We start from the raw sequence: 72,089 nt of genomic DNA on the forward strand, positions 1-72,089 counted from the left end.
AGCTGCACATGACCCATGGCTTTGGACTTGGTAATCTTACTAATTGGTTTGGGTCATGCGGATCCAGTTTGGCTAAACTCTTGATCACCTTTCCCCAGGATATGTTGTCCTCTTAATCCTTTTGGGAATCTGTCTGGGGGGTTTGACTGAATGTGCTGTTTGTAAAGCCACAGACGCTACACCTTACTGCATTGCTGTTATTTTGTTGGAGTCTCTAATGCCACATATTGTGTTACTTTAACTCTGCTGAAGCTTTGTTTCTATGTTGAAGTTCATCTGCCATTACATCACCTTGAAATTATGTTATTGTCGTTTTACTCTGTGTAACATGTTAATACAGTTTGACTCCTTGGTGAATAGCTATGACAAATTATGATTGAGATGATGGTATTTTTCGTGTCATTGAAGTTCTAAGTTGTAGTATTCTTCATTATTTTCAGCATTAGCATTTAACCATTTGTGTCATTTGCTGTGTTCTGTTAAAAAAAAAAAAAACAGTGCTTTATTTGAGCCAACATGATGCAAAAAAAAATTCACCTCACCATCACTTTTTTTTTTGTTTGTTTTTGTTTTTGTTTCATTTACTACTTCTGAGCATAATCCGGATTCAGATTTCTGTAACTGTCACTGTGCAACTTCAACAAAATTGCGTTTGCAAATTACTGAGATGCATTTTTAAAAAAAAAAAAAAAAATGCAATAATTAAAATAACTAGTATCATCCATCCATCAATTTTCCAAACCAATTATCCTAATTAGAAATAAATAATCTGAAAAATTAAAATAGGTAAGTATAAGTAAAAATAGCATTATATTGTGAAAGAAAATGTGTACTCATGCTTGACAATCATGTAAAAAACTAAATAATGTTGTGAGCCCCTCTATTCTTTATTCACATGGTCTTATGAGGGCCCAGCTGGGATCTCGGAGAAAGTCGATTTCTTGGGAAATGTGTTGCACTCGGAGAGATTGAGATTCACTCTGTCAAATAGGGACCACGTCTTCCAAAGAACATGGTCACCTGTGGTAAATATGCTTGAAGAGCTGAGTTCTGGTACAGGTTAGAGTGGTGGTCTTTTGCTCGTCTGTATTGTTTCTCAGATTTGATGGCTTTGCTGTATACTATATATATGTGTATGTGTTATTTCTGCTTTTGAGATTGTGTCACTGCTGCCCTTTTGTTTTGTTTGTTTTTTGTCTGTCTCTTTTGTTTTCAATATTTGTTTTCTGTTTATGTCCTGTTTTGAAAGTTTGTGTTGAATCTGTTTACATTTCTGTACAGTATCTTGATTTGGCTGTTGCCTATAACAATGAAAACCTTCAATAAACAGATGTAAAAAAAAAAAAAAAAAAAAAAAGAAAGAAAGAAAGAAAGAAATTAAAGCTGCAAGCAGCGTTGGACGGGCCCTCGCACCCGTGCCACCTCGTGCCCACTTGTGCCCGGTGGCTGTGGCATTAAGCACACACACACACACACACACACACACACGCACGCACGCACACACACACACACACACACACACACACACACACACACACACACACACAAACACACAAAGTTCTGGACCAGCCACTAGCGGCGCTCCTCCAGCAGATGTCGCCTTAAGCTTGCGTTTGAGTTTGAGAGTTGTTTCTGCTTCTGGGGGGGAAGGGCAGAGCAGGCAGAGCAGAGGAAAAAAAAAACAGAGTCCAAACCTGTTAAACTAGTCTTCACCGCGGCCACAAACTTTTTCCAATCCACAGCAAGACCTCCTATTTTTGTAGGAGAATTAGTCCTCTTTCCATCGGCATAGGTTTGGAAGCTGTCAGACTTTTACTTTGGACTCCAGGGGCCTAATTAGTGCCTATGCTCACGGCAAGTGCATGTTAATTCACAGCAGGCACACCAGGGTCCATGGGAAAAAGTGGAGGCACTGGTTGTGGACACTCTGACTTTGATGGCCTCTGAAATCCAAATGGTTCAAATGAATACTGAGCCTTGAAGAATATTTGTTAAGTACTGTGTCTTCTCTCATGTATTAGCTGTTCAAGCCGATAACATTAACGCCCTGGGAGTTTATAGATTTTCTGCAAAGTGAAAATTTGGGCGAAAACGTGACTCTCAAATGCAAATTGCGGACTTCCTGTTGGTTTTAGGTGGGGGGCACGGCACGAAAAATGTCGGGCTTGATGAGATCTACGTTTCGGCGCTGGTTTGGTCTTTCTATGACATTCCTGTGGGCCGCAGCGGCTGCCTTTGCGTCCCTAGGTGGCGCTACCGAGCCCATTTTTGCACCTGGGGGGTCCGATTTTTGATTTTATCGAATTTTTCGCCAGACCTGATGTGCATGCCGAATTTGGTGAGTTTTTGAGCATGTTTAGGGGGTCAAATTAAGCGTCAAAGTGGCGTAATAAGAAGAAGAAGAAGAAAAAACGAACGAAATACAATAGGGCCCTCTTCCAGAGAGGCGAGGGCCCTAAAAAGAAAAGAAAAGAAAAGAAAAGAAAAAAGAAAAAGAAAGTAGATTTCTGACTCTTAACTCACTCGAGGTCAAGGGGATGTATTGCTACTTTGTTTTCTGCTCAGCAGCAGCACTGATCCTTTGACCTGTAACCGAGCTGAAGGAGACTTTATCAGGAGGTAAACCGTGCAGCAAGTCCTCCAACACGTGCGACTGTTACAATTGGCCTTATAGTTCAATGTCTCTTGTATTATCCAATATATCTCAAAGTTCAATGTTTCTTGTACTATCCAATGTATTATATAGTTCAGGACAGCTTGACCTCCAGCAGAAGACAGATAAACCAGGAGCCAGATGTACTTTCTCTATCTTGTTAGTTAGGTCTGTTGCATTAGATACACGCCCAGTCAACATTCACATACATAGCATAGCACATTCCAGAAACAAGGCATAGACAGTGGTTGGCCTGTCCATGTCCGGGTAACTGGCCAATTATTCTCGGTTCCATGTAAGTCCAACCTCTGTACGGGGCAGGCCCAGCCCAAGAAGATAAATGTGCATCATTTCCTAATATCGGGGCTCATTCTGACTGAGATCCTGCGGGAGCTCTGTCACACTGAGACCAGCGCTGCCTTGCTTTATATGTGACCATAATAAATATTTCATCAGAAAATTGAAGATTGACTCCAGTCTGTTCTTGGGCTTTCAACAAAGGCCAGTCTTTCCTGGTGATCTTGGTGTTGTGTTTGACATTCATAAATGTTGGATCGTTCCTTATCTGAAGGCAATATATTAGTTAATAAACAAAAACGATCAGCTTTTTGACGTGCTGTGATGGAAGTGATGAGAAGATGAGAAATTGTGTTTTTTTTTTTTGTTTGTTTGTTTTTTTTTTTTTTGGTGCAAGGAGCTAAGCATCAAAATAATGACCGCTTTCCTCACAGTGAGGTCAAGTGTTGTGTTTGACATTCATAAATGTTGGATCGTTCCTTATCTGAAGGCAATATATTAGTTAAAAAACAAAAACGATCAGTTTTTTGTCGTGCTGTGATGGAAGTGATGAGATGAGAAGATGAGAAATTGTGTTTTTTTTTTTTGTTTGTTTGTTTTTTTTTTTGTGCCAGGAGCTAAGCATCAAAATAATGACCGCTTTCCTCACAGTGAGGTCAAGTTGAAACTCAGCAGCTGGAAAACACAGGAGGGAGTCCTTTTACTCACCCCCAGCAAAAACTCTTCTAAAGCAAGTTGCATTTGAACAAGTCAGCACAGGTGTTCAGCGAGTGAAAGCCAACATCAGGACAATAAAGGCAGAAATGTACCTGGGAGCAACAGGATGCTCAAAGCCAATTGCACAGCAATTGACATGAATCTCCAAACAGGATTTCACTTGCAGTGACTCGTGTAATCTGTTACAGTTCCTGAGAAAAAAAAATGTAATAAATAACAGATACTAATCAAACTTTTGTGATTACAAAAGGATTAAATCTGAATATCTTCCTTCCTGTAAAAAAAAAACAACAACGTATATTTAGGATGTCTTTCCGGGACCTGTCTCCTCATCTAGACAGGCTCCATCCATCTGGCTGTATGCGCTCAAATCTGGAGCGCTGTTTCTGATTGGTTCTCTTGTTTGAATTTGCCCCACCTCTCATCTGCCAATCAAATCAGCGACCATTGCTCTATGACCGACCACGTCACGGCGAGCTTCCATGTCGTCGGCCAAGAACGCCTTACAGTTCTGGAAATATCTGATTGTTTACAACAAAAAGAAAAATAATTCGAAAAGTAATCAAAAAGTAATCTGATGAAAGATGAAAGAAGATGAAAAAGAAGAAGAAAGATAATCTGGCAAAAAAAAAAAATGGAAATGGAAAAAATATGGACAAGTGGCAGTGACACATTCAAAAGTAAAAGCCAAGCAAAACAAAAGGAAAAAGGAATGATTTAACTAATCATTAGCATCTGTGTTCAATTTTACTTTTAGTATTGAGGAATATTTCCCAGAAGTGCAGGAGTAGCCTATGACTTGATACTCGAAATTACTGGGTCATGCTGACGGGAAAGGACGCAAACTGTGAGACAGCAACAGATGTTAGTGAATATAAAAATGATTTTGCTACGTGCAGCTTTCAACTCTGTGACAAACAAAAGGAGGAGAGTCAGAGATTAGTCAGTGAATATCGCTGCTATTATTCCACATTCTTGCCTCCTTTTTTGGGGATTTTCTCAACCACTTTTATCTCCTTTAGCCCTGATTTTCCTTTAAAGCTTCAAATCCAGAAACCAAAAACATATTTTCCATATTTTAGGACAATGTCACGTGAATATTCTGTATCTGCTGGTTGCATCACTGATGTTGTTTCATGGCTGCAAATAGAAAATTTATGGATGTCCTGCACATCATTTTATGCACATTTCCCTTTAATTCAGCGGGACGTATTTGGGATCTTTGCAAACCTACGGATCTCCGCTAGAATTTAAATTTAGGTTTTGTGTGCTTAAGCAAAGCCGTGCAGCGTGCATGTGTAACAGTGATCGCACCCACGTGAGCGGCACAGTTAAGTGTGTTTCTGCAAGTCATCCCAGAGGCAGCAAATATGTGACCTTCCTCGTTTGAAGAGTGCAACCATATCAGAATATGAAACATCTGGACCGAATCAGCTCATCGTAGGGGTACAAGGTTATGGCCTGTTGCCAATTTGATTTAAGAATTCAATGAGAATGACCTGTTCAGGTCTTCGTTTTTATTTCCATTAATAAACACATGCAGTAAGAAAATGCTCTGTCCCTTGTTTGTGTTGTATGATTTTTTGGAGTCTGAATAATACAAGTCAACAAGTCAGGAGTAATATTGTTCTTCAACTTATTTTACTTCCTATATCACCAATCTGCTCCCTCTGCCAAGGTCAGGCGACAAGAGGGATTAAAACAAGGAGAAGACATAACAAAACTCAGCAGAAACCTTGACAAAGAGCCGCCTCAGCCTCCGCCTCGACAGTGCCTTCAACAGAGACGAGAGGAGGAGTCATCGCCACCCTCACCAACTCCCACTTTGGAGGATTCACCCCCTTCACCTCCTTCACCCTCCTCCCAGGAAAAGCCGGGGCCCAGTGTGCCGGTAGCTGGCCAAATTACTGTCTTGATAGGTAACAGAAAAAGAATGGTGAATCTGTTAAGAAACAGGAAGCACTCAACTGATTTTGCAAATTTATCAAATTTAACATCCATTACACATTGTAGCATTTACAGACCATATGGCACCGGTCTTAACAATCTGAAGTCTGTCAATGTTCAACAGCAGTCATCCTCCTTTCCTGTCACATCATCCTTACAGCTGAAACTAGCTCTTTTTAATGTCAGATCATTGGCCAATAAATCTTTCTTGATTAGGGATCTGATAACTGAAAGGAACTTAGATTGCATCTTTTTAGTTGAGACGTGGCTAAACAGTGTTACTGGTACAGCAACACTGCTAGAGGTCTGTCCACCAAATTTTCAGTTCTATCAGTCAGTCAGACTAAACAGGAGAGGAGGAGGGATTGCAGCCATTTTTTCTACACAGTTAGTCTGCAATGACATTGACCTTGGTGATTTTGCATCATTTGAATATCTTGCTTTGAGCTCAAGTCAGAACAAGCAGTACTTACGGTTACACTATATCAGCCACCAGGATACTCGTCATCATTCCTACAGGAGTTTACAGAGCTGGTCTCACTTGCCATCACTAGATATGACAAGTTAATAATGAATGGAGACCTGAATATTCATATCAACAAAAAAAATGACACCAATGCCATTGAGTTTATGAACATACTAGACAGCTTTGCACTCATTCAGCATGTAACTGAGGCCACTCACCAGCATGGTAACACCCTAGACCAGGTAATAACAACAGGGTTAAACATTGAGAATGTTTCAGTACTTGAACTGCCCATTTCTGATCATCACTGTGTGCTCTTCAATGCCACCCTGACCTTAACAAAAACTAAGAGGTAGTACCTGGTTACAAAGAGATTTCTTGATGATGAGGCCGAAGCTAACTTTGCTAATCTCATGAGATCATTTGAGCCACACAGTGGTGACTACACTCTAAATGACAGGGTTAAGCAATTCAACTACACCTTGTCAGCTGCTTTAAATACTGTTGCCCCGCTAAAGGTAAAAAAGAAGTTTACAGACAGAATATCCCCATGGTTAAACAATAACAGTGTTAAAAAAGCAAAGAGAACATGTCGGGCAGCTGAAAGAAAATGGAGGAAAACCAAGCTCACAGTTCACTGTAACATATATAAAGAAGCCATGAACACCTATAACAAGGAAATTTTTCCAAGATTATAACAGAGAATTCAGGAAACTCTAGAATATCTTTCTCCACTATTGATCAGCTACTCAACACTGCTCCCACTTCACCACAGATCTCTGCATCTAGATGTGAGGAACTTGCACTGTTCTTCAATAACAAAATAACATCAATTAGAACTGCTATTGCTGTTAATCCAGACACCAATGCAAACGCAGGTGATCTCAGAAAATTCTGTAAAAACTATGCAACCACGGGCCTTGTACCTACAGCATTTTTTAAATGGGTGTTCAACAGTATATCAAGTCATGTCCTGGCAATTATAAACATGTCACTTCAAACTGGCATCTTCCCAGATGAGTTCTGGGAAACTGGCACCCAGGATTAAATCTGAGGTTACAAGTCTTGGCATTGTATTGGATCCAGATCTTAGCTTCAAGTCCCACATTAACAAGGTGACGAAGACATCATTCTTCCCCCTTAGAAACATCGCTAAAGTGCGACCACTTATAAATCAAAAAGATGCTGAAAAACTAATACATGCTTTTATCTCAAGCAGACTTGACTACTGTAATGTACTTTTTACCGGCCTCCCAAAGAAAACCACTGACAGACTTCAGCTCATTCAAAACTCTGCTGCTCGCTTATTAACCAGAACCAGGAAGGGAGAGCATATTAGTCCAGTCGTAGCTGCCCTACACTGGCTCCCTGTAACATTTAGAGTTGACTTTAAGCTTCTCCTACTTGTATATAAAGCACTTCATGGGCTAGGACCGAGCTACATTGCCAACTCCCTTACTGACTATGCACCCCAAAGAGCACTGCGATCGTCTGCTGCTGGCTTATTGGTTCCCTACAACAGTCGAAAGAAAATTGGGGATGCCGCCTTTGTTACTTATGCCCCCAAACTTTGGAACGCACTACTTTTAGACATCAGGGAAGCCAGCTCACTAGATATCTTTAAAAGAAGACTAAAAACCCACCTTTTCACTCTAGCCTTTAACTAGCTCCTATTTTATTCCACACTGTTGTCTTTTATTGTTTTATTTGCATTTTTTGTTTTATTTCAAAGTTCTCATTTTTAGCCTTTTCTTTTTAATTCCACCCTGTGCTGTTTTTAATGTTTTATTGTGATGTTTTCAAATGTTCTTCATTTTATTGTGAAGCACTTTGAGCTGCAATTCTTGTATGAAAGGTGCTATACAAATAAAGTTTTATTATTATTATTATTAGTAGTAGTAGTAGTAGTAGTAGTAGTAGTATAAAGCTGAACTGAAGTGAACTCATTTCAAAATTCATTTCATATCTATTGAGGCAAGTTGGCAGAATTTCTAATGTGTCAGCACAACAAGTGAATTGTCACACCATGCCGCTACATCAGAATTAGTGTATTCAAAAATGCAATGTGTTGGAAATGCTACAAAAAATGTGTTGCATCTCTTGTTGTATCACACATTATCTGTTCAACATCAGCCCTCACTGTTTACAGATTTATCCCGCGGCAAGCTTTCATGTTTGGAATTTGGGTGATTCTTTGTCTTCTCTGTTTTATAAACTAAAAAGAATGACTGCCTTAGATAAGGCCGGTATTTAATAATCTGCTGACACTTGCATTATCGAGCAGCACCACCCGTTTGATTATACATGTTGCTGGGGAAATTCTCTGTTTCCTCCTTGGAGTCTCAAAGTGACATATCAAGGTCCAAGGTCAAGATTAATCACCGCTCCTCCCTGCTGCTCGTAGATTTCAAACACAGGTTTCACCCAAAAAGCATTTATCAATCCAGAACATTCTTGTCTCAAGTGTGATCAATTGTAGAGATGTGTAAAAGACTTCTAGGTCACAACTGGGTGCCATAGGGAATAAAAGTGACACCCTGTGGAGGGTATGACAAAAATAAAACATCATCTGACACGTATGCACCAAGTAAGTAAAGCTCTGTTCGTGTACCACTTGTCAAAACACAGAGTGACAAAGTGCTTCAAGGGATTAAAACGGATTAGAGTCAACATGAGCACACACTGAAATATAAAAGCATGTGCACATTACATGGCGTGACGCGGACAAAAGCAAGATGAAGAAAGGCAGTAAGGTAAAGCGACAAAGAAATGTAGCAAAAAAAAAAAAAAAGAAAGAAAAAAGTGGGAGAGTTTTTAAAAGCCACTTGAGCACAGTGAGAGGATTCCGCCAACACAGTTCCAGGAAGAAACCGACAAAATTGCCAAAGCACTTAGAGAGAGAGCTACTGCCAACTTGCTCCTGTCTTCTACATTAGGGAGAACACACACTTCCATTTCTAATATTCTTTGTCTCCCCGTGTCGCATGGGATAGATTTTGAAATCCTTGTGATGTTTACAAGGATGACATTGCATGATCTGGCACCAAGTTTTATTTCACACACTTATAAAAAAAAAAAGAAGAAGAAAAGAAATATATCCTATTAGTCACTGTTATCCAGTGAAAGATGCTTGCAGCTGCATTCTTAAATAACTGAGGGCGTGACGCAGCAAAACATTTCATCATAATAGTCCTGGAGGCCAGAGACTTGTTTTGGCAATGCCTTTCATTTGAAAGAGGCAGGACTGGACCAGTGCAACAACATGCTGACAAACAAACTGAGTTTGTAGTGAATCTCTCTCACACAGTGTTTCAGTGGTGTGTGTCTTTTTCAAGCTCAGGTTCTCTCTCTGCCAGACGCCCGGGAGTTTTGAGGGCTCGGCGCAGTATCGTAGCTGTTCCCAGGCCTGCGCTCGTCTGTACACAGTCCTCAAATTTTGTTCCTGCAATCTCACTTTCCATGGGTCCCTGTGACATATGAATGAATGTCGTGAAATCAAGACACAGTATCTGCGTATGTGTGTGTGTCTAATGGCGCTTTTCCGCTGGCAACCTACTCGGCTCGCCTCGGTTTCGGTCGTTTTCCATTACAACTGAGTACCACCTCATTGTCGGTGGAGGCAGCCCCGCCACCAAGCACAGAAAAGTCTCCACGTCTTTATTTGACCGCGGTACTGGTTTGCTTGCCATTTTCCGACTTTGCCAACTTTAGTGACGATCAATGCGCACGGTCGCTGATGCCGTTTTCTTTTAAAAATGCCGGGTTTGTTATTCGTGAAGGAGTTGCTCTCATGTGTTGCCTCTGTTTACGTCACATTTTCAGCCCGACTCAGCTTGCTTGGAACCCCGGCCCAGTAGGTACTAAAATAGTAAGTGGTACCAGGTATTACCACCTAATGGAAAACCTTACAAACCGAGTAGAGTTGAGCTGAGTCGAGCCGAGTGGGTGCTAGTGGAAAAGCACCATAATAAAACTGGGCACCAGAGCATGCAGCGCGCTCCACATTTCAAAATCTATTCCAATACGTGACAGGGACCCAGTGAAAGACGCTTACAGCTGCATACTGACCTAAACAATGATGTGATGCAGCAAAACATGTCATCAGAATAGTCCTGGAGGAAGTGACACAGGTGTGTCTGCTCGTTATAAAATTGAGTTATACATAGCCAAACAATAATAAGAATAACAATTTTTTACAAATCCTGGGTTGTATGAGAGCTAAAATGTAGAAATTCTGTTGAAACCATGGCTCAGTAGGTACATTGTCTAGCATTCCACTGGTTCTACTTGCCAGTGGATTGAAAAGGGGGACAATCTCCTGTGATGTTGTGGGGCAAATTGGCCCAATCTGGGTGATGCACCGTGTGAATACTGATGAGCTCTGCTTTGTGATTTGACCCAGCAACAACGAAGTCCATTTGTTTACCGTCTTTTGCAGAAGATGACATGCAACAGGTTCAAAAATAAAAAGTGAAGGTTGAAAATGATCACAGGGTAATCCTGGAAGTACAGAGATTAAGATGATGCAACTTACAACAACAAGTCCCATGTGTTTAATTTTTTTCATGAACATAACTTGCTCTGTGGATAAATGCACTTTTAACAGGGTATTTAACACCAAGGGCTCTAGTTTCGCAGACCTGGCGAGGCGGGGGCGTAGCGCAGATGCGCTTCGCCAACTGGGTGTTGCCAGGCGGATTTTCCAAATTTGGCACGCCATGCTCAGTGGTGCAAGTACTCCGCCGTCCCTCCTACCAGCGGAGGGGAGGAGAGAAGGCGTGGAATGGGTTTGACACAGCCGATTCACATTTAACCAATCAAATGAGCCCCTGTCCTCGCCTTTAAAATGCGCTGCGCGAAGGCGTAATGAAAGTTTACACAGCTGACATGGAGGTCTACTGCCGCAGGCGGAGCGGAGCCCAGGAGACAGGCGCGGAGCGGAGACCAGCGAGCAGTGCGCACACGTCACCAAAACCTCACAGGCAGGCTTCCGGAATGTCAGGCACATGAACAATGCAATAAATACTGACAAAAAACACTATTCAATGCTACGATCACAATCAGCACATACATATATCTCCATATCAGCTGTCCCGTCACAGCTGATGTCAGATCAAAGGAGATTGGCACCGTTTGTGCTGATTGTGAGGTTTTGGTGATGTGCGCCAGGCAGCCAAACTTCCGCTCCGCTCCGCCTTGCGCTGAAAGTAGACGTGGTTTCAGATGGCGAGCCTTTTGGCACAAAACTGTCACTGCGCCAAGCCGAATCTGTTGGAACCTCCCCCCGCTGCGCTGCCACTCCCATCTCGGCGAACTCTGCCATTTCGCCGGTCGAAACTAGCTCTGCGCGGGGTTCGCCTCACTGCGCCACCCCGCGCTGCGCCGGGAAACTAGAGCCCCAAGTGATTTTAAATAGTTACATGTGAGCTGAGACGCTGACATGATGCTGAAATCACCAAATCAACCAAAAATGTGAGGAGAGAAGTGATCATAATAATAACAGAGCCAACAGAATAAATTTGATTAAACAGGGTAGGGAGAAATGGCAGATGGGATACAGCTCTGTGGTAATGGCACATGTGAGATACTTCTGGAGGAATTTAGTTTTGCTACACCCCGAAAAGTCACCACTGGTCCCTAACTGGGGCTGTGAGTCAGATGGGAGTTTTCTCCGTGGTGCTGCAGAGATGCCGGAGCTCAAACTCTATACAAGCTGACTGCTCAGCTTCTTCCTGAGAATTGGATCCACAGCTGCATTGGCTTGATGTCTTGATGCATGGCCTGTGTATGCATGTTTAATTGGTTTTGGCCTCACACGGCAGCTTGCACTACACACTCACCTCTGACTCAAACTACTACAACGGATACCTGTCATCATGCATGTAATAAAAATTCTCCAGGTGCAGATGTGAAAGAGGTTTGTTGTGCATCGGCATCAGGTTGTGATGACAGCTTTAAGTAAAGATGCATCAACATCAGATTATGTTTGAATTATTATATTTGTTTGATTTCTTAAAAAAAAAAAAAAAAAAAAAAAAACATGGGATAAATGCAGTGACCAAACTGGAAGGAAATGACCTTAAAATTAGCACAAACTTATTTTTTCCCCAGGAAAATTACCCTGAAAATCTGTGCAAAAAATAACAGAACATGATTTTTTTAAAAAGAAAAACTAATAACTAATAAAAAACTAATAATAAAATATATTTTGTAGTTTATAATTATATTTAAAATTATATTACAAGAAGAAATACCATAAAATTACCACAAATTTGGAGGAAAAACACCTAGTTAACCCCCCAACCAAAAAAAAAATATATATATATAAAAGAAAAGAAAAATGCAAAATTACAAAGCGTTAAACTGAATATTGTTCAGAGGGTGAAATAAAATCTTTAAGGTTGCTCATCATTTAGACCTACTTTTATTCATGGGAAAACACAAGGCCCCCAAATGAGGTTTTGCCTTGGGCCCCAAATATCTGGGAAAGGCACTGCTCACATGACTGTGAATTTTAATGTGGGGTTTTCAACTTTCTTGCTTTTGCTTTTCCTCCAAAGATCATAATACTTCCTGGAGCACAAATATCACTGTGCAGGCTTCCAGTTTAAGTGAAAAAATATATATATATTAAACACTGTATCTGTATGTGGAGTTGGATTTTTCACACTGTGGCATTGCTCTGTGTAACATGAGGAAGTTCATGCACAGTCTAGATAAGCAGGAAAAAAAAAGATGCATTTCTAGGTCACCAATGCTGTGTTTTTCCGATCAGCACAAGAAGCTGCAGAGTTCCTGAAACACTGCTCACGTTCCACGTGTTCAAACACTGTTGAGCAAATGTAAATATTGTTTAAGTAGGCTTGGGCTTTTTATATCAGATGTAGGAATGTGATTCAAGTCATGCTGAATACCAACAAAAGAAAGGCAAGGCAGGGCTCGCTGGCCTCCAGCTATGCTGCCCACCTCTGGATTAAAGGTGTGGGAGTTTATCATTTCCGCTGATGCAACCTGAGGTGCAAAGAATAACTCACTGAGTAATGGTTAACCAACATGAATTGGCGGTAAAAGTTGACTTTACAGTCTAGGAGTGGCTGATGGATCAAAGCTGCTGCAAATAGTACTGGAGCACATGATTGGCTGATATCCCATTTTTCAGTAAGAGCAAGCCAATACAACACCAACATGTCAGTTTAACTCTCAGAAGAGCTATCCTGTTGTTAATATTAAATTGGGTTACGAATTTTCAGATGCATCTTTAATTGATCAGGCAGTGTAAGAAAGGATCAGACAGATGATGATTCTGTTGTGGCCACAGCAGAAATTGGACACTCACATGTACATCATTTCAGGCATTTAGTGGCTACAGGACAGTTTTCCTCCTCATCTGCTCCAGTCACAGGGATCCATCCTGGGGCCACTGCTTTTCTGTCATTATATGCTACCTCTTGGTGACATTATCAGAAAGTAGAACATATCCTGTCACTTTTACGCTGATGATTCACAGCTGTACCTGCCTCTAAAATCTAGGGATTGCCTCCAGCCTCTCCTAAACTGTCTTGAAGCCATTAAAGGCTGGATGGCAAACAATTGCCTTCAGTTAAACTGTAACAAAACTGAAGTAATTATCTTTGGTCCTTCTAAGTCAAGAAGCCAGTTCGGCAGTAAACTAGGCTGCCTCGCCCCACATGAGAAGTCAGAATGCAGCTGTCAGGATGTTGACCAGTACTGGTACTAGTGTGTGATGTACGCTGTGTTTAAATGTGCTCTCTAAATAAACTTTACTCACTCACTATTTATCATCGAGTGCAGGTCATACAATTAAACACCGGTGTGGTGTTTAATTGCGGGTAAAAACTTAAGTTTATAGAGTGAGATAAACATTTTGCTTCTTTGCATGGGCTCTGAGCAAAGCTTTCACCATTTTATGAGTTTATTCGTTTACATCTTCCCTGATAGATTATCCAGCACAACTGGTCAATCAAAACTGTTCCCAGTTACGGAGGGGCAACCTACAACAAAAAGTTTTTTCCATGCTTGCTCAGCTACAGAGTTGGGATAACCACATTTGAGCACAGGAATATCATCAGAACGATAAATTCAAGGCAGGTGTGTAAAAGTGACACTTCAGCTCTGTGGATGAGTTATTAGTGTTGGCATGAACCTGAGTTGTTTTATCCTTCCTCGGCCTCATCATTAGCATCAGTAAACAAAGCTGCTATGTTGATTTGAATGACCTTCTCTACTCAAGTTCTACTCCCCTCATGTTCTGTGACCCCAGTTTCCCTTGTGTTGACTTCCTGTTGCTTCTCTCAGGGCGGAGGCTTAGTTTCCCTGGAAGAGCCAAAACTATGAACTACACAAGATCCCTCAACCCATCGACCTTTTGTTTTTCTATTCTTTTTTTTTTTTTTTTTTTTTTTTTTTTTTTGACAACAAGCTTTAACCTCATCATATCTGTTGTTTTCTTAATTTTAACTTCTGATTCACTTTTGCAGTTGGTCAGGAGGTGACAGTTTCTCAGCATATAGGTGCAACTTGTCTTGTCTTGACTGGTGCATGCATTGGATGTATGTGTATTTATTTGTGATCAAATGGCCCTTCTGGGAATATTAAAGCTATAATATTCTGTAAAATGATAGGAAAGGACCAAATAAGCGTTGCAGGTGTTCATTAGAGAGAGTCGCTGTATGTCTGGGCCATTGTGTTGAGTGTGAGAGGCTGTGTGTAATATGGTTTCAGATGAACATGGGATGGGAACGTTGTATGGTTGTTTCTTCCATCCTTTATTATTATTTTTCTATTCAACCTTTATTTAACCAGCCATGTCACTGAGAATGAATTCATATTTACAGTGTCTGCCAAAAGGTAAAGACTCTTGAGGGGAGGATTGGGTTGAGAAAAAAATAAAAAAGGAAAGAAAAATTAGAAAATTAGAAAAAAAAAATCTCTCCCCCATGAATTATTAAACATGCTGTGTGCTACTATCAAAAAGGTTTAGATTTCACTGCATAAAGGTAGGGCATTCACAATGAATACACACTTTGCTTATTAGAAATGTATTAGCTTTATTTTTTTGTAGCTTTACATTGTGTTAGTGTTGTGTTAGTTTATAACATTGACAGTAAAAAACATTTGAACACCTCTTGACCGACTGAAAAAGACACAAGGAATCCATAAACTCTCCATTTCCATCAAAAGCAACGCTTTTTGAACATGAAAAGAAACACATTTTACACACAATAAAATTGTCCTTGTGCAATAAAGCTTTGCACAAACACATTATAAATCAACTGCTAAGAACATTTTTATTACAAAAAAATAAAAGATGCATGAACTGCACAAAGTAACACAGTGGAATCAAAGTAAACAGCAACACTTCACTTTAGTGGAATTTCATGATAACTGGGTGATAATTAACTTTTACTTTCACTGTGTTACCAAATTCAATCTGGATGAATATTTCAAATCCAGTAGATCATAAAAATGAAACCAGGCTGTGCCACTGGTCCTGGAATTTCTGGAACATCATAAAATCTTAAAACTGCCTTTACACATGGAACTGGAATGCAAATCCAGCTCTCTCTATTCAATAGTTTCTACAGGAAAACCTTCAAATAAAAATAATGCCGGTATGCAGCATCATCTCTAATGTTCAGAATGAGTTTGGTGACACAGTAACAGTAAAACAGCTTCGGTTTTCAGTTAATTTTGAGGTGAACCTTTATGTAATTTGGGGGTACTTTCAAAACTATGTTGCCTGTTAATTATCACCTTCTTACCATGAAATTTTGTGACACGCTCAAATTAAGTGTTAGCAAGTAGGCACTTTTGTGATATTTAATACAAAAAATATTCTGCTACTTCTGCCCATCCTCAAAACACAACATATATACAGATAATTGTGAGAAAAATAAGTCTACAACACAATCTGATTATGCAAAACAGCTATATATTATCTCGCAGTGTGTTGTACAGTAATATCAAAGTCCAAAATTGCAGTGCACGTTTGCAGTCCCATAAAACAACATCATATATGCAGCAGGGGATTTCTAGTCACAGCAATGACAGCATATATGATCATATTAAATGTGCATATATTAAGTGCATTAGCAGATTTTCATGTCTTGTTCATCATTTTAGACATATTTCCCTGTAATTAAACCTTAGGATCTCCACTAGAATTTAAAGTAAAGCTCAGTAGGACTGGGACGACATTGTTAATCTCCCAATTTGTTACTATCACGATATTTGGGTGCTGATTTGATATGTATTGCGATTGTACAAGTTTTGCAATTTGACGTTACGATTTATTGCGATTTTTGTTTTTGAAAGACCCTCTAGTTTATGGATGTGAAGTTTCATGAGGCTGTGATTATCCTAGAGGTCACTATAGGTCATTTTATACAGTGATGTTAAGTTTCAAAAAACAGTCTCACTACAGTGAAATGGCTAAAATCATCACACGAGTCAAATGTGGCTCATTGAATCCACAAGAGTCTCAGCTTTCCAGCTTACCCCACTGAAATGCCAGTTTTTCCAATGCCAAAATCTAGCCCAATTTACTTTCAATTGATTCAGTAATTTAAAAAAATAAATCAATTGAAAAAAATGTTAAAATATATTAAAAAAAAAAAATCACAATATTTAAATGAATCGATTTTATTCCCATCCCTAAAGCTCAGTGGGTTCGAACAAATCTCGGTGATCAGCATCATTGATCATGGGTAGATTTTGTTTGTTTCCACATGGTCATTTTCAAACGCAAAGAGACTGAAGATTGTCACAAAACATCAGCTTCTGGAGTAATATGTTACAGCCTTTCTCTGGTTAAGGGTCATGTGTGGTGTGCTCGTGAGGCTTAGCTTGGTGAATCAAAGCATTGAATATTCACTTGTGTGTAAAATAATACAAACAGTAGAGTGCTGACACCTCATGCTCACACTTACAATCACATTATCTCAACACTCAGAAGATGCTGATGACAAGATCGGCACAATGCTGAAAAAAATGTTCTATTGATGTGGTGTTTAACCCCTTACTGCCTGAATTTATTTACAATTATCTACAAAAATAAATTGTTTGTGTTTTTGCCTTCAAGCAGATACTAAATTATTGGTGGTAGAGTGCTTCCAATACAATTCTTGGTATGTGTGAAATATGCATCAACAGTATCAGCGGGATACATACACCACCTCGGCTGCATTAAGACTGGAAGTGGTTTGAGGCAAATTCGCAACAATAGTCTACAGGAGGTTAAAGTCTGTAGCTGCTACCTGGAATGTTTTATGAGTTGGGATAGCATCTTTCTGGGAGCTTTGAGATGACAAAGAAAAAAAGTTTAGGAAAGCAATCTGATGCCTTCAATAAACGTTAATCTGCCGACGTCTTGCTGGCATGTACCTCCTTCCTCAGGGTACAACCTCTATTAGGTGTTTATTTTTTCTTTTCTTTTTTTTTCCCTTTCAGAGTGACTGAGCACCCCGTCAGCGCTCGCATCTCGACACACTCTCTGTCACTAAGGCCACGGCATACTCTCTGCGCTTCATCGTACTTTCTGCTGTTGTTTCCAGCAGGTACACCCTTGAATCTCACCGTCGTCTACGCATTTTGTGGCATCACGTCTGAGCTGGAAAAGCCCGGCCTTGGTGTATGAAGTGAGTGTAACTTTGTTGTCATCGCTGATGAGGAGATACTTAGAGGAATCAACCACAGACTGCAGACAGCGCCAGGAACCGTTACCTTGGTCTCTCCACTTGAAGAGAAACCTTTCATCCGCAGCGTTTTGTCCACGTGGCACCTTGTACTCTGTCTGTGATGTCAGCTGCGGAAACATAAAGCAGATGCTGATTCAAACAACTTCAAGGCAGAATGAGGTGTGTGCTGGTGTGTGTGTCTGCAGAGACCCTCTCTCTGCCTGGATTTTCTTGTTTTGCTGAGCTCAGGACTTTTCTGGGCATTGGCCTTTAGGCAGTGGGTGTCTGGGTCCCAGCCAATCATAACATAACATCCAATAGGAAGCTATGAACATCGCTGACATGGAAAAACGGGTTCCACAACGAGGGTGAATCTGGGGTTGGTTCTCACTCACTGGTGAGCACTGAGGGAGTTGGCCTGTTTTCTGTTGGACACGTAGCTATCTTTTACTGTCCTCATCGTTCAACATCCCTCTGTTTTCTTTCTACTGTGTTTTGAATCTTTTGTTTTCCTGTTTTAACCTGTTTTGTATTGCTCTTGTTTGACTCTCTGTTGTCATCGTTTCATGCTCTGGCTATTTTAATGTAGGCTACAAATATGGATTGCTTTTCAAATGTCTAATTTGGCCTGAGTGTATTGTGTGTACATCGTATTGTGTGTATTTATTGTGCTGAGCTACTGGATGCCTAAATTTCCTGCGGGATCAATAAAGTATCTCTCTATCGATCTAAAATGTTTGTCTGTCATGTCGTCACACCGGCTTGAGTGAACACTGACTTGCACAGATTTAGAGCTTGATATCGTGTGAGTCTAACCGGGCACAGCCAACTTATGAGTTAATTTTCTTCCGACTTGCGAAACCGTCTGGCCATGTTCCAGCTGAGGCATTAGCGTGGAAGTCACAAAATGAGCCAATCAGCATCCGTTTGGGGAACTGCAGGCGTGATTTATGTGATAACAACAGTGGAGATTTTCCTCAAGAAAATGGTGAGAATTGTGTACCAACATGCTAATAAACTAACAATGTGCTTACCAACAGGCCATTCCTGCTCACAGTGGTTTGTTTGACTGACAGAGGGTTAAGCCTGCTGCATATTTTTACAAACGCCTGTTGCTATCGCCCCTTTTAAAGCAAATTGCATCCAACAGTCTGGATGTGAAGTGAACAAAATCACGTCTCTTTTGAAACATCGTATCTGGGAACATAACCTCCTGATTTGTTTTTTGCACTGCTGTACGTGCATGTGCTTTGAATTTATTTTTATCTGCACCACGTGGAAGAATTTCACACAATGCTTTCACTGAAAACAAAACAATTGCTTCAATAAAGGTTAATATTTACCTTCGGTTTGCCTCCATCCACCTGGAGGAGATATGAGCTCGATGGTGTGTTATTTGGGAAAATGAACACCATTTTCATGCCATCACCGTCTTTACTCCAGTTGTGCACACTCACTGTGACAGAGAGAAACAAAAAGCAATATTTAGGTTATGTCTTCATGACTGAATTTGGCACAATATATGGTGCAACAACAACAACATACAGGCTTATGTCAGAGTTTGCTCCTCACTGCATGGAATGCAATATGATGACTTACATCTCAATTTTTATTTACTCTTGGAGGAATTTGTCTGATGCTCTTAATATGCACCACACTGCCTCACACTCCCTTTTGTCACTGGAGAAATAGATGCCTGTCAGTGTTAGAGGGTTGATGCAGGTGGGTCAGTGTTGCAAAACAAACCCAGGGCCAAAATAATCTCAGCATGGGCGCACAGCATCAAGGGGGTCCTGAGTTTTTGTGTGATCTGGCAAAGCTTCCAGCCTGCCATGGTTTCCCGGCACACCAGTACAATGGAGCAGCATGGGCATGTATCCAGCTCCACTGTAATAAGGAGCCAGGAAACAGGGAGGACTTTGGCAGCCTGCACTCCTAACCCAATCACAGTTTCAACTAAGCTGAAGAGGTGCGAGTAAAGGACAATATAGTCCCTGTGCAGAGGATGTCATACCTTTATGTATGTCACGCACTTCTTCACGGCCCAACAACTGCTGTGGTTTGAAGATGGTCTTTCCCACCGTCACAGCTCTCAGGTTTTTATCCATCAGAAAGGCACTTTCCCCGCAGCTCATGTTGTGTCAGGTGGTGCTGCACCTGAAACAGAGATGCATGCAATACCTGGTGATTACCTGAATATTCAATCCCTTTAGGTGTCCAAGGAGAGATAACAAGACTCTTGAAAGACTCAAAGACAGTCTTCACATTCTCATTTTGGGAGGGCTTAAGTTTGGTAAAATTAACTTTTAATAAACCTTGCAAGGAAATTGGATACTTACTAATTAGATGTGGAATCTCTTTTTAGATAAGTGCTATATCAATCAGTTATTATTACTAGTAGTATTACTATTACAGTTCCATAGGACGTGGATGGGCCACACACTCAGCTGCAGCTCATGCCAATCGTCTGCAGCACGTTGTCTGTAATATCCAGTTTCAGCGCGTGCTGCACACGGGGATGCGTGCAGGTACGTAAGAAACGATACAACTAAGCGCGATTAGTGTCATAATATACTTGCTATAGAGAACCGCAGGCGTGCTATGAGGTCCCATTATAGTGTTATGGTAATATTAGTAAGCTTTGCCATCCAGTCGGCATGCAAAAACATTATAAACGTGTTTCAAATAATCATTGCAAACAGGCAACAGTCAGAAATAAAAAGTTCACTCACTTGATGCTGGTTTGGTGGCTTGATGCTGGCTGAAGGCTCTCCGAGTGAGTTGCTGTGTGCCGCCCGGCGGATGGTCTGCAGACACGCACGCCGGGAGACTTAAATACCGCAGTCTGCAGCAGCAGCCACTGACGCAAGGTGTGGGCGTCTTTTTAGGAGGTGCAATAAAGCCCGCTTCTGTGATTCACGACCCGGATATCAAATGCAATGTTTCAGATTGTACGCAGACTGTCCGCTTTAATTACATTAATTTACAATAAAAGATAACTGACGATGCATCTTTGAGTAGTTCATGCATTTCTTAAAATATAACTTGACTGATTGACTTATTATGGCAACCAGTGCATTGTTTATCTATCTATCTGTATTGCAAAGATGCACTTCTTTTTTCTCATTTTTACAGAGTTTTTTGGGGGTACGTTTTTTTGGGGGGTAAGTGAAGGGGGGGAGTGCAATGGGCAAACCAGCAAGAACACAAACAAAGAGCAAGAACAAAGAGACAAGAAAACAGTCTGGAAATCTGTAAGAAATGACTAAACAGTCAAAACTTTCCACAAAGTTAGCACACAAAAAACACAAAATCATGATAATTAGAAACACCAAAGAAAAAAATACACCAAACCCTCACATTTGTAAACTAAATAAATACAAGAAAGCTGAAAAATCCCCCAAAAAACTGAAATATATAAAGAACTAAAGTGAATTTTCTTCAGAAAGTGGTGTGTGTGTGTGTGTGTGTGTGTGTGTGTGTGTGTGTGTGTGTGTGTGTGTGTGTGTGTGTGACGCAACGGCTACGATAGTATGATTAATATGAACATGTGTGTCTTAGGATCGCTGGCAGAGCTGCAGAACGCCTGGAGGGATGTTACATAAGAAAACCACTTTATAGAAATCTGCATCATTCAGTACTTTCTCTGGCCTTTATTATCCAAAGCGCGTGCGTGTGTGTGTGTGTGTGTGTGTGTGTGTGTGTGTGTGTGTTTTATGGGGGATACTTGAATAAACTTACAAGGTTGACTATGGTTTGCATGGCAAGATTTTTTTGACACAGGGGGGCAGTAGCCTACACGGTTTTGGCTGCGGGCTGGTGGAGAAGTGGTAGAACAAACAAGAAAGTGAGATTTTAGGCGACATTATTATTGTAACACAGTGTCCTTAATATCCAGTTTCATTGTGCGTGTATGATTTTTGTACTCAGCTTCTCTCTCAACTCAACTTTATTTATATAGCACTTTAAGAACAACCACAGCTGAAACAAAGTGCTGCACCTATTTATTTGTACCTATTTATTATTCTATTGATGAGTGAGAAAATGTCTGTGGCGCTGTGGCACACATATTACAGATGGGACTGATGGGTGGATTTATTTAGAGGTACCTGGGTGATCAGTTAGTAGTCATTATGATGAGCTATGCAGGCTGCGCCGTGCGTAATGGCTGTGCGTAACGACAGCCATGGCCGCTTTGGCGCCGCTGACGGACCTTGCTGTCCTTTTGTGTTGCCATGCGTAAAAATAGAGACCAATGATATTCCTGTAGTAACTGCAACACCCACATTCACATTGTGACCTGGAACATTTCGTAGCGCTGACACGTAACTCTACCACGTCTAGGGTTAGATAGAACGTGTCTGACCACGTCGGGGCATGAAATTTAAGAAAGGCAGCCACCTCTGACTTTTATAGGGAAGAAAAACCCCTGCATACTGTCAATGCATATTAAAGAGACGCCCCAAAATTTCTTGCATGATCTTTTTAGGGGAGATCATGTCTCATTAAGGGGAGCTGAGGTCTACCTGGCTCACCTGTAGTTCCCACCCTGCAGGTAGACAGGTTGTTTTTATCCATGAACCAGCAGATTTACATCCGACCTGCACTTGACCCGTCAGCTGACAGTTCAGCTGCTGGCCAGTCAGGCAGGAGGCTTTCTTCTTCTTCTTATTTATTGGAAAAGTGACGGTGTGGCCCATGTCTGGAGTGGAAAATATTTTCACTGAACTATGTAGCTTTACAGACACTCATTATATAATCTGAAGATGTAATCATTTTATCAAATATCATTATTTTTTTAGTTGGGGGTGTTGATCCTAGACACCATTATCTTGATGAAATGGTTAGAATCAGAAGTTGAATGGACATGCAGTTCCAGTCAAGTTTGGACACAGCTTCTCATTCTTTTTTTTTTCTTTATTATAATGTATTCTGGCTTGTTTAACACTTTGTTTTCTACATAATTCCATAGTTGTTCTTTCATAGTCTTGAATATTAATCTAAAGCACAATGAAGAAAATAATGAAAATAATAATAAATTTTCCTCCCTTTTTTCTCCCCAACCTACTTCCTTATTCATTGGCCAATGGATTAACACTATGATAGAGAACTGTCTCTTTTTCTACTTTATAATCATCACAGTGCTGTCCAGGTCTGCAGATCACTACAAACGCCCTGATGATGAAGACCCAAGTGGGTCACAACACCTTGGTTGTTTTTTCTTTTAAAGAACTGCCATGTGAAATAATGGCATTTTAACTTTACACCAATTCGACAGTGTGCCATGCAATGTTTTGGCAAGAGACTTCCACTTTATGATTTTTACCAAGATTTTCCTCACCTTTGCAAAGAATCTCTCATGAGTTGAAATAAGAACAGCACATGCTGGATTGCTTGGTTTATTGTTCACTTACTGAGGTGAATAATCCTGCTCACTGCATCAGATTTTGAGTGTACTTTGAGTTATTGCTAGAAGCTGCTGATCAAGACGACCACTCATCTGGCCTAAGTGGTGGGTTTTTCATACCACATTGGACAAGACAGAGGACGTCAGGTTAGTAGGCGGTCCTCCAATCTGTCCTGGGACACGTTTCTTTACACTTCCAATGCGATGTGGACAAAAGCGTCCCAGGCCTCCGAATGTGGCCTGAGGAGTTGGGTCTCAAGATGCCTTGAGGAGGCATTGCTGCATTGTTTACGCTTGTACTCAGAGGTGTCAGCTTGGGAGTGGATTTCTCAGGACAGATGTTAATACCAGGTAGACTGTCAGCTGCAAAACAAGTTTCACAAGACTTGCTTTAGCATTTCCTGGCTTGTGCAGTTTCTTTGATCAATCAGCAGTGTTTCACATCAATTTTTAGTATCAGCTCAGCTCGTTTGCAGACACATCAGCGTTATTTTACTGCATAAATAATTGTTTGAAATCTATACAGCCGCTGTAAACTCATGAAAGCTAGTTTGCATTTCCTAGAATTAGCATGAAATGGACACAAACGTAGCTAAAAAAAAAAAAAAAAAAAAAAAGGCTATATAAAGTAACAGGAAAAACAAAAATCAGAAAATTACCAAGCACACAGCCAAATCTTTCCTGGAAATTATCCCCAAAAAAATACAATTCATACGTATAGCCTATAGTTATCATTAAAGGAAAGATTACCCGAAACACTAACATTTGTGAAACAAATATGTGGCCCTTTAAAAACATGCACTCTAACTGTGCAATGTTTAAAATACCTTAAAATCCGACAACACCACCGTTTGGTTTAAAAGAGGTAAAAGAGGTCTTCTCCTTAAAATACATAGGCCGACACAGGTTCGAACACAAATTTAAAAAGAGCCAAGGGTCATTAAAACAGCAGAGTAGAAAGTATACAAGTTTTTAATAAATAATTTAAAACCCTGGTGCAGGGCGTCTAAAAAGCCCGGCAACAATAAAAAACAACCATGTTTAATATGGCGCAAAACTGACCAATAAAAGAAATTAAAACCAACAATGTTAAAACTGAAATACAAAACCAATAATCAACAGGCATGGAAATGCAAGGATCTGAATGTGGAGAGGAAAGGCTGGGCAGGTCACTTGCTTCTCCTCTCTCCATTCTCAGTCTGTGCTTCCTCTGCTGTCTCTTAACAGTCTCCTTAAAAAACACACCTTTCCCCACACCAGGCCAACCCCATTGTCCGTGGAATGTCTCTCTCTCACCGACCCTGCATTCCAAAACCCATACTACTATACTATTTAGTAGGGGGAAAAAAAGAATTAGAATGTCCCAATACATAGTATGTCAGATGCAGTATGCCAAGAGTACCAGGATGTTCTACTACATCTGGTCAGATTTCGCAGTATGCATTTCAGCGGTGGAAGTGAGCAAGAGGGTCGGACCTCAGGGATGATGTATGTAGTGTCCAAATAGTATGTATACGCATGCATATTGCATACTGCACTACACACTTTTTAAGGGCAGCTGCAGTACACACTAAAAGTAAAAAGTAGAAGTATGTGATTTGGAACGCAGGGCAGGATTGGCCGAGAGCCAAATTGGCAAATTCTCACAGCAGCAGGCCCTTGAGTGTCAATGTTCAGTCTCCAATCAGTCTGGGCTCAGTGGCAGGAAACACAATAAGTCAATACACACATATAAGTGTTTTCTTCTATTCAGACAAATCAAGAGAATGAGCTGTTCATACCTGCTTGACAGTTTCGACTGTGTCTCCAGTCTTCCTCAGAAGCGTCATCCGACGTATTGCTGATGTGTCATTTATCAGCTGATCGGCCCGGCAGACCTGTCACAGTCTGTCGGGCCGGCCACGCCCCCTCTCCCTAGATGGTCTTTGGAGCACGGAATCCCAGGTGTGCAAGAGGGTGTATGCCCCCTTGTCCCGGTTGATGGTGCCGTTTGCCTGCTTCCTGATCTCTATAGCCTCTTTTGTCCAACGTTTGAATTTGTTGGTTTCCAATGTGATAATTTTCCCATTGTCCCAGTCCATGATGTGGTTGTTCCTCCTGCAGTGATCTATGATGGCTGATTTGACAGGTCTGTCGGGCCGATCAGCTGATAAATGACACATCAGCAATACGTCGGATGACGCTTCTGAGGAAGACTGGAGACACAGTCGAAACTGTCAAGCAGGTATGAACAGCTCATTCTCATGATTTGTCTGAATAGAAGAAAACACTTATATATCGCAATAGAAGACAAAATGAACTTAATCAGTTAGTCAATACACACACAAACACAATACCAATGAATAAACAGAAAAAAAAACTCAAACACAACCCATGCAATATAAAGATTAATAATCAAAAACACTTCTAAGAAAATAATCTAATCACACAAAGAAATCAAAATCACATCTATATTAAAAATAATCATAAAGAAAAATCATAACATTTTTCCTGCCGACTCACAAATACAAGAAACACACAAAATCAATTCCTAAAAAAATGAAAGATAAAAAGAATTAATGTGAATTTTGTTCAGAAAGTGAAACATGGTTGTTCAAAAATTTTGACCCACATTGATCTTAATCACTTAAAACGCGCCCGCCAACATGTCCCTTTTGCCAAGGCTCCAAAATGTCCAGGGACTCTCGTTTCTCACCCTGTATTGACTTGTCTCTGTAGTATTTATAAAAACCTAAATATGTCAGTCATGGAGAAAATATGATGGTGTTGTGTAAACCATTATGGGGTGGAGAAGGAGTTGCGAAAGAGGCTGGTTATGGTCGTCCTCAGGTGGTTTCACAGGTATGGAGATGAAATATAAAACTCAAGAAGCAGGGGTATCCTGTTATCTGAGTAACGTTACCCTGAGTTAAGTCATTCCTCATGCCTTTGTTGAAATCAATTTTCCTTGTTTTTTTTTTTTTTTTTTTTTTTTCAATTTCTAATATTTTTTGAGTGCTAACTGATATTAAAAGCAGCACCCGGTCAGTTTCTCCGGCAGAAATCTAGCTGTGATAAATAGGGCACAGCAGTTCAAAAACTGGATCTGAACACGTAGGGATTAAAAACCTACCAGAATGCACCAAGTACTGACTGCTGTCAAGATGGGGGAAAAAAAAATATTTGGAGTCCTGAAATAAGCTATCGTTTTTTTTTTTATAAGCTTTTAAGCCCTCAGTGCATTTTCTTGTTTCTTTTGTGTTGTAACAATTTATAAAATAATTGTTTCAGACCACCGCACTTCTCACTTAGTAAAATCAATAACCGGCTGTTATGTAATGCTCAATTCGAGATGCCCTGGAAACTGCAAGAACTTCCAGGTCCCATGAGGAAAAGTGGCCTCAAATGTCTGGGAAACTAAGTTGGCCCTCTAAACCCCCAGTTCACGAAGAAACAGCAAGTTCCTGTCTTCAAGAAAGACCTTGTGTCAGGTGAAAACCATGAAGAACATTTTCCAAGCCGCCTGACCTAATTGTGGAGGAATTTTCTCTGTAGCTGTAGGTCACATTTAGGCCCTTTTGAGCTGCAATGATAAGATGTTCTGTGTCCAGGCTACCAAGGCCAGAAGTCTGGGGCACGCCAGACACAGGGAGACAAGACAAGGCGGACTGATGCCTTTCATGAGCACAGAGCTGCTGACCTCTAACACACTAAGGTAAAGATTCTCTTTTTAAATAAGGTGTGCCAGTGAGCAAACCTCAGAACTGGTGTGGTTCTGCAGTGTTGGCACTCGCAGCGCTCAAACTCTCTCCTCCTCAGTTGAGCATTAGTAAACCTCCTCTGCATAAGACATCACAGTCTTAGTCCGTGGGCCAGACCAGATTTTGGTACCACTCAAGGTGGCAAAATGTAGTAACAATTTTTGAAAAGGTACATGTCCATAGATGATATTTTGGTATGATAACCTGTCCTAAGTGGTAGCTTTGTCACAGTAATCAGCACATGAAGTTAATCACTCCCTACAAGAAATTGGATTCTAGGCGCTGGTGCATATTCTACTTAATGCTCATTTTCCAGACCCTCACCTTTTCAGACACTCATCTTTTATGAGGGCATGTTTGGTAGCATTTTAAAGGGTAGTTTCATAGCTTTCATTTAAACCCAGTTTTGTGTCTGTCTAGTAAATATAGAGGTCGCATGGACTCTTCAAACTGCCAACAACAATTATTTTTCCACAATTTCCGCCTAAACTGTAGTCTTTATTTGAGCACTGTGATGTGTAGGAACAACACTGACACAAATAACAAAAACTGAAATACTCACAGGACTGTAACAATTCGGGAAATGTATAATCTTCCCATATTATCCCACTATTAGGGATGACTGTGGGACCTAAAGTAGAACATGGGCCCAGGCGAGAATTTTCACTTGCTATCACCCAAGGTGGCAAATTCTAGTTTGGTATTTTTAAAAAGCTTTCATTTTTTTTTTAGATATTTCAACCTTCCCATGCTAGTCTCAAGAAAGCCTCATAGAGCAGTTTGTGGAGCCTTACTGCGCGGTTATATTTGTGACCATCAATAACCCCTGAGATTGAACCATCAGCTATCACTCCTGCTTCTACGCAAAAGTCTCTTAGACCAGCATCTGCAAACCGTTTTCCAATAGTTGCCATGAAGGCACAGGTAGTATGGAAGACTCCCATTCCAAGGATGATGCCCTTGAATGGCTCCTGGTGTTTCCAAGTAATTTCAACAGCTTTTGCATACAATGCCTGGTCAAAAACAACAACAATGTTGTTGAGCTGCAGAGACTTCATGATGCTTATCGACTGGTGAAGTACCTCATTTACTGTTGATAGCTGTGTAGCAGGAGCATTGATTGTAGGCAAATAGCCTATACTGTCTTCTTGTACACTTGTATCGCTGTGGGTGAGGATGTTGAACCCAGTCCAGCTACAAACATCTTTGTTGGAAAGACGAGCCATCAGCCACGTGCTTTCTGTCCGCTGCATCCTTTAGAAAAATGGTGTGATCAGTATCAAGTGTCTGTACAAGTGGAGGATTGCCACGCTCTCCTGCATTGTAAATGGGAAGCACCATCTCAACTGCTCCAATGCTTCTCACCTTGGTTTTTGGAATACAAGGCAAAGCTCTGGTCTCAGCAGGATGATCAGCAATAGGCTTTGCTTGTACAGCAATTCCGTTTACTCTGTGATGTCCCCTTACCACTGATTGTTTCCTCTAATCTGTCTATATTGTCCCATGCCAATGTTGTGAACAGACCAGGCTTGATGTTTTGTGGTAGTGGGATGGCATCTTCACTGGCTGCTTGCTTCTGAAGACAGAGGGCTGTGTCAATTTCATCTACCTGAGAATATGATACACTATGGCCAAGTCTGTTCAGTATCTGTATCAGTTCCACATTTCCAGTAAGTGACTTGACAGCAAAGGGCAACACAATGTGTTTTGTAGGCTTAACTCTGCCAGAGGTAACAGCATAAACTAGATCTTGGCTGAATGATGCTGTGAGCCTTTGCACCCTCTGGGATGGGTTATCACCTTCTGTGGATGTACCTGTTAGGAGTGTCTGGAGAAACTTTATTAGAGACTTTGGAACACTGTTCATCTTCTCCAGATCTGACACATGTGGTGGCCATGCTTGATTAATGGTTCCGAATATCATTTCTGATCTTCAGTGCTTCTTGTGAAATGACATCTTTGTCAGTGCTCAATTTGTACAACTTCTGTTCATCTTTTAGTTCCTGGCAAACTTTTACAAGTTCATCCATTTTCAAATTGTCAGGGTATACCAATAGCTTTCCTGTGTCATTTGGTATGATATGTAAAGATTTACCAAATTCAGCTTCAACCTTACGATGTAGGTGTTTCTTTGTTGAAGGTGTCACCTGTGTTACACCACACATAGCCATTTCTGTGACCAGCATAGTGGTCAGGTCTGTGAATGGGACTACTGTAGGATGTTCAATCAGTCCTTCTCTAATATATGCAAACACTTTAGAGAGTGCCATTTTTTCCACTGCTTCATATGGGGATTCTGCCCCGCCCACGGTACTTTCATCAATGTCTTTGTCTTTATCTAGATCCTTTGTGTATGCTCTGAGGCAGGATCTGTGGTAATGAGCTTCAGCTGCTACTAGCTCACGACTGACAGTGGCTAACAACTCTGTATCCCCTTTCCTGACGGCTGCTCTCCTGACGGTGTTATCTGCTCTTAACTCTGTACATTTTGTCAGGCTTTCTTTAGTTCTTCGACCTTTCAAATACTTGCTGACTTTGTCACAAAATATACATTTTGCTTCATATACCCTTGATGTTTGTGGTTCTTGTCTGGTAGATTTTCTTAATTCTTCTGTGAGAGTACTTTCTGAAGAGCTTTCTTTTGCAACAATGCTGTCAAGCAGTTTCTTCATAGTAAAGATGCTACGACATTTCCGGTGATACTGATGGTATTTTACCCTCAGGGAGGTCTTTCGCAAGATCAAGGATGGGGCTGTAGCCTCTTATTTTAGCTGCTCTTAGTAATGTGTTCCATGACTCTATATTTGTGGGTGCCACAAGTTTTGAGTTATCATCTGAACAGTGAATTAAACAGTCGGTCATGGGACACTTTGGCCGCGTGTCACTCGTACTTTGTTCTGCCATACTTTTCTATTCTGTGATATACATCACCTGAAAATACAAATACAATAAATAAATCTAATAAGCTCAACACTGCAGTAATGTATGGCACTCTTACACATTAAAATCCTACATCCTGAACTCACTTTTGACGCGTCCATTTCATTATTCAATCAATCCTACTTTCACACACAAATTTCATTTCTAAACTCACCTGGATGCTGTATTCAGTTATGCCGATGACTAGATGATGCTTTACCATGTTGAAACACACAATAAAAGTATGACGTTGATGCCATTACAGTCGTTTCGTTTACTACACAAATGCACCATGACTGGGACTGTGACACTGAATGTCAATCAGAAAGCATGCCTGGGCATGCGTTGCCACAGTGATTAATTGGCTGTACTACTATTGTAGTACTTCTGCACTACTAGAGTGAGTGTCTCTTTTTCTCTTTGAAAAATAGAAAAAATAAATTTAACATTGCAATATATTAAAAAAGAAAGTAAGTGTAGTAGCTTAAAAATACAAACATACATTGCATTTTTTTTAATCCAATTTGATATAAAATACGATTTGGGATTTGTTTAAACTTCATAAACATTTATAACATGAACATGACCATATAACATGTTTTTAATACTACAATATTACAATTTGGCAGCAAAAATATAAAAAATAATTAAAATTAAAATTGGACTATAGATTTGTCAAGACTTACACAAGCATTGTAGAAAATTGAATGTTGCTGACACACTGAAGAGCCCATGTGACCTCTACATTTATCAGACAGACTAATAACTGGGCTTAAGGTTAGCTGTGACTAAGATACCCCTTGGGAAGGTTTATCAAGTTGAAATATCTAAAAAAATGAAAGCTTTTTAAAAATACCAAACTAGAATTTGCCACCTTGGGTGATAGCAAGTGAAAATTCTCGCCTGGGCCCATGTTCTACTTTAGGTCCCACAGTCATCCCTAATAGTGGGATAATATGGGAAGATTATACATTTCCTGAATTGTTACAGTCCTATGAGTATTTCAGTTTTTGTTATTTGTGTCAGTGTTGTTCCTACACCTCACAGTGCTCAAATAAAGACTACAGTTTAGGCGAAAATTGTGGAAAAATAATTGTTGTTGACAGTCCATGCGACCTCTATATTTACTAGACAGACGCAAAACTGGGTTTAAATAAAAGCTATGAAACTACCCTTTAAAATGCTACCAAACATGCCCTCATAAAAGATGAGTAAGGGTCTGGAAAATGAGCATTAAGTAGAATATGCACCAGCGCCTAGAATCCAATTTCTTGTAGGGAGTGATTAACTTCATGTGCTGATAACTGTGACAAAGCTACCACTTAGGACAGGTTATCATACCAAAATATCATCTATGGACATGTACCTTTTCAAAAATTGTCACTAGATTTTGCCACCTTGAGTGGTACCGATTAGTGAAATTTTGGACTTTGGCCCATGGCCTATCTCCTGAGGTCTCCTTCACTCTGAGGGCTGAGTAGAGCCTCGCTCGTTTTCCATCCATCGCATTACTGTTTCTTTGCTGCATCCAGTTACTACTCACTGCTGTCACTGGGTTTCATCCTTTTACCCTCAAATTTACTAACATGTTTTATCAGCTGCGGTCAATTTGATTGATTTGATTGATTGATTATCTGAAATACACCTGACTTGACTTGACTTGACTTGTTTGGACTGTGGGAGGAAGCCGGCACTTCTGGTGGAAACCCACGCCGAGACGGGGAGAACATACAAACTCCAGTAAACAAACGCATAAAGTGTAGTTTTTGATTTGATTACTCCATTGTGCCATGTCATTTTGCACACCACCGACTTTTTATCCAACCAAAAAATGCAGGGTAATGCTTTGGGTTGTAGTGAGCAATGAGAAGATAAAAATTACCAAGTGGGGCTCTTGAACAAGCCCCAGTGGGAAATGGGAGGTTTGAACTCCCGGGACATCTTGAATGCAAGGTTAGCCTGTGTGGACTGTAACTAAAAGTCCCCATGAAATGACATCATATGACTTCTATTTAGTATCTTAGATAGTGACATCATCTTGCACTTGTGGGTGTAAACTAAAATTTCAAATAAAATTGTGTTTGGTTTGTACTTGTGAATGATCATTCCTTGCACCATGTCCCACCCAAACATCCTGTTTCAACAGGAAATACATAAACTCAATAAAGTAAGAGTCCATTTCATGGGACAGTGGACAACCATATGCGGACTCTGAGATAACGCCAGTTGAAAACAACTGGTCTAATTCTGCTGAAAACTCACCTTGATTGTCCTCAGGGGAAAAAGTGCTTGACACGTTTGAGTCCCAAAAGAACAATCATTTATTATACACCGCTATGTACATTTCATTTTTTAAAATAATGTACAGATAAACAAGGGGCAATAGCTTGATCAAAACAACTTACGTTCCCTTGATGTACAAGTACAGGATATGAAAGACCCACAAACACCCCCCCTGTTCTGAAGCAAAAAAAAAAACTGACAGTGACTAACAACAAGACACAACAAGAGCTGGATATCTGATGGAAATAATCCTATTGACAGCCTGCATACTTCTGTGCTTGTCACTGTGCCAAAGAACAGAGATCCAAATCATATGCTTATCAGTCATCATCATCATCATCGTAGACAAGCTGCACGAGTACCTGATCTTTCAGAGCCTCGTTCTCCCTGTAGACATAGACTGGTGTGTCATGGGTAGATGGACTTGTTTCCTCTGACTCCCGTTTCCTGTCTTTTTCCTCCTCAGCAATTAGGTCATCATAGGAGGCCACACAGAGGTCATGATCCCGGAGGGAGGCCGGGTAGATGAGCGAGGCCCTCTCGATTCGCACAGAGCGCCTAACGGGGGTGAAGAAGCGCACCTCCTGGCCATTGACCCGGGCTGGCTCCTTCTGTTGGCAGTGAACCCGACTACAGGCCAGAAAACCAATTAAATTAATCATCACCAAACTCCACCAGGGTACCAAGTGTAAAATCGACAAGCATGTTTACTATTCCCACACCTCAGTGAAGTTGAAAATGTCACTAATTCTAAGCATCTTATAATACATAAAACTAGTAATGCTAAGATATTTTTAATCAACGCAAATATTTAAATACAAATACAACATTTCCAAATTATTTTAAAAAGTTTGTCCGGAGCAAATGGAGCAGTCATAAATCATAAAGCAGAACCAAGATTTTTGCATACCAAGGTTTTGCTGACTGCCGAGAAGAACTGTTGAACTGGTGACACAAATGTCAAATGAAAGTTGTGGCAAAGAGCATCACTATAACATACCCAGGGGTGGCTGTGATCTTGTATTTGACCACAGCTGAGTCTCCCTTCTCGCCGCAGATGAGGGCTTTGACAGGTTTAGGGGTTACCATGGGGTTGTAGGTATCTTCAGGAGTGCAGTCCCTTGGTGTTGGCATTTGGTCTTCCTCTATCTCAACCTGAGATACAGATGAGGGACCTGGGAATGACGGTTGAGATGACATATGCTACAATTACATTTTGTTTGGATGATGCTTTCAAGTCGCTCAAGCAAGTTGAAAATATCAAGCACAAAACTACGCAATCTTAATTAAAGGTATGTCAGGGCAATATGATTTCCATGATGCAGGAAACAAGAACATAATGGCAGACTCTGATAATGAATTTGGGATCAACTGTAAAATGCAGAATATTGTGGAATTTGCCAAAATGTGGATAAGCAGAGCACAGGTTTAAGATGGCATGAGGATTTATGACGGAATGATACTGACTATATTTCTATGGGAAAAAAAGCTCTAACAAATGCAGTTACATGTGTAAACTACTCACTAGGATGATCATTTGAATGAAGTCTTGCAAATTCAAATGAGGTAAACAGCGAGCTAGCCAGTTATCCAAGGAGAGTGCCAGTGTTTTCAACTTCAATGGTCAGTCACTTTCTTTTTTTGGCATTTCTGTTTTATTTGATAGTCACAGTGGAGACTGACAGGAAAGGCAGGGGAGAGAGGGGGGATGACATGCAGCAAAGGACCTGAGGTGGGATTCGAACCCTGGTCGCTGGGATCGGGACTAAGCCCTGGTACATGGTACACGCTCTTAACCGGTGAGCCACCGGGGCGCCCGGTCAGTCACTTTCTTACTGAAACATCTGAGCAGGACTTAAACTTAATTCTGTGATAAGACAGAAACTTGAGGACAAGGTCTACTTTGAATTGCTCACTGCACATTTGTTGATTCACCACACAGAATACGAGAATATATGGCTGCTAGTCCAGCTCAAAAATCAGCCCCTCCAAAAATAAAATCGTCATTACTACCTCCTACTGCACTGCTGTTACTGGCCTAAATGTCGTCTGCATTTTGCAAATGTTAACTTTTCATACTTACTTACTTTTCATAATTTTTCCACCAGCATTGCATCATTTCAGCATGAGTAGCAAATAAGTTAGGGGTGTTTTAGATAACGTTTTAGCACTATCTCATGCACAGCACCACTGTGCTGTCTCTCTTGCTTGTCCGTGCTCTCCACTTGATCACTTTTCCTCCATTTTTTTGAAATATAAGTCATGAAGCCGACAGTAAAGCCTCACTTTACTTTTACTGTTATCAAACAAAAAGAAATGTCTTCCTCCTGTCCGAAATCAATACTACAGCAACCGAGCTGCTTCAACTTATGTACCGTTCAATGCCAGAACTACATTTTTACCCTGGTCCCTCCAGGCAGTCAAAAGGGCCGTAGTACCTGGAATAAGTTCCTGCCATTGAAACTGGGCCAAAGTGAAGAGGAAACAGTACAGACAGTCGGTACAGACTTACAACATATTTCATGTTAAAGTGAGTCATAAATGTTGGAATCGGGAGGTGAATTTACTGTCACTTGACTGTAGTGATGAGCAATTATTCTGGTGCCTAACTTGCACAATCAGTCTGATGCAATCTGACAACAGTGATAGAAAAATATCATAACTTAATGTCAGATACTGACAACCAATGCATACCATAGCAATTTCAGGATTCCTATTTTTACTACTGTTCTGTTGCATAATACTGACAATAACAATCATAATAACTATTATTATCATTATTATTAGTCCAAGCACAAAGTAATGTTCTGACTGTTCGAAGTAAGTAGTAATTTCCCAGAGAAGTATAAAGCTCAGAAACCTTTAAAAGGAACATATCAGTAATTCTACATGTTTAGCAAAATATCAATGTGTATACTTCACATTTCTGTTAATCTTTTCCCATAGCAACCAGTTGTATTTGCACATAGCATAAGTACAATGAAATGTAGTTTTGTATCGAATCACAAAGTACCAAAAAGTAGAATAAGGTGGTGATGAGGCAACATTTACAAGTGAAAGTATGTGACATACGGTTATATAAACATGAAACATACACAGAAAATAAAAAGCAGGTGCTGATGAGGCATTATTTACAGACAAGGTGCAAGAGATAAGGCATACATAAGTTAAATACAGATCAAATGAAATCAATAATATATATGAGAATAAGTTATAGCCAGATGAAATAGCATGATATGAGAAATTAGTATTATATATAAGAATAAATACAGACTTTTTTGTTTTTTTGATAATTAAGTAAATAATAATATAGTAATATGAAAAAAACAGTCCCTTAGCCTGCTGGTGGGGGACCTGAGGCTCCAGGAGTAGGGTTGGGACCCGTTTGGATTTTAACGATTCCGATTACTTAACGATTCCCTCTTAGCAATTCCGGTTCCTACCAGTTCTGACGACGGTTCCAAATATATACATTTTTGTATTTTTTTTTATGACACCATTATAGTTAAAATAAACAAGTAATAAACAACAAGCTGCTGCCAGCTTGAACGGATTGACTTGACTGTTGCTGCTGGTCTTACTCTTATCTGAACTTTCTATAGAAAAATGTAACATTATATTAATGAACAATTAATTTAGAGCCAATTTAACAGCAGTTGAGTAAGTTGTAACTAAGTACAGACAGAATTCGTTGCTTGATAATAACGGTCCAACATTCTTCATAGCAGTGCAGTGGGGGCGTATCCACCCTGGGCCCGCTCAGTCTTGTAGGTGACGTGACGTCACCACAGTCGCTTCAGTGCACACAACTGAGCAAAATGAACGCAGATGAGAAATTCCAGGAATCGTTATGGGAACTGGTTTTGCGAAAATGATGGATCCGGCTCCATTTCTTCAATTTCGGAAACGGTTCTTTTTCAGAACCAGTTCCAGTTCCCAACCCTATTCAGGAGTACAGTACAGGAACAGTCCATTGTTGGGGTGGAATTAAAAGGAGTCTAATTACAGTAATGCATTACTCCCAAAATTGGAGGCCAAAAAGACAGCCAACTGAATATAGATAAGACATATTCTTCCCACAGGTGTCCAGGTGCTATTGTTTCAGACCTTAATATAGCACACTACTTTTAAATGTTTGAACTTGCAATCCTATCCTATCTTCTTCAGAAAATTGTTTTCTACTTTCTATTGCACCCACCAAAACAAATAAATAAAATTCAATCACTGGAGCACAGAGTGTGAACATGTCACGGGGTGACAAGGGTAGTGGGAAGTGTCCATAATATTATGTTTTCTATTGTGTGTAGATTTGGGTTGCCGTGAATTATTATGGGTTGTTATTGTGTGCCGTGTTCTTTGTGTATAGATTTGGGATGCTGTGAATTATTATGGTTATTGTGTGTCATGTTTATTTGTGCATGGATTTGGGTTATTATTTCTATTTTTCAGTATTAAGTTGCAGAGACTTGTATGGACAACTGCACACGTCACCTTTCCCCCACTACACCTCCCCTCTGCCCTAATTGTTTGCACACTATTGGCCCACAGTCAGCCTGCTCCATTTAAAGACAGGTGCGGGGCTTCGGAAGGAGGGCAATCAACCTGAGCAGCGTGCAGGTGTGCCGGGAGATGCGTAGCAGGCGGGAATCCAGGCCTGAGAGAAGGACGGTGGCAGACTTTCCCCGCACGGACCAGGACTCTCCCTTTGACCGCAACCGAAGGTGAATCAGTTGCAGGTCGTGTGTGTTTGTGAGAGCACAGCTCTTGTAAGAGCAGAGCCTGCCGGTGATTTTTGTCATTCTGTTCTTAGCGGCCCACTCTGGCCGGGAGGGTGAGCACCGTGACTGTGGACCACCCAACGGAGCCACGCCACTCGTGTGATTGCGGACTGCAGGACTGCCGACTGCCCGGACAGAGCCACACCACGCCCGTGACTGCAAGTCTGCCAGACTGCCCAGACGGAGCCACGCCACGCTCACGATCGGACTGCGGCAGCCGGCCAGAGGACTGACACAGGACATCGCCAGAATAGACTAAGTATTATGCATAGACTGTTTAGAGGAGAGACTTAACTTGGACACTTAAGCCAATGTTTTATTGTTATTTTAAGCCAGCAGCTGTGCTTTATTTTTTTATTCAACTTTTTAATTGCCAATCTGCTTGTTAATAAATTATTGTATACAAAGTTCACCTCTGCCTCTTGCGTCTGTGTGGTGTGGCCCGGGGATTTTACCAAACTAGTACAACCTTGTGACAAACACAACAGAGAAGTGTAGTGAAACAGCAGAAGGCTTACCAGCCAAACCACTTTTGTGGAAAACATGCTGCCATCTCAAGTGGAAAAACTCCAAGCTAAATCGAGCATCTTGACCTACTTTGGGTGGTGTTTAAATCTCTCTGGAGAGTGAGTACCCCAAAGTCAAGACAAATCTATAGAAAAGAGATCATGCCGATCCCTTGACTATGTTGAGCCAACTTAATATAGCACAAGGCCAAATAAGTACTTGTACAGATTGCTGTAAAGTGAGAACTACAATGCAGTTACTACATGCTATGAGCAATTTGTCTTAAGGTACCTTGGATCTCATCCTTTTTCTTCAGAATCTCAAACACCACAGTTCGCAGCTCGTCCACCGGCTGAAAGAAAGAACAAGAAAAGGAAATTCTAAACAACTCCCAATTACGTACTGCAACAAAAATACTGTGTGTAGTAAGGCATTTTTGGCAGTACTACCGACGGCACTGTTGTTTCTGGTCACATTCCAACAACCACAGGTGTACTGACTCAACAACTGTGAACTCAAAACAGGCTTGTTTTATGACTGAATAGATAATTGATTTCTTTTTTTAAATGATAGCTTTTGTTTGTTTTACAGAGGCTATGCAGCGTTTCCCGGAGCTTTTCCTTCAGTCTTAAAGTTTCTGAAACTGAAAACAAATGTCCTAAATGAAGCATAAAAAAGGTTGAAAATTGTCAGTGGTCCTTAAACTGGATTTTTATACCTGTGTTTTACAGCTGAAAATATAAACACTGTTTACAAAAAGTACTACAATCTACAAAACAAACCAGCTTTATTTAAAGTCCATTCTACCCACAAAGTGTGCAACTTCTGTTGCTGCAGTGAATTTTTCCAAGTTCGGTCTTGTATAGCCATGCAGAGTATCTACAGTCTGATAACCACGCTGAATCAAAGTAGGGGAAACATTGCTATGAAAAGGGTGGTCGACACTGATTCCTAAAAGCAGCAACACTGTTGTGTTCTGATGACTTGAATCACTTGAAATTGGCCGGAGTGGGTACGTCCCAGTAGCTGATCTGGTAGAGAACATACCACTTATCAAAGCTTAGGGCCTGCTCACATTGGCAAGTTTGGCCCCGTATCATGCTTAAGCCAAACCCCCCCCCCTCCCCAGTCCCCGGCTGGCCTGCGCTCACATTACCAAAGCCCAAACACGCCCAGGTGAGATTGCCCCCGGTGTCCATGTCATCACGCTGAAATACGAAGACAGGCATGGTCCGACATCATCATAAATCAGTATAGTTCAAATACATTCATCATATCTTCCTTTTAACTAAAAGACGTTTTTGTTCTTTTTAATCAGACATGGGATGTTTATTTACCTTGACAGTTTTGGAGGTAACTTCCTCCTTCTTCAGAAAGGTCCAACTGACAGCTGGAGCGGCACCTGTCAGATCTGGCAGACCAGACCTGAAGCCGTGGCCGGTGCAGGCAGCGGCAACCGGTCTGCCGGAGTGTGCCGCGCACACAGACTGCTGTACTTTCATTGTAAACCGACTTTTGCCATTCGCCGGTAATCGTGCTGTGCGCATTAAACAATTTTGCAGAGGCAGGAGGAAAGTTGCATGATTTACGTCGTATCCATGTTCGCGCACTGGGTGCGTGACCGTGCACGTGCTTGTCTATGCGCCCGTACCGTGCAGAAGCACACCCCTTCCAACCGTATTGTATTCAAGCACGGAACGGAGCGATCACACTGGTCAAAGAATCCGGATTTTAGGGGCAAACATGCTTGGGCGCGGATCAAACTTGCCAATGTGAGCAGGCCCTTAGTCCTTAATGCAGCAGCCCAGATTCGACTACAAGCCCAGGCCATTTGCTGTTGTCTGTCTCCCCTGCATTTTCTTTTTTGTTTTTTTTAAAGATTATTTTTTTGGCATTTCTGCTTTATTTGACAGTCACAGTAGAGCTAGACAAGAACAAGACAAGGAAAGGCAGGGGAGAGAGAGGGAATGACGTGCAGCAAAGGACCTCAGGTCGGATTCGAACCCCACCCTCCCCTGCATTTTCTGTCCCTCTCTCTAATGTCACTATTGAATAAAATGCTAAAAAAAAAAAAAAAAAAAAAACTAAAAAGAAAAAAGAAAAATAAATCGGCCAAAGTGAAATGGTCCCTCTTCTGGAAATAGTTCCTGGGGAAACATTTGCTTTACACATCCAATTATCAGTTCTGTGGTTTATGAATGGCGACAACTTTGTTAGCCACAGAAGCAGAACATTTTAAGGTAGCTCATGTGTTTCAGTATATAAAATACATGCATAAATACAGTTATATTGTGAAGTCTTTATTACTCCCACATGATTTGCAGAATGGTTTGTTGCAATGTAAAACATGGATGAAATGTAGCAGTGTGCCAAACATTCAAAATCAGTGATACGGTCCTTTAAGGGTCAAGGACAAGATGAGGCAGGTCAAATAAGGTCAAGACAACATGTTATGCTGGAACCCTTCACACTGAAAGGGTAGTACATTTTAGAGGTATTGGTTGTCCTACCTCTAACACAATGCGCACTGCCTCTTCAAACATGGGCAGGACATCCAGGTTGCCCTGTTGCTCCATCAGACGGGCCTGACAAATCCAGTACTTGGAAAACTTCTGGGCCACTGGTGGCAACCGTGAAAGAACCTCTTTCACTTGGTCTGCAGAGCAACCCTGTAGGTGTGTGGGCATAGCATACAAAACACAGACATTCAGACAAGTAAAAGCATTTGACGTCTCAAACTATGTGCAACAACAACCTCTGGGTATTGACTAGCTGGGAAGATGAAACCTTCAGTACTGAGTTGTCAGAAAGTAATTGATAATTCCAAAAATAATGTAAACAGACTGATCAAACCAGAAACATATCTATATTTTCATAAATGAATCATGACTAATTGAACGATTGTGATTAAATCGAATTGTGTGATCACTAGTGATTCCCATCCCTTTTTTTCCCACACTTTTTTATGCTTTGTCCACTTGTTTTGACCAAAGTACATATACCATTTACAGGAAACATGTCCATACAATAATTATTTGAAAACAGCCCAAGCCTCTCAAATAGACACCACTTTATCTCCTGTCTCATCTCCAGTGGAAGATGAGATTTAAAAAAAATACTGCTGTGTGTTTAAATAACTTTAGGCACTTAGAAGTTGTTCTGATACTGCTCCCAATTTTCCAGCACCTCTCCTAGCAATTTGATGCAGTCAGCGAGGGATCTGTCCACAGCGCAGATGAGGGAGTGGGCCTCGTCCTCCTCCTTCATGGTGGCCCAGTAAGGTTGGGGAAAGGCCACAGTTCGCCTAGCCTGAGGTTTCACTGGCATGGGAGGACGCTTGTAGGAGATGCCTTTGGATTCCCGCCACTCCTGGAGCTTCCTCCTGAAACCAAAGCAGATGGTGCAGGTGAAATATGACATTTATGCTCATAGACAAAATTTTGGGGTGATGCACTGTTAAACATAGAGGGTGCTGGTTCCTTATCATTGGATGAATACTGACCAAAATGTTTTATTTTGTTATTTATTTTATTGTCAAATCATAGAACAGAAAGCTGGAATTCTTTTTTGGAGAGATGAAATGTGATTTAAAATGTGATTCTGGTGAGTTTTGTTATAAAAGGGAAAAAAGAAAAAAGGAAAATAATTTTTTTTAACTGCATTTGAACTATGTTTTCATACTTTCTGGGCACTTTGAGAACACAGCTTTTTTTTAAAAAATGGGTCACATGAAATGAGAGTTTAATCTATTCAGATTATAAAATGATTCTGTACTCAATTTATGCATGCCAAATTTGTCGCAGTTGTGACATGGTAACAAAGCATGCAGCTATGTCATAAAAACAGGACGCCTACGTGAGGCAAGTCCATGTTCCTGTGTGATTCACATGAGAAGTTTCGACCTACACAGTTTTAGATAATCTAAGAAACATCTTTCATCACCTTTCAAATGGAGGTGTCACAACATTTTAAAATTTTGTTCTGCATCAGTTGTGCAACTTTACAGCTTCCACTTGTCTGCTGGCCTGACTTGTTTTTTTCAGCTCATATATATTCTGCTACTGTATGTTTCATATAAATCTGATTTGTATATCAAGTGATGAATGAAAAACATGTATTTGACAGTGAAGCTGCCATGTAGGGTTCCATAGTAAAATTTCCATTAAGATTTGCCATGGCGAATATGACAATTGGCCATAAAATATTAACTGTTCAAGGTAAACTTACCATCTGCTTTGACATTATTAAACAACTACTAGGAAGATGTTTCAACTTATTTTTTTTTTTTTAAAAATACACTTTATTCCTAACACCAGTGCTGATACTATGTCATCCACAATTCCCAGGGAGAAAAAAAACTACCATTTCAAATGCTCTCTGTATTTTGTCTTATTTGCAAAAGTAACTTTGGGATAACAATATGAAATCAAAATCAGGCTATTCAATTATACACCATTATTTTGAAGCTGTACTCACATTCTCTCCTCCTGGGCTGCCGTCATTTTCTTTCCCTCTGTCTGAGGAATGACTCTGACAGGGGCTCTGGGTGTCTTAATGTCTGTGGCCTGTCCTCCCTGGCTGGCACTCCTGGCCAAGCGTGGCACTGTCTGTGGCATCAATGGAGCAGCTGTTCTTTTTGAGTCTGCCGGCGGTGGTGGTGGCACTTTTACTGAATTCTCTCCCTTCATTTTTTCCATTCCTTTACATATCTTCGCTTTTCCTCCCAGCTCTGTCACAGCAGCCTGCATAACCCTGTTAGTTGCTCTGGAAGTAGACCGACTCACTGCGCCCAAAGAGGCAGTAGAGCGAACTTTGTGTGGTTGCCCTATACCTGCCTCTGCAAACACAGGTCTCTGCTGTGCAACCTTGTTTGTGGGCCCTGCAGCTGATTTTGCTGTTTTTGACAGTCTTTCCCTCTCTTCTGGCTTGATAGGGGCCATTGTGCGCCTGGTGTACACATTTGTTGATCTGAGTCCAGCAGATGGTTGACTTTTACGTGACTGATAAAGAGGTTTGTTTTGAAGTGCTTTAGAATTAGACTTGCTCTGAGCTTGAGTTTTAATCCCTGTGCTTGCAGTCCCAGTAGCAGTGGTTGTCTTCTGCACAGGCTTGTTGACAGCTGTTTTTCTCTGAGACAGGTCAGACCTCTGGGAAATGCAGCCTGATAAAGCAGAGCGCCCTCTGTTGGCCACACTAGTACTAGTGGTAGCAGTTGCTGCAGTAGAGCTGCATGATACATTTGACATTGAGTTTCTCGGCTGGACCACTGCAGGAATGAGTCCTGTTCTGGTTTTGACAATGGGGCCAAGACTCATCCTGACACCAACTGTCTTACTGGGACCCACTGGGGGGGCATTTGGGCCACTATTGATTTTACTCTTGGGTTTTGACAAAGTTGTAGGAGCTGCTTTAGAAAAGCATTTTCCTGTATGTGGCTGCGTTTTTGGAGGGATGGTTGCAATAAGGCTGGATTTGAGGGATGCAATAGTGTATATTCTTGGAGCTGCTGGGTTGTGGTTCAGTTTTGTCCATGTTGGGTCTCTGAGTGCAGCAGGGTTGGCATTCTGAGCTCCAGTCAAGTCACCTTTCTGCACATTCACTTTGTTAATAACATTACAATATGTTTTGGTAGGGTGTGCACTGGCTTTAGCAGTCTGAGGTTGACCTTTGACGCCTTCTTTTGTAGTATTGACAGCATGTGGAGCTTTGTTCTCTTTTCCCTTGACTGGCTGTTAAAATGAAAACAACAAGTTACTCAAACAAAAATCATGAGCAAAAGAACTGGGAGTTACAAATGCCTTTGTCTATGCACACAAGGCTAGCATTTTCCACATTTTGCTATTTTCCTATGATAACAAATCTGTTGTGAATTTCCCCATTGTGGGATAAATAAAGGCATATCTTATATCTTTTTGTGCTAAATGTATCAGAGCATAATGAGGGGGAAAAGAGGCATGCCAAGATAACAGTTTTGAAATCCAGTAGCTAGTGTTTGTTTTGTTTTATGTTGTGTTGGATATATCCCTCAGGAAGGCCTTTGGTATTCCAACTAGTGACATCTTACAAGCATGTAAAAGGAGAATCCTATAAGATTCTATTATGACTGTGTTCTTAAACTGAAACGCTGTTTGTCTGCTGCATAATTTGCCAATCATTATTACTATTTAACTACTGAAAACAACCACCCCTCATGCTCACAAGGACAAAGCTTGTGAGTTTGCGATGAAGTGAAGTTTGATCCCCTGGTAGACATGCAAGTGCTTGCAAACCTCTGACATAAGCAATTCACCGAAAATGTATTTATTTCAAACATCTATTCTCAAGTTATGCACCACTAAATGATTCCCAAACACCCTCCTGCACAGTGCAGGAAACTTTAGTTACTTCAGCACCAAATGGAAAGCACCTGCTAATCTGCACTGCTGTATCAAACAAACAAAATAGATTCACTCTTTTCACCGAACAAACTCAATACAGTATTTTCCAAAGACACTGCTCTACAATTGACAGTTTCTTTTCAATGCAATTTTATGGATCAATATTTTAGGAGAGAATCAAAAGGACTTTATTTTAATACAGATGTTTCACCCTCTTTTACACAGAAATGTCATTTCCAAAGAGTTTTCAGGATGAAAGCCACACTTTTTCCGCACACTGACCTTTAGTGCAGAGGCAGTTCTATTCTTCGCCTGACAGTCATCACGGTGGTTCAGCCTGAGGAATTAACGAGAAATTATGAAAAAAAAAAATTATTTGCGCTCCAGAGACAATATGAAATGAGGTAAGATGATAAAGTACACATCATTCCTGAGTTGTCACTAATCAGCTTCACTTACGAAGGGTTGGGCAGTTTCAGCTTCCCCTTTGCTGCCAAGTATTCCATCAACTTCTGCTTTCGGAGCTCTGTGACAAAAGGTTACACAGCATTTCAGCATCAGTTCCCAAAGTGCCTTTCTTTGTGTTATCCCATCACGCATACTCACTTGTAAAGGTAGAATATAGTGATAACCACAGGTACTCGTACAATTGCGTGATTGGGTTTTTTAAAATGTAAATACTTAAATTTGTCAATCTTAATGACAATGAATGAGGCAAAAGTAAGAGTAGGTGAAGTGAGAAAAACAACACCGTATCTGTATCGCCCAAGTTAATCTAAGGTCAGTATATGGCCACTTATTAAATTCAACGATGGAACAGTTTGAAGCTCTTTACACAGGGTGTCACAGTGGTTCATTCTGACTTAGACAATCCAGAATTATAAACATGGCCAGTAAAATATTGGGAAAGAGCAGAGACAACTATGATCTATATATAAAATGCAGGTGAAACAAAAAGTCAGACAAATTGTGTCTGATTCTGTTCATCCCCTTTTTAAAGAATTCATAAAACTGCCCTCGGGAAGATGAGCAACCTGCAGCAACCACATTCATTGACCAAAAAGTCTTTCATACCAAATGCAATAACTGCTAAGCCCGTAAACACCATTCACATTGGAACTATGTCAGTAATTGTTGTAATATTTATTACAGTATGTGCTCTAATCAACTTGTGAAGCTGAAGGCAAATCTCCACATCTGTTTATAATAAAGATTATTTATCTCTTGTATTTCAGTATAATAGAGATATATTGTCTTATCAGGGTAAAAAACATGTTTATGTAACCTAAGACATTATTCAACAAAGTATAGGAATGGACACAGGTATGTTCAGTATAGCACTGTTAAACTTCAGCTCATCAATCTTTATTGAATAGGATGATGACAGCAGGACCACGAGGAGAGCAGAGGAAAGAGAAGAAACTCTTATTTTTGTCTGCTGCTCACACAGGTAGGACAATGGCTTAACTGCGCCCAGACAACCAAATGCTTCAAATCAAACATGTCCTAAATCATGTCTAAAACTCTATAAAAGATGCTGGTTGCCTGTCAAAGCAAATGGATAGTCATCCATTTGCATAAACTTACTAGTATAAACTTTTTGCTCTAGTATAAACTTTTTGCTCTGTCAGTTTAAACATGACTGTCAAATGTTTGCATAAACTTACTGGTAACCTAGAAAATTTACCAGCATCTGACTAATGTCTCGTACTCTCCCAGGACTTCGCAGCATGCAGACTCATTCAGAATTCAGCAATCCATTAGAAACATGTCACTCATCAGAGTGTCTGCTGTCTGCCCACTCTGTCTGATCCCAGCTTACACAATATGCCACTGGAGCAAGACCGCTGCATATACACTCCTGATCAAAATCTTAAGACCAGTTGAGAAAATGCAAGAATTTACATTTTGCACTGTTGGATCTTAAGAAGGTTCTAAGTAAAGCTTCAAAATACAAAAAGAAGAAATGGGAGTGAGACAAAAAAAAATTGAGTAAGCAGTTTATTGCAAACAACCATTAAACTGAAATGAGCTGTTCATCAGCTGATCAAAAGTTTAAGACCACTGCCTTTAAAAGCCCAAATCTTGGCAAAAATGTGGATTCAGTGTCATTTTCTGACTCTGATGAGAAAAAAATGTAACCTTGACTAGTAAGTTTATGCAAATGGATGATTATCCATTTGCTTTGACAGGCAACCAGCATCTTTTATAGAGTTTCAGACATCATTTAGGACATGTTTGATTTGAAGGTCTTAAACTTTTGATCAGCTGATGAACAGTCTATTTTAGTTTAATGGTTGTTTGCAATAAATTGCTTACTCAAATTTTTTTTTTGTCTCACTCCCATTTCTTCTTTTTGCATTTTGAAGCTCTACTTAGAACCTTCTTAAGATCCAACATCCAACTTAAGATTTTGATCAGGAGTGTATTACAGCAAAAGCTGACTCTGCCTCAACTTCAGATGTCGACAACGGTTTTTACAAGCTCACCCTGTTGCATACACTGCTGGCACCTTGCTGTGCTCTGTTGCACTACCGCTATTCATAATGAATGGGAGTCGTGCAGTTCTACCAAACTGAATGTTGAATGAGCCTAAAATTCAAGTGCATGCAGGGTCCATCTGTTCACACCAGAGGCATATTTTTCATAGCTGATTACATGGCAATCCTCCTTTCTGTCTCTGTGTGCTGTGTCTCTATTCCTCCCCTTTCTTTGAGCTCTCTGTCAATTTAAACATGACTGTCAAATGTTTGGAATATGTGTGCAATTTAATGGTTGAGTCTGCATGGTACTCTGTTGGACTGAGTAACAAGCACAATTTCAGTTATTGTTGCTCTAGACATGAAACTGTGTTGCCTCTGACAGAAAAAAATGTGTTTTCAGTGTAGACAGAAGTATTTGGAAGGGAGACCTGCCAATAAGGAAACTATGCAGACTGTATTTGCTGATATATTTGGTTGACCTTTCAGCAAGAGCCATGGAAATCATAAGAGCTGGCAAACATGGGATGCATCTTTGACCATCTAAAATGTGTTTTCTTTTGAAATTTGCTCACAGCATACAGAGAAAGTAGATTAAATGTCCAAACTGGCATTTCGGATTGCAAACCATCTGTACATCCAGTCTGGACAGCCCAATTGATTAACATTGGTGCCAAAAGGAAGCAGGCAGCACTATGGGGCGCTTTCACATTCATCTGAACCAGGCGTAAGGCCAGTGTTATACTACATCCGCAAGGGTCTGCTGATGGAAATGTCATAAACTTTCAAGTGTGTGGAGTCTCATAATAAAGTTAAACTGAACTGAACTGTCTGTGCAGCTGCTTCACTATTCCTGGCTGTAAGAGCACCAGCTGCAATTCACTGCACATTGTGAGGGACATGTCAGCCAAACTGTACTCCACAAAGTAGTCAAAACACAAATACTACATGTCTGTGATGTCTGCAGCTGTCGGTGTCCATGTCTGCACGGGAGTATAATGAAGCCTTAAAGCAGGGGTGTCAAACTCGTGCCATGGAGGGCCAAGAGGCTGCAGGTTTTCATTCCAACCAAAAACTCCACCAGGTGATTTCACTGATCACCCTACCTCCAAACAGAGAGGCGGGACTAATCAGTGAAATCACCTGGTGGAGTTGTTGGTTGGAATGAAAACCTGCAGCCTCTTGGCCCTCCATGGCATGAGTTTGACACCTGTGCCTTAAAGGCTGATTCATAGGTTGTGTTGTCAAGGGTCCACTTCAGTCTGCACAATACACATGACATCATCCACCCATGTCCACAAAGGTCCGAGCAGGGACAAGAGGACAATTAAGCTCTCTCTACCAGCCACACACCAAATTGCAAAAAGCATGTGGATGGAACACCAGCCTGACCCCAGCCCTGATCTGTAGTATGAACAAAACCACATGTGCATCTGCAGCACCTGCACTAGTCCACAGCTGTCCGTAGACTCGACCCGTGGGAAGTATGTTTAGGCCTTAAAATGGCTCACTACTGGGGCAGTAGTGACTGCATTTTATTGAGAGGCATTTCCAATAATCTGTCCCTCTCATGTATAGGGAGGACAAAAAATAGAAACACCTCTCAATATAATGTAGTCCAGTACAAGACCTCTGCAAACTACAACCTCAATAATAAACACAGAATTAAATTTACACATTCGCCACAACAAAAACTTAATATTATAAACTTTGTTAAAAGGTAGAGGTTATGGCAGAGCTGTTGCAGTTAACTGCATTACACTGTACAGGTGGACGTGATCAAGTGGACCACTGAGTGTATATTTGATCCCAAGACACTATGACCAGTAATTACATGTCCACTTTGCCTGCTGTATAATGTGCAAATAACACTGAGAAGATTAATCTGATCCATCCTATATAATGCCCTTTAAGTCTCACAGTATCAAGCTGGCGCAGTAGCCCCACCCAGTGGACATTTATTTTTTTTACCTTAAGTCTCCAAGTAAGCAAATTACCAGTGAAATATTTCACTTTTCAACAGCATGCTAGCTATCAATGCCCATATGTCAGCCAGTCTGGTCAGTGTAGCCTGAGCCCTGACCAGTGACCAGCAGCCCTAACCAGTAACTGTTTGTAGCCTAAAAGAATCCCACAACCTATTATTTACATAATTTGTGCTAAAGGAGGCCATGACTTTTCATACAATTATTAGATAGCTTGATTCTGTAAATTGGGCTTACTGCAACTGTCCTGCCCTTGCAATAAGTGCTGTGGCTGACAAGCATGGATGTACACTGACAAGCATCTGTGCTACTAACAACAGCTATTAATAGTAAATTCATGGAAGTAAAAATGGTTTGTCTGTATGTATGTCTGTCCCAGGATGCGCTTAGCTAAGCTTGCAGGGTCAAGTAACACAGGTGACTCGTTTCATTTCTAATTATATGCACATGGTAATCAACAGAATTAAATAATCTAAAACGTTTATAAGATTGTGACCCCTGCTCTTGAAGATAGATACCTGTAGCCTATGTGATATTACTTGTGATGTGGTAAGTATGGCTGAACGATACAGCGCTATATTATTTTGTTATGAATATGCGTGATATCAGTGTCTCTGAAGGAAACGATAGGGACGAGATACTTTGTGAAGTAACTGCTTTTTCTCAGTAAGAACCTACAGTCATACCGTATAGCTATTGAGATATCTGGCATAAATATTTGGGTATCAATTTTTGATATTGGCGTTGTCGCTCTGTGTGGTTGGAAGTGCAGGATCTCATAATTTCCTGTTATCCTCCCCTTGGAGCCATAAAGCCCTTCTAGTCCAGTCATTTTATGAAAAAACCTAGGACAAATTGCAAGAGAAAAAAACTCAACTGATTTTGTATCCTCAGTATGTCCTGAGTGGGGGGAAAAAAGTCCTAAGAAATCCCATTGGTGGAAAGTTTGGAAAATCACCTATTTATGACCACATATTACCAAAAAACACTGTTTTTAACACACAGGGGAAAGGGGTTCAAAATTTTACTTTCAGATATCACTATAAAAATTCACAAGATGATTACACACACAAAGACAAGAAAAAAAGTCAGTTACAAGTTCTTTGAATTATTCTGTTTACACATGCATATCACACATTATCTGATTTGATATGCACTAAGAAGGAATATAAGGAATAAATGCCAGAAGAGACATTTAAACAGTGAATTGAAAGCTTACTATATATACAGTAACCTTTTAATTCACTGTTATATAGTTACCTTTTAATTCAAGGTTACTATATATATAGTAACCTTTTAATTCACTGTTTAAATGTCTCTTCTGGCATTTATTCCTTATATTCCTGATTAGCGCATATCAAATCAGATAATGTGTGATATGCATGTGTAAACAGAATAATTCAAAGAACTTGTAATTGACTTTTTTTTTCTTGTCTTTGTGTATGTAATCAACTTGTGAATTTTTATGATATCTGAAAGTAAAATTTTGAACCCCTTTTCCCTGTGTGTAAAAAGGGTGTTTCTTGGCATAATATGGGTGATTTTCAAAACTTTCCACCAATAGGATTCCTTGGGACTTTTTTTCCCTCACTCAGGACAAACTGAGGATACAAAATCAGTTGAGTTTGCTTCTCTTGCAATTTGTCCTAGGTTGACCCCAGTTTTGGCCTAAAATTACTGGACTATTCTTTCGGGATCTTTTTAGGACATGGCAGAGGAACAAATTGGAGGTCGAGGTTCTGTGGTTTATTGTTGGTGCGACCAACAACACAGGAACTCCTCGGCACCGCTGTTTTAATCTGAAATGGGCTGATTAACGTGTTCACGCCGTTTCCGACTGTGTGAAACGCGGCATTGTTTTGCTCCAAAGGGGGGCGTGGTGAGAGGAGACATACTGCCCGTCTGGTGTGGAGCCTACTGTAGTCTGTCGATGTTAACCTACCCATATCACTCAAACTCGATGAGGTCAAGTTGTTATTATTACTCACACAGCCATATGCAGTAGGTGTGCTACAGATATAGCCTGTAAAAAAAAAACACACAATCCGTGGCACATCCGCTCTGCAAACGGAGCGAGCTGTAAGATTCGTTAACGTTTAGCTAGCAAACGGTAGCTAAGCTAAGCTAAGTAGCTAAACTCTTCACTTTAGCCTACGTGCTAGTGCATAAGCTCGTTACCTTTTCGGCTCGGCATCGAAGCAGTCTCTCCTTCGTCCATAATTATCAGACTCGGGTGCCTCCTGTTGAGTTTAAACGCGTTTAAAATCGTTCAGTCACAGCTACGATGCTTCGTTTCTTATGTACTACAAACAGATACTCACGCTCGCGCATCAGCTCGGTTCAAAATTGCCGGGGGTAAAGCCCTCCTCGTCTCTCATTGGACTGTTCGAACATTCGAAACTCCTCACCGTCCGCAACGGCCATCCTGATTGGTGCAGAAATGGTACACGGCAGTTGCTGTTCTCTGTGGAGCCACTCGTTAAGGTTGCCCCCACAGACATACATATACCGACATACATATATATTGACATACCTCTTTCTATGTCTATGGTTGCCCCCTCAGGCGGCGGCGCACCGGCTGGGCGGAGACTTCTTGAACTGACGCTCCTGCGGTGACAAATCATGAACATAACGGCCTTAAGCTTAAGTATTAAGAAGTATTGGTATTGATTTATTATTAATTTTACTAGTCAGTCTGAATCAGAGCCAAGTCTGTTTAACGCTAAACACTCCATAATTCGTGCGTCAAATGCATCAAAGCAATATTCGTAGCACAAGTAATGAAATTTAAAAGGTAGATACTAAGTGGGTTAAATTAACTAACAGACAAAATGGCTTCACCAATTAGCTAAATTAAACTGTAGCCACAAGAAGTGATGCCACACTGCTTGGTTAGTGATGTTTGAGGGAAATTTGTTTTGCCCTTGTTAGTATTCTAACCTATATCTTTTATGAATACAACAGGTGCTGCTGTGCTGTGTTATAGCCTATATATTGGCTATATGCATGATCTACTCATAGACTGTAAAAACAACAACGACAACGACAACAACAACAACAACAATCCTTGGTGGGTTTCAGTCTCTGCCGTTGTCCTTGATAACATCCATTAGTGAACAAACAAATGAAATGTACGGACAGTCATCAAGTTATAACGCTTTATTACAGATTTATTGTATTTTCATGAAATCATTGTTAGTAAGCAGATTTCCAAATAAATAAATATTAAAATGTGTTAGCACTGGTGCATAAATACATAAATAAATAAATAGATATGAAGCATAACGCTTCGAAACCGTAAACAGTGTGCCATGTCATTCAGTACAATAGGCTAAATACCCATTGCTCAATAGCGAGCACAATGACGCCATCTCGTGGTCAAGTCTGACAGTCAACACACTCAGTAGTCACTCAGCAGTACTTAGTACATACCATACACATTCATCAAAAACTTACATAAGTTTTTTTTTGTAATAGGCTGCAGTAGTGATTCTGTCTAGACCAGGGCTGCACAGAGCCAAAGACCCAAACACAACATAAATATGGGCAGTGGACCATGGGCCACAAATACACACACTGAACACTGATCACTTAGTATAATAACTTACATGGATTCATATAATAAAGACTGGAATCAACATAACAGTGATTTAAATAATAATAATAACATCTTAGTTGCTTTAACCTAGAATCAAAATAGCTGAAATCACACGATTTAACACTCTTTGGAGCACTTTTTTCTTTAGAGGGCCACACCTGACCTGAGACAGACTTAAGCAGGCCGTCTTTAACTCTGGACGGTGAAGGTGATGTTGCGGTTCGCGGTCTGCTCGCACATGTCCACTGGCTGGTTGTTGGTCTTGGCTGTGCTGATGAACCAGGTGGGGAAGCGGACAGACCTGAAGGTGCTGATGTCAAGGCCTTGGTCATGTCTGTAGAAGAGGAAGCGCACCATGTCGCTGTCCTTGCTGATCTTCTTCAAGTCATCTTTGTTTGCGACAGTCTGAGGTGAGGAGAAATCATAGATGGGTTCACTCATCACACTATGCACAGCCAGCTTACTGCCTCAGTCACATTTAAATAGCCATGCCGAGCTATGATAAATGTACTATCACAAGGGATAAGTGATCTTTAAGCCTTAATCTTCACTTTCTTCTAATTTCAATCATATTGACTAGAAAGTGGAATCAAGTTATGCTGATACACAATGCTATTGTGTAAAATAATGCTAAAAAGCAAATTGAAATCACTCTCTAAATGGATGTTATTCGTTTTTAATCATACTTTATGTTGTCATGCAGTCATATTCCTAAAGGACATAAATTCCCAGCCAGTGGTATTACCATCACAGTGTGTTTAGTGTCTGTGTGAAAATACTGCACTGTCCACAGAGTGTAGAGTCTTACCTCCAGATGCAGGGTGGGCTTGCCACCTTCCTCAGAGCAGGACAGGAAGAAGGAAGAGTTCTTGATGCCCAAGGCCACAGGCTGGGCGTTGGTGTCAGTCGGTAGGTGCCGGTAGGTCGCCATGCGTATCTGGACTGAGGTCAGAAAAGAGAGCAAAGGTAAATATAAGCCAAACTTTAAGCCTCAGTGCTCAGAGATGTGATGATTTAAAAGACACACACTGCTGCGGCCTCACATCAGGAAAGCCATAGACAAAGATGCATTATTCTGAATTTCTACAGCGAGACCGAGACCAGATCAAATTTTAGAAGTAGTTATGATTAGGCTTGCTCATTGATATTGGCTATTCACTAAAAAGTCAATGTCAGACATTCAGCGTCTCCCCAGTGCCGATATGATGAACTAAAAGGTATGATTTGGAGCTGCTAACCTAAACTCATGAGCTCAATGCTGTTTCAAAGACTTTTCCACCCTATAAAGTTTTGAATTTTAGGGGAAGCACTCAATCCTTGTAATTTTTGGTAAATGTTTGGCATGAACATTGCAATAATTTAAAGGGCTGTACCAGTGATTTTGCATGCTTAGCGTAATATCTACAGTAAATATATATACTGCATGTTACTGCTAATCTTTTCCAGAGGCAGGCAGTTGTTTTTTCTACCTCCAGTATCTTGACTTGAAATTGGTGTGTCTTAGTGTCTCTCCATCAGGGAAAATAGTCCCTGATTAAAAGCTTGCCAACTATCATGTCGGCAGCTAATGAATGGCGGTGACTTTGTAAGGTAGGTGTTTCAACCAAAAAATCAATTTTGAAAATCAAGGGATTTTGATCATAACTTATGAAATCTTTAGTACTCCCCGCATGGTTTGCAAAATGGCTTGTTGCAAAGTAGAATGTGTAGTAAATGGGCCAAACATTCAAACTCAGTCCTCAGTGTGGTTCTTTAAATGTACAGCATAAAAAATATTCAAATAATACAATAAAGCATTGGGCTTCAAAGACCCATATCGGTAGACCAAGAAGCTACAACAAGCGTACTTTCATGTCACACTTTAAAAGTGATTCTCCAAACAGCAGAACTAGGAGTCAGGCAAACCCAGCAGTGTACATTCGATAACAAGAGATGAGCCTACCTGCATGGTGATTGCTCCCGCCCTGCAGCATCACACCGAGGAGCTCCATGCTGTTTTGCATCTGCACCCACTCCTTCTGCTGGCCGTCAGTAAGACTGCAGTCAAACTCCAGAGTCTTGCTGTAGTCACTCTGCGTTGGCGGCTCCGAGGTCAGCTCGATTACAATTTCCTCTGAGGGAGAAAGAGAAAAACATGATAAGTTGAAGGTGGAACGTTATGGCCTCGTTCAACGTGCGGTGTAACTTGTATCTACCTCCACAAGTTCCTACATAAATCAGTCCAGAAAAGCAGAAAAGGCCAGTATCAACCAGTACAAACCCAACAGAAAGACGTGTAGACCAGTGCATAGACCACTTTAAACCAATAGTGAAGGCACAGGAGCAACTGATTTCTTTCATCTTTGTATGGTTAATGTGCTCTACCTGGCTCAGGCAATCGAGGTCACATATTTACCTCTGTGCATCTACGTGTGTATGTGTGTTTGTTTACCTTCCACAATGCTGTCCAACATCACGTTGAGAAAGTTTTCGTCGTCAAACTCGGAGCTGAGCGCTGACTCCAGCTTGCTGCCCTTGAACCTCTCCATGGCGATGACCAGGTTGACCACATGCTTCATGGTCAGAGGGTGGCAGGAGATCTCCATGTCCACTCCCTCGGGCATCTTGGAGCTCGACTCTTCGCTGTGGTGCTGTAAAAGGAGAACATCAGGTAAGCTTTAGGTGTGAGGGTCAGGATGTCAGAGGTCGTGATTGTTGTTGAGGCAGGTTGGGTTGGCTGGTTTTCACGACTCATGATACACACCTTCTTCAGGCTGCATTTCGAGTGAGATTCCATTCTTCTAAGTAAGTTAGATCTGCAAAAAAAGAAAGACAGCAATGTCATGTAACGTATTATATGCCATTAAATAAAAACAGAACTGGAATTCTGAAGAGATGCAAGGAAGCTGTGAAATGGAAAACCTTTTTATATCACCTTAGAGAAATGCTCCATCTTTTAATTCCATTTTATTTTTTTGCATTTCTTCTTCTTAATTCCCACAGTTTATTACCTTTTTGCCCTCTTGCCTTTCAGCTAGTTTCTGTATTGTTTGTTGCTGCAATGATGCGGTTTCCCTTTGGCTAATCTTATCTTATGTTCACTACTCGACTGCACCCATATTCACTGCTTACAATGGAGAAGAAGACACTGTTGTAATGTGAAACCTTATAACCCAGTTCTGGTGGTTTCAATGTTTCTGTTATTCAGTGTCACTTATAAGACTTAGATAGTCAGTTTCCCCTGAAAACTGACATTTTTGAGATATGAGGTTCACTGAAGGTGATAGAGATGAATCGTCCAGAGGTCTATAAAGCAGAGGTTATGTCAGAGACTGTCCAATAACTAATGTGTACTGTCAAAAAGTCTCTGTTCACTCACTGTAAGTGACTCTGGATAAAACAATATCAGCTAAACGCTTCCAAAAATAATGAAAAAACGATTCAAGAAAGTTATTTACCTGTGCAAGACGGCAGACAAGAGGTTTGTTCGCTTTCTTAGGTCCCTAGTAGTCCTTGTGCTAGTGTTTGTTTCTGACTGCATGTGCTGATCGGCACCCTTTATATACACACACTCACCACAAAAACAGGAATTCCCCACAGAAGCAGGAAGTAGGAAGACAAAAGCCTCAGATCTGGGAGTTGCGGGCTACTGATGATGAAATGCTGTACTTCCTCACAGCCTCAGGCCTGGCTGACGTTTGCCAGGTAAAAGGTGCAGGAGGTATACACAAGCGAGGGCGGGGATGGTTAATTAGATTTCTCTCAGGTAGCATCCTTGAGCAGGTTTTTGTAAACTTACACTTTTTGAAGAAAAAATTCCCGCACACTGGCCAACTTCCAGAATAAAGAATTTATTGCGATGTTTGGGTCATAGACCTTTTTCAAGATAGATTTGCTTGAAAATCTATCTTCAATTACTTTGGACTGGTTTGTCCTTTTCCGACGCACCTGCGAGAGTAATAGATGTGCGAAGATTTTTGCTGTTCCGAAACTTACACTTTTTAAAATGTTAGAAATTTTACTCAATTTTTTTTTTTGAAATACTGTGCTTAGCTACATTTCAGCACACTGAGGAAGACTAATTTGGCTCACTTTGTGTGCCTCATTTTGTCATTTCCCACTTTCCCTCTTTTCCTGTTAAAATTGTGTGGATAAGATGGCATGCATCAGTTATCTTTTCTAAAACTCTTGGTGCAGTACATTTTAAATAAGCCACTTTTTATTTTTACGTATGTATATTTCTCCACCAGTCAGTTTACATTTAATTAAAGTTATTCAGTTCTTACCAAAAGTTGAGCAAGGTAACAGTGCTTTACCTTCTACTTCTGTTAACTGTATTATATTAAGTATCATGTGCATAGATTTGAAGACTTGGCAATTATCCACCTTTATGTGTTTATTTTCGTGCCAGTTTTCCACACTGTGCTTGTGTGTGTGTGTGTGTGTGTGTGTGTGTCTTTTTAAGTCTCATTTGTATACTGGGATTCTTATGTACACATGTGATTAGTAGTACCAGTGATAGGTAGTAATAATATTATTAATTTATTTTACAATTTTTTTTTATTTATTTATTTTTATTATTATTTTTTTTTTGTATTTAATCTTTTTCCTCTTTCACCTCAAGAATGACTCAAAGCCACTTTTGATTGATTGCAATAATAATAATTTAATAAATGTGGAATTCTTGCTGAGAAACTCATTAGGTCTTGAAATACACCAGACTCATCCTGCGAAATATATCATTTCTGTGTTCTATTCTGACATTTCCTAACAATTACACATGTGCAATGTCATGCAATCTGAGGTTGCTGCTGTGCTCAATGTGAAAAAATTCCACCAGACTGGGTATGCCGGCTCAGTGTTTACAGTTGAGTAACAGTGGCTGAACCTCATGTTTCCTCACTTCCTTGTTTGCTGTGAGCAGTGATTACGTCATTACACCTGTAGATTTCCACCCAGCAGATTTATTGGGAGTGTTTCAAAACACCAGGCCTACAGTATGGTAGCGTAACAGAAGAATGTAATGGCTTAATAGCAGGGCGTTATCCAACCATCCTGGCAGGCTGCTTGCATATTTTCCTGTTTGCGAGAGCCGTGTTTCAGTCCACTTGCCATCAGTGAAGTTTTATAGCCTGTGATAGTCTTGATCCCAGAGTTAATCTGGTTTTTGAGTCATTAGATTTTTTTCAAACTGAAGGGATTTTTTGACCCCAGATGTCAGTCATTCTGGTCTTAAAATAATTGACATAGTATAAAAGTGATTTATTACATAGATATTACGTATTTTAACTCATTGCTGAATTAAAAAAAAAAAAAAAGCTAATGACTGCCGTGCAGATGTTGGCAATTAGAGAAATGAAGAGTTTATGAAAGGGCTTGAAATACAGAATCCTTTGTTTGGGCCATAAATTATGTCATGACTGAGGGATTATGAACCAAGGTCAAATTAAACCTAAAATTTAAACAAAAGAAGAGACAGCTTTTGATAAGATAGTTTTACCCGAATGAAACCAAGATCACTGGTTATGTATTTTATTTTTTGTTTTCTTTTTGTCGTTTCCTTTTCTTTTTTCTTTTTCTTTTCTATTTTTTAAAATTATTTTAGGTTTGGGTGCAATCAAACAGGGAACACGGTATAAGATAAGCTTATCCAAAGTGAAACCACGTCATTGCAGCAGCAAATAATACAGGAACGAGCTGAAAAGCAAGAGAGCGAAAAGGTGATAAACTGTAGAAATAAAAAGGTACTAAGAGGAAGAAATAAAAAAAAATGAAATGGAATTAAACATATAATTATATATTTTTTGTTGCTCTCTATATATTTTTGTTTTTTGTTTTTTCATTATTAGCATTTAATCAATTAAAAAAAAACATCTGTTTTAAAAGGTAAAGCCGTACATTTAAGCAAATGTTAGACAGTTAGGTTAGTCAGCTCAGGTGTGTTCAAACTCTTCAAGCTGTGGGTTTTGCGAGACCTAACATGAAGAGTGACATTTATGTAAAGATCCATCCATCCATCCATCCATCCATCCTAAGAACGCTCTAAAATGTCTCCTCATGTCATTTTAAGATTTATTTTCCAAGCCGATGAGTGACTCAGGCCCCCGGGTTTATTATCGGGTGGTTTACTTCCTTTAACATCTGAGCCAGGTGTCAGGACTCTCGGTTGACTTCACAGAAGGAGATCCACCCTGCAAAATTATCAAGCATTGTATCTCCTATTCCTCCTAAGTCTTCTATTGTTACGGATGCTCCAGGAATGGACTGGCACACAAAACTCCCATTGATGTCACAGGATGTCTTTGGGTTTTTCAAGTTGAAATTCAGGTCACTCCTGCAAACGCAGCTCTGAAATTTCACTTCCTTGTCGAACACACCCAGACTTTTAGCCAGGGGTCATGCTGTCAGCCGGCTGTGCGTGCTACACTTTTATGAGCAACAGCTAAATAAAAGGCTGGCGATTCAGTCATCATGTGTCATACAGGTTTGTATCTGCAATTTACAAGCCCTTCATTTGATCTGGTTTCACCGGCTTTCACATAAGTATGCATTTTGAAAGACCAGATGTTGTTATTATTATTATTATGTTTAATTTTATGTTATTCAATTCAGTTCAAGGTGCTTTAGAGAAACCCATCACATATTGGCCAAATCCATGGACCAAAATTTCCAGGGCAGTGGCAAGGGAAAAAAAAAAAAAAAAAAAAAACTTTAAACAGGGCAAAAACCTAGAGTGGGCGGCCATCTGCCTCGACTGGAAGGGCTGAGAGATGGAGAGAGAGAGAGAGAGAGAGAGAGGAGGGAGGACAGAGGAGCATATTGCAGGACATAGAACGATGCAAGTTCAACATAGGGCTGTATAGTAACATTAGTGATGATGATAGCAGTTATTTATTTGTATGACAAATAAATAAAACACTTTGTATTGTAATTTTACGTAAATCAAGTGTGATTTTATTTGATATAGTTCTCGCTAACTCCACAGCTGCTACTGCACTTAATTTGTGACAGCATCATAAAGAAGACAGATCACAAATGTGTGATGCTGCTTCTCTCTGAGCTTCATTAGCATCACAAAACCACAGTTCAATATGAGAGCGGTTCAAAGGTGTGCCAGGTGTGCTGTCATACAGGTTATATGTGTATACAGCTGATTACAGCCAGATTGGCAGAGCTTGAACTAACTAATCACATTTACTCATGTTGTTGTAATTGAGCATCTTTTCGTGTACCTGTACCTTTTCAAAGTCAGGAATATTACCTTTACGTTAAAGTACAAGTTTGCTTGAGTATTGCACTTCACTAAATTGTAAATCATATCCATTAGAGCAGTGGTTCTCAAATATTTTTTTTTTTTTTTTTAAATGCACCCTCTTTGAAATCTTTTTTTCAGCCAAGTACCATCTGACCAGTGCCAAAAAAAAAAGTTAGGAGGAAAAAAAAGCTTCAATAAAGAGGTCCAACACAGCGCCATCAGTGTGTGAAACAACAACCTGATACTGAGGACATTTTGTTGTTTCTGGTTTTGCTTCTTTTCCTCTTCTTTCTCCTTGTTCTGAGCTGTATCGCAAGGCGTCCTGGTCATAGCAAACAAACGTCTTCAGCACAAACCACAAACACACACATTTGACTGAGTACAAAATGTGGTTTATCAAACTTACATTTACATTTTTTAAGTCAAACTTATTATAGCTTAGGATAATTCTTTTAGGAATAATGCATGAGTGATATTTTTTAAATTAACATTGAAAAAAACCTCACGTACCCCCGCAGTGCTCCAACGTACCCCTTAGGGTAGGTGTGCCCCCATTTGAGGACCACTGCATTACAGAGAACCAATGATCAATGACAGATTGTGGAACCTTTCACAATAAAAGCTCAGTCGGCAAAGATGCTTCTACTTTGTTGTTTCTACTTCTTGTCATTTCCAAATTTCACAACAAAAGCTGAACGATGAAAAACTGCAGAGGGTCGATGGAAGCGAGGAGCACTGAGACTCAGTGTGTGTGTGTGTGTGTGCACCTTTTTCTTTCCTAAAATGCAAGAGTTTCATGTTAGAACAGTAAGTTATCATTATAACACGATAAATAATATGTTGTTTTAACAACAAAAGTTCCTTATTGTAATGTGATGGCTTTGTATGTCGTAATTACATAAAAAAGATGTCATTATAATGAGAATTATCTTGTTTTAATGTGAAAAACATGTTGTTAGAGATTGTTGGGGGGGAATGAAGAAACAAGAACCAGATTCAGCGAAGTGAAGCAACATGGTTCCTTAACAAAAATAATATATATAAATAAATATTACCTCCCTCCTTCCTGCTGCTCCATATACACTCCTGATCAAAATTTTAAGACCAGTTGAGAAATTGCAAGAATTTACATTTTGCACTGTTGGAAGGTTCTAAGTAGAGCTTCAAAATGGAAAAAGAAGAAAGGAGAGTGACATCAGGAGGTCATGACAGTGTGGATACCTGACAGAAAATGACACTGAATCCACATTTTTGCCAAGATTTGGGCTTTTAAAGGCAGCGGTCTTAAACTTTTGATCAGCTGATGAACAGCCTATTTCAGTTTAATGGTTGTTTGCAATAAACTGCTTACTCAAATTTTTTTTGTCTCACTTCCATTTCTTCGTTTTGCATTTTGAAGCTCTTCTTAGAACCTTCTTAAGATCCAACAGTGCAAAATGTAAATTCTTGCAATTTTTCAACTGGTCTTAAAATTTTGATCAGGAGTGTATATCTATATATATTTTTTCCTACCATGACCCTAATAGGCCATCATAGTTTAACAACGCTTAAACTTTAAGACAGTTTTTTGGACATCATCCTTTTTCTTATTCAAATAAACACTAAATACTACATATTTTCCGCAGAGCAGAGGTATGTTTTAGGTAGGAATATGGCTGATTATTAACTAGATGATTCTAGTCTCCTTTATAGCGTTTTTCCACTATAGTGCCGTGCCGCGCCGTGCCGTGAAATTCACGGTTCCGCATTCATTCCCACTACACCAGCCCGCTTGGTTCCGGGAACCAACCGTGAAAGATTTCAGCCCGGTTTGACATCTGGTGCTGGCTCAGTTAGAACGGGGCCGCGGAGGCGGGCCTAAATAAGATCTCCTTCGTGATTGGTCCATTAGAATGTCAGTTAACCAGGCTGCTACAAACTGACAAGTGACAAGTGTCAACCATTAAACCTTCAGCCAGTGGGCTATTATTTACAAACGTTAGTTTCTGGAGAGATTATGGAAGAAATTGATTTGCTTGCTGAGTTTTTTGTTGGGTTTTTCTGTTGTGTACTCTAGTTTACATTTTTCTTACAAATGGAAATGGAAATGTGACCACTAAGCACAGATAGCAGAGCATCTGTGAAGATGATGATGATGATGATCGGCCGCCTGACTCCGACCAGTGCCGCGGCCGACCCGCCTGACCCCGACCGGTGCCGCAGCCAGCCCATAACAAAGCCACTGGCCGGCAATTTATTCAAACAAGATTTTGTCCATAAAAAAAGTAGCAAAAAGCTAATGTAACAACTGACAGCTCCTCTTGTTACTATAACAACTCCATGGCAACGAGCGCGCCTCTCTAGTTCTATGACGCCGACCCGCTGGTACCATAAGCAATGGAAACACTCCAAGGCCAAACAGGGCCGTGCTGGGCTCAGCCCGGCACGGCCCTTCACGGCTCGACTCTGTATAGTGGAAAAACGCTATTAGATAGCGAGTTGGAACTGTAATAAATCTACTTTTTTCCCCAAGTATAATGATTTCCTTTCTTCAGATATGTGTGACAGGTAAGTATGGTGTAAAGCAAATTGAGTCATAAAGACAGAATCATGTCCAATGAGTTTTATAACATCCAAACTCTTGACTCATTAAAAGACAGTTGACATGAATGTTGAAATTAAGGCCTCATAAATTCAAATCCGAGAGCATTTTGTGTCTTTTAAGGTCTAAAACACTCGCAATAAAACTGAAACCAAGGCCGAGAGGCAGAAATCAGGACAGCCACAAAGTTCCATAGAGAAATATATCTCAGGTTTAATAACTTTCTTCATCTTCAAAACTCATTAAGACAGTAATTATAAAACAGTATTTACACCTTGTTTCTCTTTTTAAGTTACAGCATGCCAGAGAGAATGAAGGACAATCAGGTTTTTTTTTCCACCCCGCTTAAAAGTCGCTCCGATTCGCCCTGCTCCCAAATTAAATTGACAATAAAAAAAAAAAAAAAAAAAAAACACACAAACAAAAGATTGTTCACCACGATTACTGACACAGTGTTCTGAGGTACAAAATATAACCAGACTTAATGCACGTACACACACACTCACACACTCACACACAGACAGAGGACCCAAACCCTGTACACTTTAAAGGGGGTGGCAAGGAGGGGGAGTTAACTCCAAATGAAGACTTTATACACACACACACACACACACACACACACACACACACACACACACACACAGGCACTGGCATACACACAAGACCATTTTAATTGCAATCCCGACCGACCCAATAAAAACCAACGAAATAAACAAAAACAATCCTCTGCTTTCTGGAGAGTGCTAGGTGTGTGTGTGTGTGTGTGTGTGTGTGTGTGTGTGTAATTGAGGAATGAAGAAATGAAGATCAACAGAGTGTGTGAAGGCAACAGAACAGTTACAGTTGGGGCCCCTTAAGCTCCCTGTGTCAGAGAAATGCTTGTAAAGGGGGAAAAAAAAAAGCCATGTCATGTTAAGGAATCTCTGAAACAAAAAGTTATGAAATCCTGGCGAATAACAGTATTGCGACAGAGCGGCTGAGCAAGCAACTTTGGCAAATTTTGCGGCTCTAAGGAAATACTGTTTTCTGTGCTAAAGTGCTTCTATTTTTAACCCCAAAGAGGCCTGCTGGTTGTGCGTCTCTCGACTCCTCATGGAGATGAAATCACAACGAGCCAAATCCGAACGCTGGGGTCGGTTCAGCGACACTGCTCAGGGCTGCACTGGAGGCCAAGGATTAAAAAATAATAATCTCACTGGTTGAGTTAAATCTCAGAGGGCAGAGCCGGAGCACGACACCTTTACTAGCTAACAATTCATGCGGTGTCGTGTTTTTGATAAAAATATATTCCAGTTTCCAAGCAGAAAGTGCACATGAGCACCTCACCGAGCCTCGCCGCCAGGTCGGGTAAACTGGGATTCTACAATTTGCTAATAATTTTGATCTGATATTACTATAATTAGCCACAGCTACAGAATAATAAATAAATAAAACTTTGGTTTCCACTGTGGCGGTTTGTGATTACCGGTGAAAAACCTGCGCTGGTCATTAGTTTGTTAAACCAGCTTGTTAAGCTTCTGCCAGCAACATTTCTGGTTCTGTACTCTGCACATGGATGCAGTTTGGGCCTTGTTCAGACTGCCAGCCCAAAATCTACTTTTTGACATATTCAGATTTTATCCAGATAGATTTTAGAAAGTCTGGAGAGCAAACAAACAAACAAACAAACAAACAAACAAAAACACCTAGAATGCGATTTTGAAATGGTTTGAAAAGGTGATTCCAGTCAGATTTCTACAGACGCGTCTCAGTACGGACGCTCCAGGATTTCAAAGTGTCTGTCACGTCAGTCGCAGTGAAACACACGACGACGACGTCAGTCCAAAGTGATGGAGGTGCATGACAGCGGCTGCTGTTACCATGGATACGTTAAATTGAAATCCGCCTCCTCTGTTGCTGAATTTGTCTGATGCGACAAGAGATGTTCTGCAACATGACCAGCAGCAGGATCGGCAGCAGGACAGCCCAAAAACAATGCGGACAGTCTGTCTTAAAGATCCGATTTGAGAAATGAAGCCGATTCGCCTGCGGTTTGAACCAGGCCTGAGATATTCACGTCTAACTTCACAAAACCTAGAGGCGGGAGCTTCTGAAGCATCTAACATGCATCATGCTTACACAAGTAACCTCACATCGCAGCCGAGTGAGAGACAAAAGTTAAGAGAGGATGGAAGTTCATATCATGAGACCTAATGCTCTTGTTACTCCCAGAATAAATAATCCCAGTCCAGCCAAACTACATGACCTGAATCAGCTGAATCGGCTTGTAGCTAGTCATTTGTATTTGTGCTCTTTTTCTATTCTTTCGTCTTTAAGTTTGCCTGTTAGGTAAATGGGACGCTTCTTTGGCTCCACCCATGAAGGTTTAACTGGACCACTGGGATGATTTGTGCCTCCAGACCTCTGCCTCTGAGAGAACGAGTGATTTCAGTGATTTTAAAGTAGATTAGTGTGATCTGAAAAGGCTTTGGACAGCGCGCCACAGTGTTATTATGAAGGAGGAGATCAGATGAGCTGCACCCCAAATGGAAGGTGTGTGTGTGTGTGTGTGTGTGTGTTTAAGGCAGTGTGAGGCTCACTGTGTGCCTCCGGAGTGTAAAACAAACTCCTGTGACTTTGAATTTTTGGCTTTAAAAAAAAAAAAAAAAAAAAAAAAAAACACTTAACAATGGCAAGAAACAGTTGGATGTAATCATCAAATCTATTTGACACGCCGTTAAATAATTGCAACTGGTGGAGAAATTGTTGGCATACCAGTGGGGAACAAAAACAAGAACAAAAACCAAAAAGAAAAAAGCACCAGGCCAGCCACATCTTGCGTCACATCTGCTAAAATCCGGTTCAGTCTGAGTCACCACAGAAAATATTCGTCTTTACAAGGTCATCACTCCTGTCCTCAGCAAATAACTGTCTGAGATTTGCACAGCTGAGGAGTTTTCCTTGACTTTATTGTGACATCTGTGATATTTAGACTTTTCTAATTATGAAACCACAACTGATTAGAAATTGTTTTTTGTTTTGTTTTGGGTTTTTTTTTTTTTTGTTTTTAGGGCTATAGGGACCCTCAAACTTGATAACCACAATCATTCCAATTCATTTAAAAAAAAACAAACAAACACGTGAAATCAGATATTTTCACCCTTTGGTTCCTTAATTTTCGCTGGAAAAGAGTGGAGAAGAAAAGTGCTCGGTAATTCCCCTTTCAGACAATAAAGAAGTCCGGTCCGGAAACACAAACAGCGGCTGCAGAGAGGGGGAGAGGGGGAGAGGGGAAGGCCGGCCAGCCCAGCGCCAAACACGAGCCCGAGAGAGGCGTGCTACAAAAAAAACTAAACCAGTGCTTCAGTAGTTCAACTTGATTTCACAGTGCTGTGTGAACGCTGGACACGAACGCCTTAGTGTTGCCGCTGTCGATCTGATGCCTTTAAAGGAAAAATGCACCCTCTTTTACACTCTTTTACAGGTGCTAAAGATCAGTGTGTGATGGTCCAGTGTGTGTTGCGTGTTGTCATTTTCTTTTTGTGGTGCGCCCGCTTTCCCCTAACCCCACCTTGTGAACTTTAACTAGTTATTTAGCTGATTTTTTGATTTTAATGACGTTTGATTGTTGCCCTCTGAAGCAAAATGTTGAGTCGAGGAAGAAACCCTTAACTTGACACTCATCACTGATGTTTTACATCACTGAAGCATATAAAATAATAGTAATAATAATAATAATAACAATACATAAAACAACTAGAAAATGTGCCCAGAAATGTAAAGTACATTGTGGATGGCTGTTTCATAACAGCGGTTTAGGGTGGATTTTTCCTTTAAGAGCTCATAACGCCACGTTAGAAGTTACAGTAGAGTTTCGATGGAGTGTGTGTGTGTGTGTGTGTGTGTGTGTAGTTCTACGAAACACATGCATGACCACAATCATATATTTTATACATGGAAAAACGCAAATCGGACACATTTGATTCTGACGCCAGGACTGAAACGGTGTGCCGGGCGAACAGGAATGCGAACGACGAATGTTTACTGTTTGTTTACTGTTTACTGTTACCTGTTCAACATGCTGGGCTGTGAGCCCCGCCCCCTCTTTACCCCCTCCCCCCTCCAAATCTCTATTCTGTTTCTACTCATAACTCAACATGTCCACTGCTCCACTGAAAAACGCAACCACTGAATACAGAGGAATATAAAACACATAAAATATCACAATGATGCAAAATAAAACCACATTTTTCATCTTGCACCCCTCCCGCCCCCCCAAAAACCAAACAAACAAACAAACAAACAAACATATATACACATCAAGCTATATGCAAAATAAATAAAGTCTCAGATTGCCTATTTATAAGAAAGTGTTTTCTAGTCTGGAGGAAATCGTTCCTCCCTCTTTTGGTTTGTGTTCCCACCAAGTCTGGTGATGGCCATTTTGGTCACACACACATGCACGCACTGACTCTCTCTCTCTCTCTCTCTCTCTCTCTCTCTCTCTCTCACACACACACACACACACACACACAGGTCCCCCCACCATGTATTTGCACTCACCCCTCCACCCCACCCCACCCTCCTCTAAAGCAGGTAAAGGACTTGGCTGCGTCCCTTTAAGGCTTCGTCCCGACACTCTCAAATATCTCCGGCTCTTCCACTTTTGCCCTTCCGTGGAAACCGACTCCTGCGTTATTCGCCTTGTTTCGGTGCTCGGACCCCCCCATCTTGCCTTTTCACATCAGCGGAGCCGTTAAACGGAAAGAGAGCCGAGGCACGGGGGGGGGGGGGGGGGGGGGGGGGGGGGGGAGGAAAAAGCCAAGAGGAAGCGATTTGAGAGCGTTCGGGGAAAAAACAGCCCGCCGTAACGTACCCTACACATTTGACACATTCATCATCATCACGCTGATTGTCTCGATCACGATGCAGACGGGCCGCCGATCTGCACTGAATCTCTTTTACAACTCTGGGATAAAGGCTCTGGGCTAGATGCTGCTTCCGTTAAGAAAAAAAAAAAAAACACAAAACGTCCTGTTAGGAGTCTGCAGAACCACAAAGAAAGCACTGTACATGTGTGTGTGTGTGTGTTTTGCACTTGAGCATACACAGAATGAATCAATAAATAGCGTTTTCTCGCGATATAGGTTTCTAGGGGTGACTCTGTTTAGACTCCACTGACATGCTCGGAGTGTCTTTGTCTTCTAGCTGTATGGACGAGCGGGGCGTGGAGGCGAGGCGGGATGCTACACATGCAGCAGGTTTGGTTTGGTGAGCAAGCGTGACCGTCGTCCACCCCGCTTAAATGGGCTTGGGGGTGCGGGTGGGGGGGGTCTCCCTGAGTCTTTTTGATTAGGGGGTCTTTACAGTGAGATGGAAGCGAGGACACACACACAAACACACACAGCTTCCACACGGAGCCGGGAGGCCTCTCGATGCTGTTTCCACAACGTCATCACTGAGCCTTCGGGCGGGGGAGGAACAAGCAGGTCCTTCGAAAATCCTCGTCGACACTGATAGATTCAGGAGTGCGCGCACACACACACAAACACACACACACACATACAGTTATTCATAGGTGCTGTGTGTAACGGTTGTGGGTTAAAAATTGTTGATGACACCGACTTTATGAAGCAGAGAGGAGTGGCGAGGATCAGGGCAGGAGGCGAGTTCCCTTAATACAGTTTGGCATTTTTGATGTGTGTGTGTGTGTGTGTGTGTTTGTGTGTGTGTTTTGTTTAATCCTTGCATATTTACACAATATGCATGCGCGTGGCTTGTCTCTTTGGGTCTTGCCAACAGTGCGAGGCACGCCTCGACGCCTTCTGACAGCGCCACCCGCTATTCCCTTCGGCGTACGCATCCCAACGTCGCATCGTGTGCGTGCGTGCAACTGAGGTCGGGGAGGGAGGGGGGAAAAAGGGGGGGGCGGGGTCAAATGCTGTTTTCTGATTGGCTATGGTGGTTGGCTGTGGTGCGCGGCGGCCCGGCCAGGCAGTTCTGCTCGTTGAGGAGGAGGAGCGTGGTCTCGTCGGGGCCGTTCTCGGTGGGGGTGGAGTCGGGGCCCGGGTCTGTGGTGGTGGCGGCGGTGGTGGTGGTGGTGGTGGCGTTGGTTGGCGGTGTGGTCGGCTCCATGCGGGCCAGGTTGTGGCTGCTCTCGGGGGACTGGGGCGTGCTGTCCAGACGGGACGCCATCAGGCCGTTCTGGTACTGGGCTCTCGTGATCTGGAGGGAACAGGAGCAACCAGGGTGAGGTCACTTTGGGTTTTTCTCGCTTTGAACCGCAGATTAAAAGTCGACTTTGTTGTATTTTTGTATTTGACTCATGAAAGCAACATACCTGCATCTGCCTGGGACAAACACAGGCTGCATACGTGCGCACAGAACAGGCCTTGGCAGCTCAGAAGTCAAAACTAACTTCACCAAATCACTCCTACTCACGTGTAATGCAGTTTAAATTAGGGGAAATGGTGTAGTTCTTGTAACTCTGTGTAAGCTGTCTTAGCTGCCCTACACTGGCTCCTTGTTGACTTTAAGGTTCTCCTACTTGTACAGGGTGACCCAAAAAAACGGGAACTTTTTAACAATCCAATAAAACCAAGAGTGATGGAAGAAAAATATTTTATTCATAGTAATTGAAACCTGAAAACATGCCATTTAAGAAACAATGATGGAATTTTCATTTTTTTAAAATTGTGCTGACACGCTCATGTCTGCCAATACGCACTTCAAAAATTCCCGTTTTTTTGGGTCACCCTGTATATAAAGCACTTCATGGGCTAGGACCGAGCTACATTGCCAACTCCCTTATTGACTATGCACCCCAAAGAGCACTACGGTCGTCTGCTGCTGGCTTATTGGTTCCCTACAACAGTCGAAAGAAAATTGGGGATGCCGCCTTTGTTACTTATGCCCCTAAGCTTTGGAACACACTACCTTTAGACATCAGGGAAGCCAGCTCACTAGACATCTTTAAAAGAAGACTAAAAACCTACCTTTTCACTCTAGCCTTTAACTAGCTCCTATTTTATTCCACACTGTTATCTTTTATTGTTTTATTTGCATCTTTTGTTTTATTTCAAAGTTCTCGTTTTTAGCCTTTTCTTTTTAATTCCACCCTGTGTTGTCTTTAATGTTTTATTTTAATGTTTTCAAATGTTCTTCTTTTTATTGTGAAGCACTTTGAGCTGCAATTCTTGTATGAAAGGTGCTATACAAATAAAGTTTTATTATTATTATTATTATTCATATGAATCATCTTGTTTTGTGGAGTGTTGTGGAATAACGTCGTGTTTTACAATACCAGCCACCTTTTATAAAAATGGTAAAACACATGAAAAACTGTGATGGCTGGTCATGTGACCTGTATGTATTTATCACACCTGTGAACGTGAGGAAGCAACGGGCAGTAAAGTTATTTTTTTTTCCTCCTGTTCATGCTCGGAAAATGTTAAACTGGGAAACTTTAAAGTTGCTACAAACAGGTAATTACACAGATAAATCCATGGGTCATGTGTGTGCCAAAATGACTTTTGCACTGTTTCATCTGTTGCAAATTTGAATAAAGTTATGATCATTTTGTGAAGGTTTATGCCAGCAAATTGCACACAAGACTATTTTCTACCCAGTTTCACATTTTTTGAACATGACTGGCAGTGAATTGGGGTGAGCGGGCCTCAACGTCTAAGCTGCCAAATCATATTCTGTACACACTTACTGATATTTGTGTCGCACAAGATACGATCATGACTATTGAGGAAGTGAATTGATCTTAAGAGTCAAAACAAATCTGATTCCAGTTCCCGTCACTGGAGCTACTCACAATGGACTTGCCTGTGCTCTCTGATGTAATTCACCTCCTCTGGTGTTCATAATACTCAACACATAAGGATGAAGCTGAATATGGTTATCAGATGTCAGCTTCTCAAAACATCTTTTTTGTTCTCCGGAGTTTTCCACCCACAAAAACACGGATTCCCAAAGTGGGTCAATTTGAAAAAGCGCCAGTCTGGACTTGCAGTGTAGTGTGTGTGTGTGTGTATGTGTGAGACAGAGCTTACTGAAACTGATGACGTGAGATTGTTATGTGATGTAGGCCGCAGTCGAGTATCGAGCAGGCGGAAATGCTATGAAAACACTTGAAGACACTAGAAAACACGATTCAAACTAAGTCCGACCAATATCTTCCTTTCCTTTCTTTGTGCTTATTTATTCCTGTCTTTCTTGTCTTATGGAAACATATCACATGAGTGCACACTCGTTGTTAATGATAGAGTTAGTGTTTACCTGCACGTATTATGAATGTGTGCTCTCGATGAGTGTATTTTATGAGTGTCTTATGACTATGACTAACTCATTATACTTGTGTAATAGACGGCTGTTCATGGGATGCACTGTTGTCAAAGCGCCATGCTGCAATATGCTTTCATTATTTCTTTCCCTTTTTTCTTTGACTTTATTTAAAATTATCGGTAAATGCATAGAAACTGTGTGAAATTATTTCCTGTAATACACTGCTTGGGAAATGCCATTTTTCAAGCCCCTTGAGGGTTTTTAGGTGATTCTTCCTCACATTTCCCCACTTTTTGGATTTTGTAGGGGTTTTTTTGTATGTGTTTTTATATGTGGGTCAGATTACATTCTCACTCTCCTCTGCAAACAAGCTAATAAATACTGAAAACAACAACCAACCTTGACGAACTGCAGGTCGGAGAGGGCTCGGACATAGAAGTCGGGGGTGTACTGTGGCGAGGGGCTGCTGTTGTTGAGCTGGCTGTTGCTGCCGCTCACCGACAGAGACTCTGTCCGGTCGGCGCCGCTCAGAGAGGCCGTGCGGTTCAAACCGCTCAGGTGGGACGGCGAGCGAAACTCTGGAAACACGCACACACCCGTGGAAAACGTCACTCATGATTCTTGTTAGAGAGACTCGGTGAATGTGTGACAAAAGAAGCTTCACAAACTCTTGTGTACATAAAAAATATGGAAAGGAATACACTTTTTACCAAAAAAAAAAAAAAAAATCTCAAACTACTTTCTGAAAACCATTTGGGAATAAGTGAATCTATAATGCAAACATAAATCAATGGAAGAAGCCATGAGTACAAGATGCAGTGTAAGGCCAGATGGAGGTTACTAACAAGAATGATAATAACAATATGACAATATGATACGGTATGAATGGATTAGATAGTGACAAATGACAGGCGAGATGAACACACGATCCAACGGCAACATGTGCAGAGAACAAGTGTTAAAGGAGACTCGTGAGCGTGAGAGAGACAGAGCAAGAGAGGGAGCGAGGAGGGCAAAAGAAGATGGGTTAATGTGGACTTATTACCTCATTTCACCCGCACAAACACACACTCTTTGTGGTTCACTATCACACAACATGAGGCGGTGGCATTCTCAAACATCATCGTCACGTGTGTGAGGCAACGCCAGCGTGCGCCAACCACGCCTGCAGTCTTACCACAGGCTTCCAGTCAAACAAGTGCAACGAGGCTGCATGCATGCTGGGCAGGGCTGCTATTTTCTAACGGCTTCTGAGGAAAACGTCGATATGCAACTGTTAATTTCTTAAGCCGTTTCCTGTGAGGGACACTTTCTGCACTTATTTGTGGCGAAAAATGGAGGAGGACTGGCTTCCCATCAGTTTTCAACACATGATGATGAGAACGGAGGGGAAGGCGTGTGACATTCTTTGATCATTGCCTAAACAGAAGCAGCTAACCTGAAACCGCACGGAAGCTGCGCGTCCAATCTGAGGCAAAGCGTCGACTTCAAATGAACGTTTTAGCCACTGATCGATATTTGAAAATAAGTCGCAAATTCCGAACTGGCCCTTTAACGCACTGTGGTGTTTTTGTTTTTATCCTCTCGCTGCTTTCGCCCATGCAATCTCTAAACCCAGTGATGTATTTTCACAGAAGTGATCGACTCCCACTGCTCTCAGATACCAAAAATAACATCTTCCTTTCATTTCTCTGAGTGAATGACGCCTTGGGTTTTTGTTATTGTCACATTGTTTCCCAATAAACAGCTCATCACGGAGTTACTCATCAACTCATCAAAGTGTCCGCTTTCATTTTCTGTGTAACTTCTACATAATTTCATGACTCTGATATATAGCCCAAATTTCCACGTAAATTCCAAATTCCTCATCACTTGAACTCCTCCATTTCCTGCCACAATAAAAGCACGCTGGACATAGGTCAAGCACTGTGCCACAGGCCAAAGCACACTCCAGACACAGGCGCATCACCGGCCATGGATTATTACCAGTAGGTGTGAGTCTTCCACCAGGGGGCCTCAGTGAGTCATAGGACACTGTTTTACCTGGACACATCGGCTGAGTTAGCGCTCAGGGAACTAGTCTAGGTGGTTACTCCTGGAGCTATCAGGCTGCTGTGCTAGTTAGTGGTTAGCTGCAGACTAACTTCCTCTAG

At 40.9% G+C, this 72,089-nt stretch overlaps 3 protein-coding genes across 3 annotated transcripts in view; all 3 read right to left on the minus strand.

Moving 5' to 3' along the window:
• Window positions 1–32,145: 32,145 nt before the first annotated feature.
• Window positions 32,146–50,652, minus strand: ckap2l (cytoskeleton associated protein 2-like). The gene is made up of 10 exons (XM_030061215.1): window positions 50,574–50,652; window positions 50,431–50,492; window positions 44,247–44,313; window positions 44,070–44,124; window positions 41,887–43,139; window positions 40,597–40,792; window positions 39,921–40,079; window positions 37,702–37,762; window positions 33,126–33,300; window positions 32,146–32,755 (listed from the first exon to the last, which is right to left on the minus strand). The coding sequence occupies exons 2-10, from the start codon at window positions 50,468–50,470 to the stop codon at window positions 32,446–32,448; spliced, it is 2,316 nt and encodes a 771-aa protein (XP_029917075.1). The 5' UTR covers window positions 50,471–50,492; window positions 50,574–50,652; the 3' UTR covers window positions 32,146–32,445.
• Window positions 50,653–52,003: 1,351 nt separating this feature from the next.
• Window positions 52,004–55,339, minus strand: LOC115365236 (interleukin-1 beta-like). Its single transcript, XM_030060135.1, has 6 exons — window positions 55,288–55,339; window positions 54,594–54,645; window positions 54,282–54,480; window positions 53,793–53,963; window positions 52,659–52,792; window positions 52,004–52,255 (listed from the first exon to the last, which is right to left on the minus strand). Exons 2-6 carry the CDS (start codon window positions 54,624–54,626, stop codon window positions 52,040–52,042), a joined length of 753 nt encoding a protein of 250 aa, XP_029915995.1. The 5' UTR covers window positions 54,627–54,645; window positions 55,288–55,339; the 3' UTR covers window positions 52,004–52,039.
• A 10,838-nt stretch (window positions 55,340–66,177) lies between these two features.
• The window catches only part of LOC115365774 (metal transporter CNNM4), a 54,874-nt gene continuing 48,962 nt past the window's right edge, over window positions 66,178–72,089 (minus strand). The window contains exons 6-7 of the mRNA XM_030060929.1: window positions 70,336–70,514; window positions 66,178–67,869 (exon numbers count right to left, since the gene is read on the minus strand). Coding sequence (XP_029916789.1) covers window positions 67,579–67,869; window positions 70,336–70,514 — 470 coding nt within the window. The 3' untranslated portion in view covers window positions 66,178–67,578. The remainder of the gene's footprint in view (window positions 67,870–70,335; window positions 70,515–72,089) is intronic.

This window comes from Myripristis murdjan, chromosome 9 (assembly GCF_902150065.1).
Source record: "Myripristis murdjan chromosome 9, fMyrMur1.1, whole genome shotgun sequence".
In the NCBI taxonomy this organism is placed as follows: domain Eukaryota; kingdom Metazoa; phylum Chordata; class Actinopteri; order Holocentriformes; family Holocentridae; genus Myripristis; species Myripristis murdjan.

Excerpts from the sequence above, each read along its gene's own strand:
- LOC115365236 (XM_030060135.1), bottom strand. The coding sequence starts at position 54,626 with ATGGAATCTCACTCGAAATGCAGCCTGAAGAAG. Across the intron at positions 52,793-53,792 it reads CGGGAGCAATCACCATGCAG|TCCAGATACGCATGGCGACC; the intron begins GTAGGCTCATCT and ends TTCTGACCTCAG. Across the intron at positions 52,256-52,658 it reads AGCCCACCCTGCATCTGGAG|ACTGTCGCAAACAAAGATGA; the intron begins GTAAGACTCTAC and ends TCCTCACCTCAG.
- ckap2l (XM_030061215.1), bottom strand. The coding sequence starts at position 50,470 with ATGGACGAAGGAGAGACTGCTTCGATGCCGAGCCGAAAAG. Across the intron at positions 43,140-44,069 it reads GAACTGCCTCTGCACTAAAG|CCAGTCAAGGGAAAAGAGAA; the intron begins GTCAGTGTGCGG and ends TCATTTTAACAG. Across the intron at positions 32,756-33,125 it reads AAGATCACAGCCACCCCTGG|TCGGGTTCACTGCCAACAGA; the intron begins GTATGTTATAGT and ends TCTGGCCTGTAG.